Source organism: Salvelinus sp. IW2-2015, linkage group LG6.1 (assembly GCF_002910315.2).
Source record: "Salvelinus sp. IW2-2015 linkage group LG6.1, ASM291031v2, whole genome shotgun sequence".
NCBI lineage: Eukaryota > Metazoa > Chordata > Actinopteri > Salmoniformes > Salmonidae > Salvelinus > Salvelinus sp. IW2-2015.
In genome coordinates this window covers 18,299,621-18,371,709 of record NC_036845.1, presented here as the reverse complement: position 1 = coordinate 18,371,709, position 72,089 = coordinate 18,299,621, and the positions used below count along the sequence as shown (strand labels likewise).

General features: G+C 42.2%; 1 protein-coding gene across 1 annotated transcript; it reads right to left on the bottom strand.

Annotated features, from left to right (window-relative positions):
* Nucleotides 1-51,945: 51,945 nt before the first annotated feature.
* Nucleotides 51,946-61,887, bottom strand: LOC111965265 (galanin receptor type 1). Its single transcript, XM_023989345.2, has 3 exons — nt 60,857-61,887; nt 60,545-60,610; nt 51,946-54,893 (listed from the first exon to the last, which is right to left on the bottom strand). Exons 1-3 carry the CDS (start codon nt 61,589-61,591, stop codon nt 54,576-54,578), a joined length of 1,119 nt encoding a protein of 372 aa, XP_023845113.1. The 5' UTR covers nt 61,592-61,887; the 3' UTR covers nt 51,946-54,575.
* Nucleotides 61,888-72,089: the final 10,202 nt, after the last annotated feature.

Sequence of the window (72,089 nt, the reverse complement as noted above, 5' to 3'; positions counted from 1 at the left end):
GCATTGTTGGTTAAGGGCTTGTAAGTCTGTATTTCATGGTAAGGTCTACTACACCTGTTGTGTTTGGCGAATGTGACAAATACAATTTGATTTGACATCTGATATTTGCAGTGCTTTAAAAGAGCAGTGATGGACATTTGGGTGACAACTAAACCCCAAAATCTGACATTGTTTTTCCATTGGAATTTGGTTGTGCTTCAAGATGGTTGAAAGCATAATGATAAAACATTAGAAATCCAACTAACTTTTGGTAGGTGAATACAGGCTGTAGTCTCATTGTTAAACATCTCAACCACATATTACCCAATTATCCAGGTTGAAATGACATGGTGTACCCAGTGGGTGATCTCATCTCAACCTCATTAAAATGTCAGCCCACGCTTGAGTGCATTGATATAACTTCAAACATTCCAAAGATTTGAGATTATTACAGTATAAAATAGTTGAGTAAGTAACCAATGATGTCCTTTACGGACATACTATCATAGATAACACAGTATCCCTAGAGATATCACCAATAGTGATACACTACATGGCCAAAAGTATGTGGTCAAATGAGTGGATTCGGCTATTTCAGCCACACCCTTCGCTGACAGGTGTATAAAATTGAGCACACAGCCATGCAATCTCCATAGACAAACATTGGCAGTAAAATTAGCCGTACTGTAGAGCTCATTCACTTTCAATGTGGCACCGTCTAAGGATGCCACCTTTCGAACAAGTCCGTTTGTCAAATTTATGCCCTGCTAGAGCTGCCCCTGTCAACTGTAAGTGCTGTTATTGTGAAGTGGAAACATCTAGGAGCAACTATTGCTCAGCTGCGAAATGGTAGGCCACACAAGCTCACAGAATGGGGACCGTCGCGTGCCGAAGCACGTAAAAATTCTGTCCTCGGTTGCAACACTCACTACCGAGTTACAAACTGCCCCTGGAATCAACGTCAGAACAAGTAATATTTGTTTGTAGCTTCATGAAATGGGATTACATGGCCGAGCAGCCGCACACAAGCCTAAGATCACCATACGCAATGCCAAGCATTGGCTGGAGTGGTGTAAAGCTCGCCGCTATTGGACTATGGAACAGTGGAAACACGTTCTCTGGAGTGATGAATCATGCTTCACCAACTGGCAGTCCAACAGACGAATCTGGGTTTGGCGAATGCTACCTGGCCGAATGCATAGTGCCAACTGTAAAGTTTGGTGGAGAAGGAATAATGGCCTGGGGCTGTTTTTCCATGGTTTGGGGAAGGCCCTTTCCTGTTTCAGCATGACATTGCCCCTGGGCACAAAGCAAGGTCCATTCAGAAATGGTTTGTCAAGATCTGTGTGGAAGAACTTGACTGGCCTGCACAGATCCCTGACCTCAACCTCATCGAACACCTTTGGGATGAGTTGGAACACCGACTGCGAGCCAGGCCTAATCGCCCAACATCAGTGCCCGACCTCACTAATGCTCGTGGCTGAATGGAAGCAAGTCCCCTCAGCAATGTTCCAACATCAAGTGGAAAGCCTTCCGAGAAGAGTGGAGGCTGTTACAGCAGCAAAGGGGGGGGGGGGACCAACTCCATATTAATGCCCATGATTTTGGAATGAGATGTTTGACGAGCATTCGTCCACATAGTTTTGGCCATGTAGTGTACCACCAAATGCGATATTACTCATATAACTCAATAAGTGCAGTCCTTCATTCACCATACAGTTTCTCCACTAAGGCCATACAAATTTCAAATGTGTAACGGATTTCTTTTTTTAATTAAACTTCTTAGGGCTCCTTTTTCCTCAATTTCCTCCCAAAGTAAACTGCCTCTTGCTCAGGCCCTGAAGTCAGGATATGCGTATAATTGGTACCATTGGAAAGAAAGCACTTTGAAGTTTGTAGAAATTTTTAAAATAATGTAGGAGACTATAATACAATAGATATGGTGGGAGAAAATCCAAGCGGATTTTTTTGGGGAGACAGACAATGGAAAGTATAGGGGCATTCTGAATTGTAGCTCCCAGCATGCAATTCCTATGGCTTCCACAGGGTGTCAGCAGTCTATGTTCAAGGTTTCAGGCGTGTAAATTCCAAAGCGAATAAGAAATATGAGTTTAGTACAGGGACACAGTCTTGGAAATTCGTGTTTGGACGCACCTGCTAAAATCGGTTTCCAATTGAACATACTTCTTTCCGTAAGAAATATGCTTTCACTGTAAATCGGTCAGTGCAGTTAGATTAACAAGAATTTAAGCTTTCAACCGATATAAGACACTTGTATGTACCTAAATGTTTAATATCCATAAATGTTTATTATTTATTTGAATTGCGTGCCCTCCAGTTTCACCGGAAGCAGGACGCCTAGCCGAAACAGGTTTTAAAGTGAGGCAAATAAAAGTTCAAACCAAAATGTGGATCTTCTTGTTGAAATACTATAGCGATCTGTTAAAGGAATTTAATTCCTATATGTTTATCAACCAATTCAATTAAAACACTCTGCCCATACATAAGAATTTGTAAGATACTTATCAGCATTAAATGGACAGAAACCAGTCTCAAAATCAATCAATCGCGTTTATTCTCGAGAGTACTGACCATAGTACAATTTACATCAGGTTATATAATAATAATGATGTCATAGGTTTTAAAATGTCCTTCCTCCTCTCGGATACAATGGCAGTACAGTTAGCGTTCTTGTTTTGTCTGCCACCTGTTAGACAATCTGCAACCAACCCAAGGTCTCTCCCCTCCCTGGGTAGAGAGAGAATTTCCTGTAAGGAACACATCATTCCAGCCTGTCTGAAGATAACTCCATTCTTTCTAACAAAGAACACATTATATTCAACATTATGATTCATAGGTGCATTCATCCATACAGTAACATAGTAGTATTCTGTTTAGTTATAATTCTAAGTCAAATGTATACATATTTTAGTCATTATTCACAAAAATCCCGTAACAGATCTTAGTTCAGCACCTAGCAATCTAATCAGGATATTTTTGCTTCTTGGGGAGGCTAAAAGAGGCATCGTTCAGCCATAATCCGAGAGGAAGTTGTTTATCTCTTTACTGAAATCTTAAGGGCATTAGGGTTGCTATACCTTTGCTATAATCTTGAACACATTTAGCCGTTTCTATGAGCACTGTGCATTATCGACTGAGTGTTGACAATTTTAGGTCAAACACTAAAAGGCCAGCCTTTTTGACTATTGCTTTATTCATACGCCATCATTCATATGTTGAGTCCTTGAGAACAATTAGGCTACAGTAGATATAAACGTTGGAATGGTTGCACTCACAAAATCCGTTGTCCTGCATGCATCCTGACGTTATGGGCTACTATACCTAACGTCTCAAGCATTCATTTTCACAAGGATGCGGTTTTTGCACTTACACCATCAGTATTCAGGTATGGCTCCCATGGCATCACTACTAAAGTTAGTTTTACAGGAGTCTGATTGAAATACCGTGCCGATATGACTGGGACCGGCTAGGAAAGCAACTCTAAGCTGTCTGGATCTGGGAACCGTCGGTGAGACTGCCTTCCATCCATTTGCTAACACCAACAATTTAATGCAAGGGTTTATCAGTGCTTTTTCTGCATCTGGCGGGCACAAGACATCCTGAGGTTTTGGGAGAGATTCATAGGGTGGGGCTGAGGGATGGGAGCTTTAAGTGTGTGTCTCCCCCTGATAAACATGGCTGTTTAGGCCAGAAACTGAGAAGGAAAAAAAATTCTCTGTTTCTTTTTGTGTGTGCAGGTACAGAATGCCTTGGGACTCGTATTGATGTAGCGCAAGACAGATGTGTCAAGTCTAAGGTTTGTTGTTTGACGACGATGTGAACATAGCATAGCTTATTTTGGAATGCCAATCGAAATGCAGAAGTTTAGTGGAAAATATGTGTCAATTCTATCTCGTGTGTGTTCAGGCTGTGGGAAGACTACGTGTGCAGATAAACATTTTGTGGCGTGCCTGCACTGTAAAACCTTTCCCTATAAAATGACAGCATTATACTGGCAGCAGAGTTGCCAGCTAAATACTGTAATTTTGCTTTACAGCTGTGATGGCGTCATGTTATACAGTAAGACAAATTGTACAATACAGAGTTATACTGTACATGAATGAGCCTACTGGATTCATTACAGCATCACAGCTGTATTATAAAATTACAGTAATTTGCTGGCAACTCTGCTGCCAGTATAATGCTGTAAATTTACCAGGGTTTGTATTTTACAGTATTTTAATGTAATTGTATGGGATTGGTGCAAGCAGATTGGCAATGTATTTTCATATTACAGCATATCAAATATATTGTGTATATGAATATTTCCAAACTTGTTGTGATTACAGGGCAAAACAGACCAAGGTACATCACTCTCTCACGGGCGCAACAAATGTAGCCTCTTACAAGACACACCTCAAAATATGTTCATGAGACTGAAACAATACCATGCACCCACTAGTGGTCAAAAGTTTTTTGGCGCTCATAAAATATGGTAGGGGACTGTATTCTGTGGGGTGGAATTACAGTACAATTTGAAATACAGTACTTCTTTACAGTAATGTACTGTTAAATCAATGTTTCAATGTTATTTCCGGTATCATTTACCAGTTATGCCTAAAATCACCAAGAGTGCATTGCGATTTACGGCTGTATGTAACCAAAGAAGCGCAGCATTACAACAGTAATTCAAAACGTATATTGTGTGGGGTGGGTGTTGGGGAGAGAGAGAGATAAAGAGGGGGAGGTAGATGGAGATAAAATTGGGATTCTATGATCAGGAGCAAATCTATTTGGGGTAAGGGAGCTTATAGTCTGAGCTTCATGTCTCTCACCCGACAGCATGAGGATGGCGCCTGAAACGGAAAATGTATATCTAAGAAATACAGTATGTTAGAGTCATTTTTCATGAGTGTTTCAGTATTTTACCCATAATGCAGTACAATCTACAGTATTAATTCTGTAAAACACATTTAATGTATTTTACTGTGCATTCACCAACCAACACCACCCCACTACTATCTTTTTCAGACCGACCTTTTCTGACCCTCTTTACTCATGCTCTTACAACAAGATACAGTGTTCCTTTCCCTCCAGACTATCTCCATGCACACACTCACACAACAGACACACACACACACACACACACACACACACACACACACACACCACACCACACACAACACACACACACACACACACACACACACACACACACACACACACACACACACACACACACACACACACACACACACACACACACACACTTATGGATTCTGTCCCCAGCCTCCCTCCTCACATCTCCTTGGTGAGATATGAATAACCTAGGAAAGCATCTGATGATAGAGTACATTAAGTCCACGCAGTCCCACTTTAATTATCAAACACAGGGGAAAAGCAAATGCCGTCTCCCTCTCCTCAGACAATTTCCCTGGTAATCTCCCTCCCTCTGCGCTGAAAAGAGAGGCTCCTCCATCACCCCCTCTATTGACTTAGGAAAGATCCGGTGTTGATTCAGCTATGATTGAACCAAACATATTCCCTAGAGGGAACTGAGTTTTTTCTCTATTGAAGCCTGGATCATTAGTAGAATAATTATAACGGTCAGGCAGCACCAAACCCAATATAGCTGATAGAAAAACGAGTGCACAATGTAATGTACAGAATTATGCTCGTTCATAAATGAATCAGCTGGTAAACGCACAGGCTCAGTCTCTGAATCACAAATGAAAATACAAAAGCAAGTCCCTGTTCTCCAGTGAAAGTACAATTTCAATTTAGTCCCAAAATTCTGCAAAATCTAAATAATTCAGCCTGTGTCACGTCCTGACCTGTTTCTTTTGTCTTGTATTTATTTAGTTGGTCAGGGCGTGAGTTGGGTGGGTTTGTCTATGTGTGATTTTCTATGTTAGGATTTTGTGTTCGGCCTGGTATGATTCTCAATCAGAGGCAGCTGTCAATCGTTGTCCCTGATTGAGAATCATACTAAGGCAGCCGGGGTTCACGTGTGTGTTTGTGGGTGTTTGTATCTCGTGTCCGTGTTCGTGCCACACGGGACTGTTTTCGGTTTTGTCACATTTTGTTTTTTTGTATTTGTAATGTTCTTTTTCGTTTTGATTAAATCAATATGAGCACTAACAACTCTGCGTTTTGGTCCGACCCTTACTCCTTCTCCTCATCCGAGGAGGAGGAATTAGACAGCCGTTACACCTTGAGAAATTAAGTAAGATTTGATTTTACCAGTTCATTTGCTAGTCTGTGTAATCCAAAGGATAGTCCACAGAGAAACCCCCAAAATATATAAATTGGCCTTAGAAATAGCCTTATAAGCAATAGTACACACAGGAAATGTACATTGAGTGTACTAAACATTAGGACAGACTGACCAAGTGAATCCAGGTGAAAGCTATGATCCCTTATTGATGTCGCCTGTTAAATCCACTTCAATCAGAGTAGATGAAGGGGAGGAAACCATCAGGAGACAGGTTAAAGAAGGATTTTTAAGCTGTGAGACATTGAGACATATATTGTGTATGTGTGCCATTCAGAGGGTGAATGGGCACGACAAAAGATTTGTGCCTTTGAACGGGGTATAGTAGTAGGTGCCAGTGTGAGTGTGTCAAGAACTGCAACACTGCTGTGTTTTTCACTCTTAGCAGTTTCCTGTGTGTATCAAGAATGGGCCATCACCCAAACAACATCCAGCCAACAGCAGGCCAGTGGTTGAAAACAGTTAATTGATAGAAGAGGACAAAGGATGCTGACATGAATTGTCCAGAGCAACAGACAGTCTACACTTAGTCAACTGATATTGGGACTTTTCAAGTACATGTGTGCCCATTATACATCTTAGAGTAGTCAGCAGAATAAGTGTAGTCAATGTGTATGTCTAGGTCATTAGGCACCATTAGACATGCACTGTCTTGGGAGTGGCATGTCTGTTTATTTTTTATTTTTGTACCAATGCTATGGCCTAATGTTCACTCTTGCTATGGTTACGCCACCAATGGACTCTATGCCCTAATGTGAAACCAAGCTAAAATTAGTGCAAGGGAAAAAAGATAATGGTGGCTAAATGCCTCAGCAGTAGGTCACCAAGTGGGTCTCTCCAAATTTGACGAACCAAAGAAATATTGGGAGCTTTTGGTTTCAATGAAATGCATGCAAAATAATGAGGGGATAAAAAGCTTTGAGGGTTGCAACAGTGAAGATAGAGTATAGTAATTTGTGTGTGACCACTGCAGAGGGAGAGTTGTGTGCTTCATCTGTCTTGACTGGCTCAGTTGAATGGGGATATTCACCTGATTTGTTCGGGCAGTTCATCTGACCAGTTTATTCAGTCTGTTTGAGTTGTGACTGTGTTGTCTGATTCAGTTTGGCCGGATTTGTTTGTTTAGACCTGTTTGAGTTGCGCACGAACGCAACCCATTCGTTTTATTCAATCAGTCCGAGTCGGGTGGGTCATTCAATTCATCCGGCTCACTCAGTTGCTCATCTGGGGTGGGTGTGCAGTCTCCTTCATCTGTCTGCCATATTGACTGTTCTGTTCGATCCAGTTTGGAGTGACAACTGTCCATCTGCATGGTCAAATAAAATTAAATAGAAATCCTATGATACCACCTATTGTGTTGAGAAAGTGGATCAATAAGGACTGCTTGGATAGGTACAAATCCTGTATAATACTGCTTTTCTGTGTCGAAGAAGTGAATCAGAAAAAGTGCTGAATTTGCAGGTCACTTAGGAGAGTGTGAAAGTTCTCTGTGTGACCTGGTAGGGAAGACGCGCCCAGTCCCGCACTAAAGGAAGGGAGTGTGAATGGTACATGAATAACCATTGAAGTAATATGACATTTGATATCAGTAGTGTTAGAACAGAAAAGGGAGATAATAAATGAAAGATTATGTGGAAATAGGAAGATAAGTGTGAATAGTTTTTGTAATATGGGTATCAATAGTGATATTTGAGGCGCAATACTGGAATAAGACTTTAAGTCATCTGTATTCTCAAGTAATACATTTGCAGATGCTATGGTATAGATTCTAATACAAGGTATTCAGTGCCATAACCAATTCATTATTATCCGGGGAAGTGGGTAGCGCTACCTTGGAAAATAGTTAATAGAAGGTGTGTGATATAGACGAGAGTGAAGAAATCTAAAACACCCTCGACACAGTAGGGAGGTTTGGGAATAATAACTATTCATATGTCAACAAACGGCCCCATTTCTCTCTGTAATATGGCGCTAGAGGATTTTAATAAAGCCATGGAGTCGCTGAAAGAAGTTCACGAGAATTCTACCAATTCGGCTCGAATACGGGAAGAATTGAGCAAACTGGATAATATTGGGCAACATTTCCCTGCTGACGGAGAATTCAAATAAAATAAAGAATTCAGTGAGACAATTATGACTTGGCACAATCACATAAAACCAGAATCAAAAGCTCGATTTACCAACTTATTAATGTTAGCATTCTATCAGCGTAATTGCACTAACCTCACTATTTGAGTATGGATATTGTTAAATAGGGTACTTGGTAAAATCGCTCAGGCTATTTTGTGCGGATTTCAAAGCACTGGTTTGGATGTACCAGAGTGCAGAATAACTAATGAATTTACGAATGCTCAACGCCGGGTTGAATATGGCCAGTGTCAGTAAACGTCAGGGAAATAACGTAATTTGAAATATTGCCAGCAGCACAGTCACCAACATTCTTAACAAACATGTAAAGAGCCTAACCAGCTCTGCGAGGTGATTAGAATGGTGAGTGAAGATGTATTCTCTTGTTTGTGTCTGGAAGTAGCGCTAGCTAAAATAGCTAGCCAACTTTAGCCAGTTATTTTGGATGCTTGAATGCCTGGTCGCAAGAAAAGTATTATGCATTATGAATCAGAGAGCTTGGATCAACCCTGTTCCTTAGCGGATTTTGGGGTTGAATAATCATTGTGAGAATCAAGGACAGCGGATATTAGGTAACATATTAAAATTGGCAGTATATGGTCAAGAGCGCTAATTAAAAATAGTAAGTCAAACTTTGTATCACGCCACATTCAAACAATCGCTAAAGGGTGTGGATTTGGGGGTTCTGGGTTGATACAATATGTTTTGGATTTGTTATTGGCGTGAAAAGACGAAGAAACTCATATACCAAACATCGCCACATTAGTAAACTATGTGGTAGAGTAGGGTCACACGGAATTATAGCTATGGTAAAGTACAACCAGCGAAACGAGAACATATTTGGGGGGTTTCGAGAACCATTCGAATCAAGAAAACCCTAGTAGCTTTAAACTCGTATGACTTTATTTTGTTTTATTCTAAAATAGATTTATTGAATTGACAAAAGGGAAGAAGAGATACGAGTAATTAAAGTGGCCTCCCTGTGAAAAGTAGAAGTTGTTTGTTTTGACTTTAATTGAAATAAATAAATAAATCACATGGAAACTATAAACATTAGATGGAAAGACAGAGGTAGAGTACAGTAGAGATTCTAGAGGGCTTTCTGAGTTTAATGGAAGACATGTAGACTTGTGGAGGTGACAAAGGAGAGTAAGTCCATTGGAAAGTAAGAATTTGGGGTTTGAATTTTTTGGATTGATTACAAATTGGCTGATGTATTTTCTACATTTGGGCATTACAAGTTCATCTTAAAATAACAAATGTTTAATGAGTGTTAAGCAGTGGTTATTGATACAAATATAGTCATATTGATGAGGATTGATGTAAACGTAATGAGTGTTGACAGTATGTGAATGGTAATATGTTATGTTTTTTTATAGCACTCTAATAATGCGATATTTTAGTCATTTGAAAAGCTGAGGTTTCAATACAAAGTTAAATGATGAGTAGAGGGATTGAGCCTTGACAATGTAAAAAAGATTAGCTGTGGTTGAAAGTGAGCAGGCAGTGGGATTGTTTATTTTAGATGGGGTCGATTTCACTTAATGGAACACTGTATTATCTGATGTGTCTGGAGTAGGATTCTTGCTTCCAGGACTGATGAAAGTCCAGTACAGTATGTATGTTAGTAGATATCCTAACCAACTTGCCAAAACTGTAGTTCGTTAACAAGAAATTTGTGGAGTGGTTGAAAAACGAGTTTTAATGACTCCAAACTAAGTGTATGTAAACTTCCGACTTCAACTGTAGTTGACTGTATAACCAGATTACAACCAATTGTTCTCTGTTACGACCAGGTACAGTAAATTAAATGTTTTTTCATATAGAGAATGGTAAAAACTTAATATGCTGCTTGTTATCTGATCAGATAAACAGATACGATTTTCTTGTTGCTAAAAAAACAATTGCCACCATGAAAGATGTCACTGCAATCAGTTTTACTGGGATTCAACTGAAAAAAAAGTATACTTCTTCCACTAACACCACATTCTGAGGTGAGTCACGGAGTAGGTGTCTAGACAGCTGTCATTTCTAGTATTTTCTTTCATGAATATTCAGGTAAGCTTTTATAGAAAATGGTGATGCTTAATGCTGATTATTGGAGAGAAGGACACATGTCCTTTTAGTTTATTTGGTTATGTCAATAAATAAATAAACACTGGAGAGAAGAGACACTTCTGTTCTCCTAAAAAATAATAATAACTGTAATCAAAATAAAATGGTGTTTTCATTTCATTAGTGGTACACAGACCTGCATGGATGTGTATTTGCATTCATCCACACTCACTATGATAATCAGAGTGGATATGCAGCAACAGAAAAAAATTTACTTTCATTATTTGCTGTAATAGCAAATAATTATTTGGTGGGTGGGGTATAATTGGTGGAACGTTCCAACAACTTCGTAAATACCAAGGTTGCCAACAAACAACTATTCTGCCACTAAGTATAGCGGCAGAATAAGAATAAGATACTACAGTGGGCAATTTAATAACGTTTTTCACTCACCACGTTTATTCTGAGAAATATCTGTCCTCACTCTGGTAACCTATGGACAAACATTAAGAATAAGCTACTTGGTGAGTTGATGCCTACTCGGCAGCTAGTTATCTAGGTGAATTGATCATGCTACTTTGTATGCGTTGTTTGTTGGCATCCATGTACTTTACAAAGTTTTTGGAACAGATTCCTGTTGGAACATTCCACAAATTATACCCAGTCCCCCTGGTTGATGTGATGACTCAGTCTGATCTGTTCTGCAGGCTCTAGTTTTGTCTAATCGTGATTATTGTCAAGTTGTGTGGTCCAGTGCTGGAAGGGAAGACCTAGTTAAGCTGCAGCTGTCCCAGAACATAGCGGCAAGTTTTGCACTTCATTGTAATCAGAGGGCTGATATAAATACTATGCATGCCAGTCTCTCTTAGCTAAGAGTTGAGGAGAGACTGACTGCATCACTTATTTTGAAAAGAAACATGAATGTGTTGAAAATCCCAAATTGTTTGCGTAGTTAACTTACACAGAGCTCTGATACACACACTTATTCCACCAGACATGCCACCAGGGGTCATGTCACAGTCCCCAAATCCAGAACAAATTCAAGAAAGCATACAGTATTATGTAGAGCCCTTATTGCATGGAACTTCCTTCCATCTCATATTGCTCAAATAAACAGCAAACCTGGTTTCAAAAACAGATAAAGCAACACCTCGCGGCACAACGCCTCTCCCCTATTTGACCTCGATAGTTTGTGTGTATGCATTGATATGTAGGCTACATGCGCCTGTAAAAACAAAAAGTATGTAGTTCTGTCCTTGAGCTGTTCTTGTCTATTGATGTTCTGTATTATGTTTCATGTTTTGTGTGGACCCCAGGAGGAGCAGCTGCTGCTTTTGCAACAGCTAATGGGCATCCTAATAAAATACCAAATACCACAGGTGATCCCAGCAGCCATTGCAGTAGCAAGATAATGGGGTGATGGGAATATGCCAGAAATACCCACAGTACCTCCCTCCACAGAACACAATGCATTATGAATGAACAGTCTACATCAGCTCCCCCTGGGGAGATCAACACTAACACTATTTATTTTTCCTCTCCTCCTCTGGCTTCTAGTTACTGTAGATGCCTCATTTCGAAAATACAAAATAAACCAACAGCAAACAAGCACAGGCCGTGTTCCTGAGATTAAAGGGGTAAACGACAGCTGCAGAAATCTGTTTGTGTTGTGTTTTCTTCCTTCGCCATCCAATTTTAATATATTAAGGCAAACCTTTACCATAGCTCACACAAAAAAAAACGAGGCTGAAGTTGAGCACTCACTCAGTGCTGTGGTTGTCATTTAATAAGTTCCAGTGGGCATAGAAATAGATTAAATAGACATACGGTGCACGGCTTAAACACAAAGAAACGAACATCCTGTGTCTGGTAGAATCATCTTTATATGGAATTTGTTGAAAGGGAATGTTCAAACAGGTGTCAGCTGCTGACCCTATGTTCTACCTTGGTATCCCAGCAAAAATTCAATTAAATTATCCTCAACTATCAAACTGCAGTCACATATGCTGGAAGCTCTCAAGTATTCTGTCTACAATAAATGGTAAAATTATGTTTCAGGATAAATGGCTATCATGTAATTTTGGTCAAACAGCAGAAACCAGAAGGTAGTTTGCAAAGTTACACCACTAACTCTTTCTCAAGTTTTCTTTCAGCTTATTTCCTTATCATGAGATGGAATGGGTAATTTGTCCAATTTTTTTAATATTTTTTTTATTTAACCTTTATTGAACTAGGCAAGCCAGTTAAGAACAAATTCTTATTTACAATGACAGCCTACTGGGGAACAGTGGGTTAACTGCCTTGTTCAGCGGCAGAACAACAGAGTTTTTTACCTTGTCAGCTCATGGATTTGATCCAGCAACCTTTTGGTTACTGGCCCAACGCTCTAACCACTAGGCTACCTGCCGCCTCAAAGGCAATTGCAAGAGTATAAAATGTGTTAATCTCATCAAAATTCTTATTTCCAATTTCTAATACCAGGTTTTTGGATTGAAATGTCTAGCGGAAATCTCCAATATTAATCTCTGATTAAATGTAATAACTCATTAGACACCACGCAACATCGAAAGCTAGGTTTAATTATTTATTTCCAATGTCAGTAATTAATTAGTGTGTGTGTCTCAGAAATGTTTGCAACAGCTTTAAAAAAGAAAAAACATAAAAAGCTTAGTACTAAAACCTATCAAATTGTATTAGTCACATGCAACAGGTGTAGACCTTACAGTGAAATGCTTACTTACAAGCCCCTAACCAACAATGCAGTTTCCAAAAAATACAGATAAGAATAATAGATAAAAGTAACAATTAAAGAGCAGCAGTTAAACAACAATAGCGAGACAATATACAGGGGAGTACCGATACAGAATCAATGTGTGGGGGCACCGGGTAGTTGAGGTAGTATGTACAGTTGAAGTCGGAGGTTTACTTAGGTTGGAGTCATTAAAACTCGTTTTTCAACCACTCCACAAATTTCTTATTAACAAACTATAGTTTTGGCAAGTTGGTTAGGACATCTACTTTGTGCACGACACAAGTAATTTTTCCAACAATTGTTTACAGGCAGACTATTTCACTTATAATTTACTGTATCATAATTCCAGTGTGTCAGAAGTTCACATACACTAAGTTGACTGTGCCTTTTAAACAGCTTGGAAAATTCCAGAAAATTATGTCATGGCTTTAGTAGGTTCTGATAGGCTAATTGACAAAATTTGAGTCAATTGGAGGTGTATCTGTGGATGTATTTCAAGGCCGACCTTCAAACTCAGTGCCTCTTTGCTTGACAACAAGGGAAAATAAATGTAAAAATCAGCCAAGACCGCAGAAAAAAAATTGTAGACCTCCACAAGTCTGGTTCATCATTGGGAGCAATTTCCAAACGCCTGAAGGTACCACGGTCATCTGTACAAGCAATAGTACGCAAGTATAAACACCATGGGACCATGCAGCCGTCATACCGCATTCTGTCTCCTAGAGATGAACGTACTTTGGTGCAAAAAGTGCAACTCAATCCCAGAACAAGAGCAAAGGACCTTGTGAAGATGCTGGAAGAAACAGGTACAAAAGTATCTATATCCACAGTAAAACGAGTCCTATATCAACATAACCTGAAAGACCGCTCAGCAAGGAAGAAGCCACTGCTTCACATTTTTTAAATAAAGTGGTGATCCTAACTGACCTAAGACAGGGAATTTTTACTATAATTAAATGTCAGGAATTGTGAAAAACTGAGTTTAAATGTATTTGGCTAAGGTGTATGTAAACTTCCAACTTCAACTGCAAATAGGCACGTGTCATTTTGTTTTGCTTAGCATTCCAAATAAAATGAAATGTTTTTTGCTCATATGATGTGAAAACGATTCATTTGGAGTAGGCAGTGCCATTAGTAAGTAAGTAAACTGTGATAGGACCAAAGAGTTAATCAATGTGATTTTTCCATAAATGGACAACTATTCACCTCTCCATGGTGGCAGAATCGTATCTATTTTTGCTAACTTTCTATTGAAATACATTTTGGGAAGTTCATTTTATATTTTTTGAGATGTGAATACCAAGTACAGTGGCTTGCGAAAGTATTCATCCCCCTTGGCATTTTTCCTATTTTTTGCCTCACAACCTGGAATTAAAATGGATTTTTGGGGGGGTTTTATCTTTTGATGTACACAGCATGCCTACCACTTTGGAGATGTAAAGTATTTTTTCTCGTGAAACAAACAAGCAATAAGACAAAAAAAACAGATCTTGAGCGTGCATAACTATTCAACCCCCAAAAACTATTCACCCACCACCCCCAAAAAAGTCAATACTTTGTAGAGCCACCTTTTGCAGCAATTACAGCTGCAAGTCTCTTGGGGTATGTCTCTATAAGCTTGGCACATCTAGCCACTGGGATTTTTGCCCATTCTTCAAGGCAAAACTGCTCCAGCTCCTTCAAGTTGGATGGGTTCCACTGGTGTACAGCAATCTTTAAGTCATACCACAGATTCTAAGTTGGATTGAGGTCTGAGCTTTGACTAGTCCATTCCAAGGCATTTAAATGTTGAAAAAGTACCTTGCTCAAGAGCACTGTCCCCTCAGAAGTGCCTCCATCTGCCGACCCTCACGCCAGCCTCTTGTGATGGAGCAGTGAATGGCTCATCACGGCAAATGTCTATGCACCTCTGCTCTTCATTCAGCTGTTGCGTTGAGATTCAGACAATATCAGCCCCCAACATTTTTCATAGCTGGTTGTAATGCAATGAAAGTAACACCATTGTGCCGAATAGTCATGTTTTTGCAGGCATGGCTGTCAAACACTAAGCCAATCAAAAAGGTCAAATATTGCACGGTATTACAAAGAGAGGTATTATCTAGAGGTAACCCCACAACCTCACCCTCCTCAATTCTACAGCAGTTTAAAGACAGGGCAGGTGGACTTTAATAGGGTACAATAGTCTAACTATACTGAGCACTTAATGCGAGACTTGTTTTCATATATTTCACTTGGCCTACATACAGTGCCTACTGAAAGTCTACACATCCCTTTTACTGACTTAAAATTACAGCTAAAAAAGGGATTTAATTCAAATTTTCCAAATATACACAATCTACTCCACATATACAAAGTGAAAGATATTTTTATGAAGATGTCTTCATTGCATATGTCTTCACTACCCAGAGGTAATACTTGGTGGAAGCACCTTTGGCAGCCATTACATCTGTGAATCATTTAGAATAATATTCTACCAACTTCGCACAATTCTTAGAGCAACATTTATGCATTGTTTTTGCCAAAATTGCTCAAGCTCATTCAATTTGGTTGGGAATCATTGATGGACAGCACTATTCAAATATTGTCTCTTTTCAATCTAATTAAAGTCAGGACAGAGACTGGACCACTCAGGAACACTCAACACCTCTTGGAAAGCCATTCCTTCTGAAAAATTAAAGTATATCCCAGGGTTCGTTTTTTAGAATACTGAGGCGCGTTTTCCTCTACCTTTTTACCTGTGCTTTGCTCCTTTCATATTTATTTTGATTCTGACAAACTCCCCAATCCCTGCCAGTGACAAGCATACCCATAACATGATCCTGCCACCACCAGGGTTGAGGAGTAATGGATTACATGTAGGGTTGGGTAGATTACTTTCTAAATGTAATCTGTTACAGTTACTAGTTACATGTCTAACTAGTTACATGTCTACATTTTGGATTACCCAGTTTAGTCAAGTAATCTGAATTAGAGGCATTAGAAGAAGACAAAAATGGATACTATATATTGAACAACATCCATAGGATAAATCAATGTTAAAGTTTACATAGCTGGCCATAAATGGATGTTACATTTTACTTTATGGGTTGGTTAGGTAGACTTCTTCTAACCCATCGCTTTCTACTACATATAATAATATGATTAGGCTATATCTTTACATTAAAAACCAAAGTGTCAAATATCCAGTCATTCCAGTTAATTTAATATGCCTTGATCTTCAAGAATAGGACTTGGAAATATGGAAATGTAGTTTAGACATTTGTTTACCTGTGCATAACCCAAAAACTAAGGACGTACTAGCTTACTCTGTTGTTTATGATTGTCAAATCAAATTTTATTGGTCACATGCGCCGAATTAAACAGGTGTAAACTTTACAGTTAAATGCTTACTTACAAGACGATTCCCAACAGTGCAGAGGTAAACATATTTAAATAAAAAAGGAAATGGTAACACAATTAAAATAATAATGAGGCTTAATACCAGTACCGAGTTAATGTGCAGGGGAACGAGGTAGCTGAGGTAATTGAGGTAATACAGTATGTACATGTGGTTATCAGTAAAAGTGACTAGGCAATAAGAATATATTTTTAAAAAACAGAGTAGCAGCAGCGTATGTAAAATATGTCTGTGTGAGTATGTGTATGTGTGACCTTAATATGCATGTGTGTGGGTGTTTGTGTGTGTTGGAGTGGGTACATTGACTTCAATACAAAACCTAGGAGGCTCATGGTTCTCACCCCCTTCCATAGACTTTCACAGTAATTATGACAACTTCCAGAGGACATCCTCCAAACTATCAGAGCTCTTGCAGCATGAACTGACATGTTGTCCACCCAATCAAAGGATCAGAGAATGAATCTAGTACGGAAAGCACAAGCTACAGCTAGCTAGCACTGCAGTGCATAAAATGTGGTAGTTGACTCAAAGAGAGAGAAAGATAATAGATGAACAGTTTTGAACAAATACGTTTCTTCCAAAATTAAGCAAGAGAGAGAGATAGCGAGCTATATTTTGTTGTATATATTTTTTTCACTTTGTCTTAATTAGCTAGCTCAGACAGAGAGGGATGTTATGTTAACTAGCTGGCTATGGCTATCGAACACTGGAACTCTTCCAAGTCAAAGCAAGCTTTTGGTTTTATTAATTTATTCCCGCCGGTGTAACTGCTAAACTGCTTGCTGCTGACTGTACACTGTCCTGCATGATTGTAGCGGGTTTACTAAAGCGTTAGTTCTAGTAGCTATGTTGACTGTGATGTGACAACAATGTAGGCTGTGTGTAGCGGTCATGAAATGAAGGTTTGGCATGGAAGGTTTTTTTTGTTGCCTGGTCAGACAGCTGATGTGTTGTCCACAAGCGAAGGGAAAAGGTGAGAGGAGAAGAGTGCGATGTGAGAAGGAATTATATATACAGTGACCTGTTTGTATGTGGCTGCTATGAAAGTGAACTGTGTTTGTATTCATTGCGCCGATTCTGTTAAAAAAAAACTTTTTTAAACGGAAGCAATCAGAACAAAACGGGGATAAACATACCTAAATTTGTCCAATAGAAACTCTTGTTTGCAACTGTTGGACTAATGATTACACCCTAGATCAGCTAGATGTAGGCAAGAGTGGGCACTGTGTCACCTTGATTACTCAAAATTATCTCGACCTGTGCACCGACGTTGTAAACTTTCGTTCATAGGCTAGGTTTTAGCAACCTTCATGATGGGTACATGGAAAATTTAAATCAATCATCCTCCCTCATCTTAAAACGTCACCGACCGCCACTGCGGTGTCATATGTGTGAGTGCGTGGGTCGAGACTAGTGAGTGTGCACAGAGCCAGTGCAAAACCATTAACAAAAATAATAAAGGGGGTCAATGTAAATTGTCCAGGTAGCCATTTGATGAACTGTTCAGCAGTCTTATGGCTTGGGGGTAGAAGCTGTTCATGTACTGGGCCGAACACACTACCCTCTGTAGCGCCTTGAAGTCGGATGCCGAGCAGTTGCCTTATCAAGCGGTGATGCAGCCAGTCAAAATACTCTCAATGGTGCAGCTGTAAAACTGGGGAGAACTGATTGTGTTGTCATAAAGGATTGATTGGCCTCCTTGCTTGGAGGTGAAAAAGAAATGCTGCTTTCATGGAATGGCATGCTTTGAGCGCTACCTAAAGGGCTATTTGCATGTGAAAATTTCATGCCATACGCTGCATTTGCTAAAGGCCTATTGTTTACGTTTTTGTGAGGGACACTTTGATATCTCGATTTTGAAGCTGTTTTAAGTCTAACAAAAGTGTATAAATTTTAATCCGTTACTCCCCAAAACAGATTACATGTAATCCATTTTTTTTTTACTATAATCTATTACAGCACCAGCAACAATATTGTAATCAAATTACATATACTTTTGAAAAACTAGAGGATTACTTCTAGGATTACTTTTAAATTCAGAAAGGATGTTTTGCAAAACCAGCATTAAAAATAGGTGCAAGTTTTTAAGTTTGGTCCGCCTGAGCGAGTCTGACCACAACTTAGAGACCACTATGACACACCAAATGAGTTTGATGGATCACGGGCAAAGAGGGGGAATAGCCTACAGTCAAGGCTATGTCTTCCAGTTGTGTTGTGACAAGGTAGTGGTGGTATACAGAAGATGGTATTTTACCAAATAGGGCTCAGTCCATATCATGGCAAGAACAGCTCAAATAAGCAAAGAGATCATTACTTTAAGACATGAAGGTCAGTCAAACCAGAAAAAGTCAAGAATTTTTCAAGTTTCTTCAAGTGCAGTTGCAAAAACCATCAAGCGCAATGATATTTTCATTTGTTGAACACTTTTGGTTACTACTGTACATGATTCCATATGTGTTATTTTATGCTACAATGTAGAAAATAGTAAAAATAAAGAAAAACCCTTGAATGTGTAGCTGTCTCAACTTTTGACTGGTACTGTATGTGTATTTTAACCCAATAATGGTTGAATTTAAGAAGTTTAACTTCTCTGGGATATGTGGGACGGTACTTGGCCAAAAGCCAGAAAAAATGTAGCGCGCCAAATTCAAATATATTACTATAAAAATCAATCTTTCATGAAATCACACATGAAAGACACCAAATTAAAGCTACACATGTTGTGAATCCAGCCGACATGTCTGATTTCAAAAAGGATTTACGGCGAAAGCACACCAAACGATTATGTTGGCTCAGTACATAGCCACAGAAAAACACAGCCATTTTCCCAGCAAAAGATAGTAGTCACAAAAAGCAGAAATAGAGATAAAATTATTCACTAACCTTTGATGATCTTCATCAGATGACACTCATAGGACATCATGTTACACAATACATTTATGTTTTGTTCGATAATGTGCATATTTATATCCACAAATCTCGGTTTACATTGGCGCCATGTTCAGAAATGCCTCCAAAATATCCGGAGAAATTGCAGAGAGCCACGTCAAATAACAGAAATACTCATCATAACCTTTGATGAAAGATACATGTTTTACATAGAATTAAAGATACACTTGTTCTTAATGCAACCGCTGTGTCAGATTTCAAAAAAACTTTACGTAAAAAGCACACCATGCAATAATCTGAGACGGCACTCAAAAATAACCAAAAATAACAACATTTCTCCGCCATGTTGGAGTCAACAGAAATACGAAATTACATCATAAATATTCCCTTACCTTTGATCTTCATCAGAATGCACTCGCAGGAATCCTAGTTCCACAATAAATCGTTGTTTTGTTCGATAATGTCCATTACTTATGTCTAAGTACCTACTTTTGCTAGCATGTTTAGTGCACATGTCCAAACGCTCGCGTAGATGCAGGCGAACTCGGACGAAAACTTCAAAAACTTATATAACAGGTCGAATAAACTGGTCAAACTAAGTAGAGAATAAATCTTCAGGATGTTGTTATCATAACTATCCAATAACGTTCCAACCGGAGAATTCCTTTGTGTCTCTAGAAGTTATGGAAAGCAAGACGATATCGTTTGGAACGCGAGTGGCCAGGAACTGTCTCTTATACACATCTAGATGTGTATAAGAGACAAAGATAGTAGTCACAAAAAGCAGAAATAGAGATAAAATTATTCACTAACCTTTGATGATCTTCATCAGATGACACTCATAGGACATCATGTTACACAATACATTTATGTTTTGTTCGATAATGTGCATATTTATATCCACAAATCTCGGTTTACATTGGCGCCATGTTCAGAAATGCCTCCAAAATATCCGGAGAAATTGCAGAGAGCCACGTCAAATAACAGAAATACTCATCATAACCTTTGATGAAAGATACATGTTTTACATAGAATTAAAGATACACTTATGGAGCAAAAGTTTGAGGGAGTTCCTCCCTTCTAAACTCCTCTTTGTTATTGTGCTCCAAACTGTCAAAAACAAGTTTGTTTTAAGAAAACCACTGGTGGGGCTTTCATTGCTCAATGCAATTTGTGCTAGTAAAAAAAAAAAAGGCCTGACTGACAAATGCTCAAACTCGCACACTTTGATAGACTTAACCTTTTCCTGCAGCGGGCTAAATCAGGGTCACACGGTGTTTCTTGGTAGTCTTAAACAAATCTACTTTAAAACAAAAGTATACACCTCACACACACATGTTTATGGGCTTACAAAAAATAAGAAACTGGTACCATGTCAGATTTAGAGTACAAAACTATTCAATTTAGAGTTTGCATCCCAATATTACACTTTTTATACATCACAGAAAACTGGTATATAACAATGTTTGACATAGAAACACTGGATTTTTTTACCTAAAAAAAAATTATAATAATGTTTATCAATTATGAAATTATGGAAAATACGAATAACAGCTGCAAATTATCGAGATATCAAAGGGTCACCCACAAAAAAAATTAACAGTAGACCTATAGCAAATGCAGCATATGGCATACATTTTCCAAATGCAAATAACACTTTCTTTACTCGAAGCAATGAGACCAATCAGTCCTCCATGACACAAAACCATAAACAACAGAGTAGGCTAATAAGATCTTAGTTTTTGGCTTATGCTCAGGTAAAACAATTTGGTTAAATGTACATTTCCATATTTCCATGTCCTATTCTTGAAGATCAAAGGGGTATTCAATTAATTGGAATGACTGAAATCTGACAGACTTGTGTTTTTAATGTAAAGATATAGCCTAATCGTGTTATTATATATAGTAGAAAGCAATGGGTTAGTGGAAGCCTCTCCACCCACCCCCATCTTGTCATGAATGTGATGGAATTACTGCAGCCTTGTATATTGCTGTACTGATCAAGACAAACATGCACACACTTTAATTGAGGATTGAGAGCAAGTACACAGCAGTGGAGTCTTTTACTTTCCCTGTGTGTCTGTCTGTGTGAGGGGGGGGGGGGGGGGGGTGTACCTAATACCTTGTCGGGATACCTAATCAGACAGTGGAGAGGAAGACCTGGAGTGATCTCTATTGGCGTGCGCGATTACTTAAATACTGGAGTGAGAAACATTCAAAGTAACCAGAATCAATGTCTGCCTCCAGGAGAGAAATGAATCGCAAAGGCAAGGAGAGAGACAGGAGAGAGACAAATCACAAAAGCATTAATACGAGTTGAAAGTCCACAGACTGCCTTTTGTATCTTCTGCAGCCCCCAGCCCTATTAGGGATGGATCGAAATGTACAAAATGGTTACCTGGAGGAAAGTGGGGGAGGGTCATGCTTTTTAAATTTCAAGGAGGGTTTAGTGTTTTTTAAATCTAGTTCAGGGGAGGGTCATGTAATTGACATTTCTATATTTCTCAGTGTTTTAGAATTAGTTGCTTATTTGGCTATATATCGGTGTGCCCGACGTCGCCCCTTATCTCTGATTCTCCACTGGGCACACAATAGCAAGTGGGCCTATAGGTTATTTAGTGTGGACTCAAGCAAATGATCCATAGCCTATAGGCTACAGGCTATGAAGTGCATGCTCGGAGAAGCACAGAGCAAAGTTGTATTTCTAAGATAGCTGCTGGGATGGTGTAAATACAACTAGGCTGCATTACACACTGCAATGGATAATCCAACCCTGAACCCTGGCCTGCTCTGCTCTTGCTGATGGCTGGGGTGTGTAGGCCTATGTTGGCAGTTCAGGAGGAGAATCAAATGTTTTTTTATTATGCACGTAGACTAGCCTATAGCCTATGTTCTGTTCAGTCAACTTTGATAGCTTGCTACTACTATAATTCATTTTAATAAAAACAATATGTTTCTTGCAATATGTTTCTTGCAATATGTTTTTTGTATTCATCAGTTATTCGATTAACTTACATTGTGGTGCTGAAACTTGAAGCAGCAGCCACTGCACAATCAATCGGAAATGGACAGCTCATAGTACTGAAAGTAGGCAAATTCGAAAAGGCAAAATTCATTTCAACCATATTGATTTTATATTCACTTGACTAACAACAAGAGGGCTTTGTGTTGGAGCCTATTTTTTCCTATTTAAGAGGTAGGCCTAACTGTTTGACATACGAAATTAGGCTATAGGCTGCTATATCCATAGATTTGTTGGTCAATTCCTCCACACACCATGCACTCTTTATATAGCCTACCTTTGTGTCATTGAAGTGCTGTTAAGTTAAAACCAAGACTTGAATTGAGGGAGTGTGAAAGGGTATGCCATAGGCCTACCTTTTATTAAAGAAAATGGCAAAAGGCACAAGCCTACCCCTTGTAAGCTTAGGATTTTTAAGAAAATAAAACAGATCCGATTATATTTAAGCAATAAGGCACGAGGGGGTGTGGCATATGGCCGATATACCACGGCTAAGGAATGTATCCACGTTGCGTCGTGCCTAAGAACAGCCCTTAGCCGTGGTATATTGGCCACGTGCCACAAACCCCGAGGTGCTAGTTACCAACGTAATTAGAACAGTAAAATTAATATTGGAGTCATACCCTTGGCATACAGTCTGATATACCACGGATTTCAGCCAGTCAGCATTCAGGGCTCGAACCACATGGTTCATAAAAAGTGAACTATAACAGCGCTTTGGTCCACAATGCTTTATGATAGAAAAAAGCTGTAAAATACCCGGGAAAGATGTGACTCATGCATATGGGGATATCATTGTTTAGTCTCTATGACATTCAGAGGCTGAGCTACAACCTTCTATAGCCGAGGAGACAAAAAGCCTTTGCTTGGGAAGTAATCTAATTCTGTCACTATCAATTGATTAATCTATTCACTTTCTGTTTAAACCCAGACAGCTTTTGGGGAAACACTTGTGACCTTCTGCTAGGTTAAGCCACGGAATAAGAATAGCCTGCAGTTAAAGCTTACATTTTTCTGCGTCAGTAGGCCTACTCTGTCTGAGGTGGAAAGGTAGACCTAACTTTTGAAAGTATCATGCTCAGATTCTAATGACTGTCAGATTGAATTATTTGCAAACAGGGACAGTTTCATAGCAAACAAGACAAGGTGATTTGGCATTTGTACACCGTAGGTCTACACAAGATAGTTTTGGTCGGTATACACAACCAGAGGTATAGAGACCGTTACATAAACCTCAAAGTGCTGAAGAGCCATTACCAAAGCGAGTGTCTCCTTCTCGATAGTCAAGTAGTATTTTTGATATGATGCCAATTTCTTTTAAAAGTATCCCACAGGGTGCTCAACTCTTATCGTCTTTCTGTAGGAGCACAGCTCCTGCGCCTCTGTCGCTGACATTGGTGTACAGAGCAAACAGACAATGGGAATCCGATGCAGAGAGCAAAAGGGTCTTTGTTTTCTCAAAAGCCTGCTGACAGTAGGGGCTCCAACGGAAAATGACTTTCGGACTGATCAAATATGTGAGTGGTGCAACAAGTTCTTGTAAAAAGCATGGTAGTAACCAGCTATTCCCAAGAATCTCTGCAGTTCCTGGCAAGAGGCTGGTACTAGAAGGTTATTGATGGCCTCCACTTTTGCAAGGACTGGTCGTACTTTCCCTTGCCCCACCACCTTCCCGAGACATTTTACTCTTGCTCGTGCAATTTCGTTCTTTGACAGGTTAACTGTCAGGTTGGCAGCTGCGAAGACTTGCTTCCATTCAGCCACATGAGCATTAGTGAGTTTGGGCACCCAAATATGTTCAATGGAGGTGAGGTCAGAACTCCTGAAGGTCAGTCAAGTTCTTCCACTTCTGATCTCGACAAACCATTTCTGTATGGACCTCACTTTGTGCACGGGAGCATTGTCATGCTGAAACAGGAAAGAGCCTTCCCAAAACTTTGCCACAAAGTTGGAAGCACAGAATCGTCTAGAATGTCATTGTATTCTGTAGTATTAAGATTTCCCTTCACTGGAGCTAAGGGGCCTAGAGAAACAGCACAAACCATGAGAAACAGCTCCAGAACATTATTCCTCCTCCATCAAACTTCACAGTTGGCACTATGCATTCGGGTAGGTAGCGTTCTCCTGGCATCTGCCAAACCCAGATTTGTCCATCAGACTGCCAGATGGTGAAGCGTGATTCATCACTACAGAGAATGCGTTTTCACTGCTCCAAAGTCCAATGGTGGCGAGCTTAATACCACTCCAGCCGAAGCTTTGCATTGCGCATGGTGATCTTAGGCTTGTGTGCGTCTGCTCGGCCATGGAAACCCATTTCATGAAGCTCACAACGAACAGTTCTTGTGCTGACGTTGCTTCCAGAGGCAGTTTGGAACTCGGGAGTGATTATTGCAACCGAGGAAAGATCATTTTTACACGCTACTCACTTCAGCACTAAGCGGTTCCATTCTGTGAGCTTGTATGGCCTATCACTTCGTGGCTGAGCTTTTGTTGCTCCTAGACGTTTCCACTCTGATGTCTAAGAAGCAGCTGATTTTGGAACAAAGTGTCAACTGTAGGGACCTTCTCTTCCTTCAGCGGTGCTAAACTCGCTCACATTTGGAGTTTTCAAAGGAGAGGTCAACTCAGGAGGTTTACCAAAATCAGGATCACCCATAAACGTCTCAAACAGATCAACCATGGTGGGATCCCTGACATTATTCTCAAAACTAGACTTGCTCCCAGTGACTTTCTTAGACATAGCAAGTGTAATGGCAAACGTTGGGAACACTCTAGGGTACTTTCTGATAACCCATCGGGTTCCTCTACTCTGGGTTCCTTACAAACAACAGGATTTGGCACAACCTTCCCTCTAGCCAAATTGTTTCCCAAAATGAATGAGACCCCCCTTCACCGGTATAACATCAGACTCGAGTTCCACATTATACAAAGGATCTTCCATGCAACACATCAACAAGCCTTGTACTAACATACTGTAACCAGTTGCTGAAGTGTCAGACAAAGGCAAAATTAAGGACCGGTCTGCCCCAGTGTCTCGCAGTATCTTCACTGGCTGCTTAACAGCATCGCCACTCTGCAGAGACATGAACCCATCTGAAATAAAGGGTCCATACACATCTGATCCAAAATCTTGTTTAGGTGATACACCAGTCCCAACCAGAGACTTAATGGGCTGGAGTACTCCCACAAGAAGAAACTGCTTTTTCTCAAAAATGTTCTGTTTCAACTTAGGACACTGAGAGACAATGTGTCCTTTCTCACGACAGTAATGACAGCTGCCGTATATGAAAAAAACTGTTTTCTGACGATCTTTATCATTGGGCACTGTAGGAAAAGACTGAAATCTTGCAGTAGGAGGTGATTTCTCTGGATTGCTATTTGTGTAGGGATTGCTACTGGGTGCCTTTTTTGTGAAAGTAGTTTTATGTGTCAACACAAACTCAACACAAGAACTGCAGTTTTCTCGAGTGAGATCCTTGTGCTCATAAATGTACAGTTGAAGTCGGAAGTTTACATAGACTTAGGTTGGAGTCATTAAAACTCGTTTTTCAACCACTCCACAAAAATCTTGTGAACAAACTATAGTTTTGGCAAGTCGGTTAGTACATCTACTTTGTGCATGACACAAGTAATTTTTCCAACAATTGTTTAGACGGATTATTTAACATATAATTCACTGTATCACAATTCCAGTGGATCAGAAGTTTACATACACTAAGTGCCTTTAAACAGCTTGGAAAATTCCAGAAAACGATGTCATGGCTTTAGAAGCTTCTGATAGGCTAATTGACATCATTTGACATCATCTGTACTTAGTACGCAAGTATAAACACCATGGGACCACGCAGCTGTCATACCGCTCAAGAAGGAGACGTGTTCTGTCTCCTAGAGATTAACGTACTTTGGTGCGAAAAGTGAAAATCAATCCCAGAACAACATCAAAGGACCTTGTAAAGATGCTGGAGGAAGCAGGTACAAAAGTATCTGTATCCACAGTAAAACGAGTCCTATATCGACATAACCTGAAAGGCCGCTCAGCAAGGAAGAAGCCACTGCTCCAAAACCGCCATAAAAAAGCCAGACGACGGTTTGTAACTGCACATAGGGAAATGTCCTCTGGTCTGATGAAACAAAAATAGAACTGTTTGGCCATAATGACCATTGTTATGTTTGGAGGAAAAATAGGGAGGTTTGCAAGCAAAAGTGACACTTTTGAACAAAGCCACTTATGACTCCTTCTTGTCACATGTGCCACTGCAGAGACCTGCAGTATCCCTCTGCAGCTACAACCACACACCGATCTCAATCATTGGGACTGTCTCACTGCCAGTCTGTTACAACAACAAACTAGCCACCCAGTTCTACGTTGCAACAGATGGCACTAACATCCTGGGACTGGACTTATTTCATGCCCTAGGATTCAAGCTGTCAGATTCAACTGGTGCACATGTGTAGCACTTGCCTACACCAGTGCCTATGGAGTACTCACAACTGTTTGAGGGGCTAGGTCACCTCAGAGGTTTCGTCCATTGGCCTACAGTCAACAAAGCGGTCAAGCCAGTAATCCAGCCATTGCAGAGGGTTCCGCTAACCCTTCGGGAGCCCATTGACAAGGGACTTGACAACCTCCTGGAGGATATCATCATTAAGCCCATTGACTCCTCACCAGGGGTCCCAAACCTGGTCGTTGAGCCCAAGAAAAATGCCTGTCTTCGGATCTGCATGTACCTCAGGGCTGTGAACAATGCGATTATTCCTGACAAGTACCCGCTACCAAGCGCTGAGAAGCTCACAACCCATTTTTATGGGTCCACAGTATTCAGCAAACTAGACCTGAGGCAGGGATACCTCCACATTCCCCTGGCACATGAGAGTTGATCTCACTGCGTTCATAACACACAGGGAGCTGTTCACGTACAAACACATGCCATTCGGACTCAGCTCCGCGCCCAGATGTTTCCAGAAGATTTTGACTCTTCTCCTGGAAGGCATCCCTGGAGTGTCAATCTATCTGGATGACATTGTGGGGTACAGTGCACTGAAAAGTGTATGTGTTCAGGGTGTCAGACGTTAAGTTCCTTGGATACAGGCTCTCCAGCCAGGGTATCAACCCCATCCTGTCCCATGTGGATGCCATTTTCACATTGCCTGAGCCTCAGTCCGCAGCACAGCTGGTGTCATTCCTTGTCATGGCAACATACTACTCACGGTTTCTTCCAAACTACACTGAGACAACTGCGCCTCTTCGACGGCTTCTGAAAAGAGAGGCACCATGGACATGGACTCAGGACTGTTGGGATGCTGTGCAGGAGCTCAAGGTGAAGCTCACATCGACCCCAACACTGGCTCACTTGCTTGCATGTGGGGGTGCAAGTGCTGGCACTTGTACCTTTACTGCAGACCATTCAAACTCCACACAGACCATCAAGCCCTCACAGCACTGCTGGCCACACAGGGCTCCAGACACAAGCCTCTACGGCTTTTCATAAGGGCAGACCATCTGCAGCTGCTGAAAAGATGAGCTCCTACAAATATTGAAATTTAAATGTTTTTTTAGAGTAAAGTACATCGAAAAAAAATCAAAAGAAAACTGCAAACTGAATAGGAGACCAAACAAGCAGCAAACAAAGAAGAAAGGCTTTTGAAAAAGTAACAATTTTTCATAAAATTATACCGTTTTCTTAGCTAGCTAAGTTGTTTACCTGTTGCTAGGCAGTTGCTAGGGACATTCCTGAAAGAAGCTAGCTAGCTAACAAGGAGTGTCTAGTTGGCAGAAGAGAAGAAGGGACAAAGAAGGGACAAAGTGGGACAAAATAAGGACAGAAGAAAAGGAAGAAGGATTAAGGTGAAGCAGTCCCTCTAAAGACACAAAAACAATAATACAAAAACAACTATCTATTGCCTCTCCCTCTACGATACGCACTCCCTTTGGTTTGGACGAGTTAGTTGCATTCCGCTTTGCTCCACAGGAGTATTACAGGTGATATACATTTCATATTCATTACAGTACAACAGTTTGATTTGTTTGATCTTAGCTGGCCTACATTAGCCGTCTTTGTATCCAAGATAATTGTGTAGTCTAGAGTAATTGTTCGAGTTATCCTACCAGGTTAGAGGTACCTAGCCAGCTACACTTTCAAAACAAAGTCAACAACGCAGCCACTGCTAGCTAGCCATTTCACCAGCCAGCAGTACTATATCATTTTAGTCAATAAGATTTTGCAACGTAAGCTTAACTTTCTGAACATTCGAGACGTGTAGTCCACTTGTCATTCCAATCTCCTTTGCATTTAGCGTAGCCTCTTCTGTAGCCTGTCAACTATGTGTCTGTCATCTCCCTGTTCTCTCCTCTCTGCACAGACCATACAAACGCTTCACACCGCGTGGCCGCTGTTAGTCTTAACCTGTGGTGGTCCCAAGCGCGCACACGACCCACGTTGGAGTCCAGGTCTCAGGCAGCCTCTGGAACTGCCGATCTCGCGGCCAACAAGGCAGAGTTCATCTCAGCCTATGCTTCCCTCCAGTCCCTCGAGCTTCTTGGCACTGACGGAAAACATGAATTACCACTGATAACACTGCTACTCCTACTGTCCCTCCTCGTCTGCCCACGTGTTCTCGCACACGCCCAGAGAGCTTCTGGTCAGCGGGTGGTGGCACTGGATCCTCATCTCTCCCAAGTGGACATTCTCTCTTCTCCCCTGACCCATCTGTCTATCGCCTCCTTTGAATTCCATGCTGTCACATTACCAGCCCTTTCAAGCTTAACATCCTTATCATTTATCGCCTCCAGGTTCCCTTGGAGAGTTCATCAATGAGCTTGACGCCCTGATAGTTCCTTTCCTGAGGATGGCTCACCTCTCACAGTTCTGGGTGACTTTAACCTCCCACGTCTACCTTTGACTCATTCCTCTCTCTGCCTCCTTCTTTCCACTCCTCTCCTCTTTTGACCTCACCCTCTCACCTTCCCCCCCTACTCACAAGGCAGGCAATACGCTTGACTCATCTTTACTAATAGCTGTTCTTCCACTAATCTCATTGCAACTCCCCTCCAAGTCTCCGACCACTACCTTGTATCCTTTCCCTCTCGCTCTCATCCAACACTTCCCACACTGCCCCTACTCGGATGGTTATCGCGCCGTCCCAACCTTCGCTCTCTCTCCCCGCTACTCTCTCCTCTTCCATTCTATCATCTCTTCCCTCTGCTCAAACCTCTCCAACCTATCTCCTGATTCTGCCTCCTCAACCCTCCTCTCCTCCCTTTCTGCATCCTTTGACTCTCTATGTCCCCTATCCTCCAGGCCGGCTCGGTCCTCCCCTCCTGCTCCGTGGCTCGACGACTCATTGCGAGCCACAGAACAGGGCTCCGGGCAGCCGAGCGGAAATGGAGGAAAACTCGCCTCCCTGCGGACCTGGCATCCTTTCACTCCCTCCTCTCCTCTCCTCTTCTGTCTCTGCTGCTAAAGCCAATTTCTACCACTCTAAATTCCAAGCATCTGTCTAACCCTAGGAAGCTCTTTGCCACCTTTCTCCTCCCCTGAATCCTCTCCCCTCCTCCCCCCTCCTCCCTCTCTGCTGATGACTTCGTCAACCATTTTGAAAAGAAGGTCGACGACATCCGATCCTCGTTTGCTAAGTCAAACGACACCGCTGGTTCTGCTCACACTGCCCTACCCTGTGCTTGACCTCTTTCTCCCCTCTCTCTCCAGATGAAATCTCGCGTCTTTTGTACGGCCGCCGCCCAACAACCTGCCCGCTTGACCCTATCCCCTCCTCTCTTCTCCAGACCATTTCCGGAGACCTTCTCCCTTACCTCACCTCGCTCATCAACTCATCCTTGACCGCTGGCTACGTCCCTTCCGTCTTCAAGAGAGCGAGATTGACCCCTTCTGAAAAAACCTACACTCGATCCCTCGATGTCAACAACTACAGACCAGTATCCCTTCTTTCTTTTCTCTCCAAAACTCTTGAACGTGCCTCCTTTGCCAGTCTCTCCTGCTATCTCTCTCAGAATGACCTTCTTGATCCAAATCAGTCAGTTTCAAACTAGTCATTCAACTGAGACTGCTCTTCTCGTGTCACGGAGGCGCTCCGCACTGCTAAAGCAACTCTCTCTCCTCTGCTCTCATCCTTCTGAACCTATCGGCTGCCTTTGATACTGTGACCATCAGATCCTCCTCTCACCCTCTCCGAGCTGGGCATCTCCGGCGCGGCCCACGTTGGATTGCGTGTCCTACCTGACGGTCGCTCCTACCAGGTGGCGTGGCGAGAATCTGTCTCCGCACCACGTGCTCTCACCACTGGTGCTCCCCAGAGGCTCTGTTCTAGCCCTCTCCTATTCTCGCTATACACCAAGTCACTTGGCTCTGTCATATCCTCACATGGTCTCTCCTATCATTGCTATGCAGACGACACACAATATAATCTTTCTCCTTTCCCCCCTCTGATAACCAGGTGGTGAATCGCATCTCTGCATGTCTGGCAGACATATCAGTGTGGATGACGATCACCACCTCAAGCTGAACCTCGGCAAGACGGAGCTGCTCTTCCTCCCGGGGAAGGACTGCCCGTTCCATGATCTCGCCATCACGGTTGACAACTCCATTGTGTCCTCCTCCAGAGTGCTAAGAACCTTGGCGTGATCCTGGACAACACCCTGTCGTTCTCAACTAACATCAAGGCGGTGACCCGTTCCTGTAGGTTCATGCTCTACAACATCCGCAGAGTACACCCTGCCTCACGCAGGAAGCGGCGCAGTCCTAATCCAGGCACTTGTCATCTCCCGTCGATTACTGCAACTCGCTGTTGGCTGGGCTCCCTGCCTGCGCATTAAACCCTACAACTCATCCAGAACGCCGCAGCCCGTCTGGTGTCAACTTTCCCAAGTTCTCTCACGTCACCCCCTCCTCCGCTCTCTCCACTGGCTTCCAGTTGAAGCTCGCATCCGTTACAGAACCATGGTGCTTGCCTACGGAGCTGTGAGGGAACGGCACCTCCGTACCTTCAGGCTCTGATCAGCCCTACACCCAAACAAGGGCACTGCGTTCATCCACCTCTGGCCTGCTCGCCCTCCTACCTCTGAGGAAGTACAGTTCCCGCTCAGCCCAGTCAAAACTGTTCGCTGCTCTGGCCACCAATGGTGAACAAAACTCCCTCACGACGCCAGGTCAGCGGAGTCAATCACCACCTTCCGGAGACACCTGAAACCCACCTCTTTAAGGAATACCATGGATAGGATAAAGTAATCTTCTAACCCCCCCCCCCCCCTTAAAAGAGTTAGATGCACTATTGTAAAGTGGTTGTTCCACTGGATATCATAAGGTGAATGCACCAATTTGTAAGTCGCTCTGGATAAGAGCGTCTGCTAAATGACTTAAATGTAAATGTAAATCTGAACCAGTACAATTTTGATCTTGAGTTCACCCCGGTACGCCACAACATTGTGGCTGATCTGCTGTCCAGGCGGATCTCACCTGCATCAATAGTGTGCATGGCAACAGAGGGGGACAGAATGGAGAGGGACACATTACAATGAGTGGGAACATCGGGCAGACCCACAATGAGTGTGAAATTGGGCAGACCCACTCCTGCACCCCTGGGACCAGTGGAATGGCCAAAGGCTCCCTGGGACCACATGGAGGTGGATATCTGTGGCATAATTGCAGAGGCCCCAGTACACGCAAGATACCTACTGGTCATTCATGACTTACATTCGCAATGGGCAGAAGCTGTTATCCTCTACACCACACCGATGATCATCCAAACACTGGATAGGGTAGGTAACAACAGCTCCACCCCGCTGATCCTCAACACTGGGCCCCACAAGGTGTGGTTCTCAGCCCTCTCCTGTACTCCCTGTTCACCATGACTGCGTGGCCATGCACGCCTCCAACTCAATCATCAATTTTGCAGACGACACTACAGTAGGCTTGATTACCAACAACGACGAGACGCCTACAGGGAGGAGGTGAGGGCCCTCGGAGTGTGGTGTCAGGAAAATAACCTCACACTCAATGTCAACAAAACAAAGGAGATGATCGTGGACTTCAGGAAACAGCAGAGGGAGCAGCACCCTATCGACATCGACGGGACAGTAGTGGAGAAGATGGAAAGTTTTAAGTTCCTCAGCATACACATCACGGACAAACTGAAATGGTCCACCCACACAGATAGCGTGGTGAAGAAGGCGCAGCAGCGCCTCTTCAACCTCAGGAGAATGAAGAAATTTGGCTTGTCCCCAAAAACACTCACAAACTTTTACAGATGCACAATTGAGAGCATCCCGTCGGGCAGTATCACCGCCTGTTACGGCAACTGCTCCGCCCACAACTGTAAGGCTCTCCAGAGGGTAGTGAGGTCTGCACAAAGCATCACCGGGGGCAAACTACCTTCCCTCCAGGACACCTACACCACCCGATGTTACAGGAAGGCCAAAAAGATCATCAAGGACTTGGTCTTTTACCAAATAGGGCTATCTTCTGTATACGACCCCTACCTTGTCACAACACAACTGATTGGCTCAAACGCATTAAGAAGGAAAGAAATTCCGCAAATTAACTTTTAACAAGGCACACCTGTTAATTAAAATGCATTCTACCTCCATGAAGCAGGTTGAGAGAATGCCAAGAGTGTGCAAAGCTGTCATCAAGGCAAAGGGTGGCTATTTTAAAGAATCTCAAATATATTTTGATTTTTGATTTCAAATATATTTTGATTTGTTTAACACTTCTTTGGTTACTATATGATTCCATATGTGTTATTTCATAGTTTTGATGTCTTCACTATTATTCTACAATTTAGAACATTTTAAAAAATAAAGAAAAACCTTTGAGTAGGTGTGTCCAAACTTTTGACTGGTACTGTATATGTACACAATAACCAAGTAGGAGACCTGAAAGGCAGGACAAATCAACATGACATATTCTTGTAAGGAATGGTCTGATATCAAACTCTTGGTTCAAACCTTTAGGAGTCATGATACACAAACGATAAATCTAATACAATTCCCTTCTCAATAATCAATTATCAGTATCCCCCCTCCTAGAATTCTTAACATGTTCGATGCCAATGTATGTCAGAGAGCTGTTGTGACGAGTTTCCAAGCTAGCACTCGCAGTGAAATTGACTAGTATGGCGAATTCTAAAATGTTGAAATGTTCTGAGACTGAAGCAAAGGTTTACACTGCAAAGGTATAACAGTTGTAATAACTATGCATTAATGTGAACCTACACTATGTAACTTCCAAGTACTGTAAATACTACCCAAAACAGTGGGACTTGACTCAACCCTGTCAAGTTCATAATAAACAGAGTATTTCAAGTGAGTATTCAGTTCAAGAATGAGATCTCTTCCATATGTCATGTTACAGAGTTATATGTGACTCACCACCTGGATTCAGTCTTATGTAGGAAAATGTGTAATTCTGTTTTTTTACATTGGATAAAAGTACAGATGTTTTGGTATCTAGTGAAGAGCTCTTCTTTGTCTACACACATTCACATCGTTCACACCCTCCTAAACTTTAGTCCCACCCATCTCGGAGCGCTCTCGGGGGGGGGAAAACTTGATGCTCTGACCGATGATTTATTTACCTCTTGATAACATGAAAACAGCCTAACCAGCTCTGCTGGCAACAATTTCATTACGCTTTTTTTGCCGACATTTACTGACATTTACTGACCCTGAGCCTGCCTGACGTCTTGTACCATTGCCCCACTACTCTGGATTACCGACCTCTGCCCGCCCTGACCCTGAGCCTGCCTGACGTCCTGTACCATTGCCCCACTACTCTGGATTACCGACCTCTGCCCGCCCTGACCCTGAGCCTGCCTGCCGTCCTATACCTTTGCACCACTACTCTGGATTATCTACCCCTGCCTGCCTTGATCTGTCGTTTGCCTGCCCCTGTTGCTGTAATAAACATTGTTATTTCAACACGGTCTGATTTTCGTCTTACCTGAAACGTGATAGCACGAACTGTCCCTGTCTGACCCAACAGACTTGGACCAGATCCCCAACGCTATCTCCTCCCAAAGAGCCCTCATTGGTAGACACAAGGAGTTGCTTCGTGGTCTGATGGAAGGGTTCCAGGACATGGCCGAACGTCACGACCTAGCATTGGACGCTTTGCGGGAGAAATTCCATGGGTTGCCTACTAGGCAGCCTACCACGACGGTAACCTCCCAGTCCCTCAGTAACCTGGCTGGTAGCAGCGCCGTCACCCCGGTTTCCCGGAGCGCTACGATGGAGATTCCAGAACCTGCCGGGCCTTTCTCTCACAGTGCTCCATCATTTTCGAGCTGCAGCCTTCTTCGTTCCCCTCGCACCACTCGAATATAGCATACATTATTACGCTGATATCCGGGAGGGCACTCGCCTGGGCCACGGCGGTGTGGGAGAAACAATCCGCCGTCTGCCTCAGTCTGGAGGTATTCGTGGCGGAGGTGAGAAAAGTTTGAGGCTCCGGTGTCCGGGAGAGAGGCTGCCCAGAAGTTACTCAAGCTTCGGCAGAACTCCCTCAGTGTGGCAGACTATGTGGTGGATTTCTGCACACTAGCAGCAGAGGGTACCTGGAACCTGGAAGCGCTGTTCGACACTTTCCTGCACGGATTATCAGAGGAAGTAAAGGACGAGCTTGCAGTCCGGGAACTATCGACAGATCACTTTAACCATCTGGATTGATGGTCGGCTACGGGAACGTAAGGGACAAGAGGTCTGATTGCGGTCCCAATCACTCACTCAAGGAACCCACCTTGCATCTGATGAACTCCGGAAGTCCCTGGCGTCTTCGTCCCTGACAGGATCCGAGCTTACCGGAGTTCCTCCAAGACCCTCCGAAGACTGCCAATTTTCCCCTTCCAAAGCCGATGCAGGGCTAGGCTGTCTCCAGCCGAACACGTATGCAGACTTAACACCCAGAGCTGTCTGTATTGTGGTGATGCCGGTCATTATGTGTCTACCTGTCCCATCGAGACCTAGCTCATTGGTAGGAATGAGTACTCTGGTGGGTCTTAAGGATAATGTTGCTTCTCCCTCTACTCACCCCCTTCTCCATGCCACCCTGCTGCGGGGTGACCAGTCCAAGTCTCTCCAGATACTCATCGACTTGGGGGCCGATATGAGTCTTATGGACGTTACCCTGGTGTCTGAGCTGGGCATCCCCACTCAACCCCTCTCCAGTCGCATGGATGTTAGAGCGCTGGACGGGTGCTCTGTAGGCCGTCACATCCTGATCTGTTTCACCTGTGCTTGTGCTTGTCTCCACTCCCCTCCAGGTTTCACCCATTTTCCCCATTATCCCCTGGGTACTTATACTGTACGTGTGTTCTCTGTTTGTCTGTTGCCAGTTCATTTTGTTTCGTCAGGCCTATCAGCATTTTTCCTCTGTTCCAGTCTAATGATTCTTCCTGTTTTGACCTTTTCTGCCAGCCCAGACCCTGAGCCTGCCAGACGTCCTGTACCTTTGCCCCACTACTTTGGATTGGCAACCCCTGCCTGCCTTGATCTGTCATTTGCCTGCCCCTGTTGCTGTAATAAACATTGTTACTTCAACACAGTCTGCATTTGGGTCTTACCTGAAATGTGATAATAACGTCCGCTAGGGAGCCAGCCAGCTAACATTAGCTAGCTAGGTAACAGTACACTTTAGCTTAAGACATATAGCTAGATAAACAATGAACTTAGCAACGTAAACAACGTTTAAGATAACACACGTAACGTTAGCTAATGAGCCAGCCAACTAACATTAGATAGTTAAACAACAATTAACAAAGTGCCAACAATAACATGGTGCTGGGAGCTAACCAACCAAGTCCAATGTTAGCTAGCTAACATTAGGCTCTAACTAGAAAAGCAAACATCTCTGGGAAACAAATAATAATGTCAGCTAGGGAGCCAGCCAGTTAACGTTAGCTAGCTAGATAACAGTACACTTTAACTTGAAATGAAATCATTTTCTGTCAAAGTTAGAAACGTGTAATATCTGAAAATGTAGCTAGCTAACGCTAGACTGTTACCTGTATACATCATTATGCATGATGGACGTGTCTCCCTGTCTGGAATGCCATACCACGGTTGCCCTTAGTTTGAATATGTAATCCGGAGACAGAGAAAACACCTATCTCTTTAGCTATCATATTATAATTCCACTGATTTCAAAACTTGATCCTCCAGAAAGTGGAGAGTAACACTTATGCAGCTTCAAAACACAATACATTTTTTTTTAAAGCCACGTTCGACAGGATTATCAACATAGACTGACGAGCTCAAATAGACGGCAGACTTCAATATGGCAGACCAATCCGAACTCCTCTCTCGGCATTTCCAGCCCACTCATTATCTCAGCCAATCATGGCTAGTGGGAAGGTTGCTAACTTTTTCTGTGGAACTTTTTCTGTAGAAAGAGGAGTGGGAGGCCCCGGTGCACAACTGAGCAAGAGTAACAAGTACATAAGAGTGTCTAGTTTGAGAAACAGACGCCTCAAAAGTCCTCAACTGGCAGCTTCATTAAAAAGTACCCGTAAAACACCAGTCTCAACGTCAACAGTGAAGAGGCGACTCCGGGATGCTGGCCTTCTATGCGGAGTTCCTCTGTCCAATGTCTGTGTTTTTTTGCCCCTCTTAATCTTTTCTTCTTATTGGCCAGTCTGAGATATGGCTTTTTCTTTGCATCTCTGCCTAGAAGGCCAGCATCCCGGAGTCGCCTCTTCACTGTTGATGTTGAGACTGGTGTTTTGCAGGTACTATTTAATGAAGCTGCCAGTTGAGGACTTGTGAGGCGTCTGTTTCTCAAACTAGACACTCTAATGTAGTTGTCCTCTTGTGCACCGGGGCCTCCCACTCCTCTTTCTATTCTGGTTAGGGCCAGTTTGCGCTGTTCTGTGAAGGGTTCTGTGAAGCGCTGTTCTTGGCAATTTATTGCATGGAATAGCCTTCATTTCTCAGAACAAGAATAGACTGACGAGTTTCAGAAGAAAGTCTTTCTTTCTGGCCATTTGGAGCCTGTAATCAAACCCATAAATGCTGATGCTCCAGATACTCAACTAGTCTAAAGAAGGCCAGTTTTATTGCTGCTTTAATCAGAACAACAGTTTTCAGTTCTGCTAACATAATTGCAAAGGGGTTTTCTAATGATCAATTAGCCTTTTAAAATTATAAACTTGGATTGGCTAACACAGCGTGCCATTAGAACAAAGGAGTGATGGTTGCTGATAATGGACCTCTGTACGTCTATGTAGATATTCCATAAAAAAATCTGCCGTTTCCAGCTACAATAGTCATATACAACATTAACCATGTATACACTGTATTTCTGATCAATATGATGTTATTTTAATGGACAATTTTTTTTGCTTTTCTTTCAAAACAAGGAAATTTCTAAGTGATCCAAAACTTTTGAACGTTAGTGTATATTACTCTTACAGAATTTCCACGTGGGCGAGGATATTGAAAATGTAACCAAAGCGTACTGGATTTTTAACTAGGACAGAATCATTTATAACTGACTTTAGGTACAGCAGATCCCCTTATTGTATGGGACACTTTTAAATGAGCCTTTAGAGGCCATGCAATTCAGTACTCCTCTATAAAACAAAAGCAATTTAGGTCAAATGAGTCCATATTAACAAAGGAAATAGAAAGACCTACAGTACAGATAGATAGCAATAAAAACTGTACCACAGAGGCTCAGAATAAGTCAGAGGAAAAACAAAAAGAAATTGAGGAACTTATTCAAGAAAGATCCAGTGTAATATATTATAAAATAAAGCGAACTGGATGGAATATGGGGGAAAATGCAACAAATTATTTTTCAATCTTCAACATAGAAATGCTAACAAACATTGTTTTACTGAAACTTGTTACAAATGACGGAGTCAATCATGATTCACCGAATTATATTTTGAAAGAGGAAAGCATATGTTTTTGTTTCCGTCTCCTCCATCTCCACTAACCGAAGCGAATTGTTTTCCTATTAATAAAGTAAAATTAACATCTGTACAAAAAGACTCATGTGAAGTCCAAATTACAGAAGAGGAACTTCTTGCAATTAAATTAAAGCCTTTAAGTCTGGGAAAACGCTGGACGGTATACCAGTGGAAGTATTCCAAACTTTTTGTTATGCTGGTGAATGAGGACCCAAAAGCGACGTAATAGAAACAGAGTCTTTATTCCAGTATCAAACAAACAATGATTCTCCTGGTTATATCAAAGGTAAATCCAAAACAGGAAACTGAAATCCTCTCGTCAGTAGAGAGGAACGACTGGAGACGCGACCACAGACTGCAGGTCGCTTCAGGAGGGCACAGGCCGTAGCTGACATAGACACCTGCTCACACGCAGCATCTGAAGAAGGCAAAAACACGACAGGGCGAAACAAGGACCCAGGACAGCAAACATCAACCAAGAATCCGACAAGGACAGAAGCGGAAAACAGAGGGAGAAATAGGGACTCTAATCAGAGGGCAAAATAGGGGACAGGTGTGAAAGAGTAAATGAGGTCGTTAGGAGAATGAGAAACAGCTGGGAGCAGGAACGGAACGATAGAGAGAGAGAGCGGGAGAGGGAGAGAGGGAGGAGGAGAGAGAGGGATAGAAAGAGGGAAAGAACCTAATAAGACCAGCAGAGGGAAGCACAGGGACAAGACATGATGATCAAAGACAAAACATGACACTTTTTTTGATATACTCAGAGGACCATTATTAGCAAGTTTGAACCACTCCTATATAAATGGTAGATTATCGGACACTCAAGGTCTGATTTCATTATTACTGAAACAGGATCCAAGTGGTATATATAAAAACAATTGGAGGCCTCTTACACTTCAGTGTTGTGATGCAAAAATTATAGCTAAATGCTTAGCGCATAGAATTAAAAAGGTTTTGTCAGATATTATTCATCCTAATTAGACAGGTTTTTTACATGGACGATACATTGGAGATAAATAACTATAATAATAATAAATAATAAAAAATTGTAGATAATACAAGACAAGTACTGGAAACACAAGAACGCTATGAAATATCAGGGAAACCAGGCTTGGTTTCCATAGCTGACTTTGAAAAGGCTTTTGTTAAAGTACGACTGGAGTTTATATATAAATGCCTGGAATCCTTCAATTTTGGAGAATCTCTTTATGAAATGGGTTAAAGTTATGTATAGTAACCCTAGGTGTAAAATAGTACATCATGGCTACATCTCAGGTGTAGGCAGAACATTTTGCGTTCACAGGCTGTTTGTGAGAGATGAAAGCGCCTTGGGACACAAGTCATTTTTTATATCTCTCTCATGATTAGAAGGAGAGAGAATCAGAGCAGTAATCAGTACATACTCCTGCCTGGCAGCAGGTGGCTAATGGGGGGCCTTAGGCACCCACATCCTGCCTGCATATAGAACATCTGATTTGCTCCAGTGCATCTGATTGTAATGCATGCTAAATGAAAAACCCTGAGGACTGGGATGTTCTGAGAGGACCAGAGATACTGTACTTGCTACCTGGAAGGAACAAACCCAACGTACTCAGGATGCAGAGTATGAAACCTGTGGTGTTAATTAAAAACCGAATGCATGTAGATCAATTGAACCACACAATATGCACAACACATCTATGCAATGTTATGCCTTGATTTAATTTAATTTCTGTTTTAGGTCTCTGGAAGGGGAAAAGGAAAGTCTGAAAAAGCTAAATGTTATGAGCAAAGGGTAGGTTCGACTGAGTGCACCTTCAGGTTGGGGACACACGTTGTTTCCCAAATGTCTTTCTGGGAAATGTGGCATTGTTGGAGTAATTGTTTTTTTGCCCAGGGGTGTTTTGGCAGAGCAAATATCTTGTACGATCACTGTGACCTCAGACATCAGACTTGAGGCCTGAAACTCGACGGTCTTATCTATTTGAAAGAATATACATTTATCTGTTGTTTTTATATCTGTGCACATACAACTGTGTACATGTACTTTTCTTCACTGAAGGAGAGGGACAACCATTTTCCTGTGTCCTCTGGGCAGCCCAAGGGGCTCAGCATGTGATCTCAAAATCCACCTGCAGAATCCTTCCTGGATCACAAATTTCAGATTCCAAAGTTCTGTTCCATGTTTTGCGATAGACAAGTTCCAAAGACATAGACAGGTTTCTGTCCAGTGTTATACAACGGGTGGGTCTAATCTTGAATGCTGATTGGTTAAAATCGCTTTCCAGCTGGTGTCTGTTCCACAAATTGCCACCGGCTAAATCTATGACGTCATACTATTTACTCTGTTCCATCTGGCTGCGCAATCCACTGTCTTATCGGCCCAGACAGGCACTTTATAAACTTGATCTCCACTATAAAAAGCATCTATACATTATCTCACGTTTTTTTTAGAATAACATTTCATTTTCAACAGCAGAGATTTGTGTTGACGTTGATGTCTGTCTGTCCGACATTTGCAACATTGTTTCAATATTTAAATTCGATCTCCTGCTGTCCCATAGTAATGAACGAGTCGAGACATACAGGCAGGCAAAGTTTCTCAGCCAGTCGAAATCATGAATCAGCTGGCATAATTTTTATGTATATATATATATATATATACAAAAAAATCTATTGAGAAAAGGTCAAACGAAACACAGCTTATTTGCAGTCTTTCCAGCTTCAGTTTGAAGTGATCGTGTTAGCTGTGTTGTTGGCTAGCTCCTCTGAACAGTGTCCTGACGAGGAAGCACATTTTCAATGCCAGGCGAAATCGCGCCTCATTGTCTCATGGATGTATCAAAATAAATGTCAATAGAAAACCGATTAAACAAATGCAAATTCTACTACTTTGATGTTATTCTCGCTGCACTTTTTGACGTGACTGTAAATTAGCCGTAGTTGGCTAGCAAGCAAGGGATAAGAACGTTGCCAGCCAGTACGGCAATAGAACATTTAGAACGAACGACTGGGTCGCATCCATAGACAGAACAAAAACACTGAACGACTGGGTCGCGTCTCTAGCAACCCTAGATTTGTGTCGGGACTATATCTTGTAGAAGGATGAAATAGTATGAATAAATTAATCAAAATAATTTTTAAATGAATATGTCAATCATTATTTGAATATGTTTGTAAAAGTTATAATGCCCTCGAAGCCGGTATTTGGAGGATATATGCCAACCCTCGGCATTATCTCGGGCCTAACAACACCTGTGCCAATATATCATCCAAACACCGGCTTCTCGAGCATTATCATTTAATAATTCACCAGAGTGAACAAACTGCAGCACATTGTGTGTGTAACGGATGTGAAATGGCTAGCTAGTTAGCGGGTACGCGCTACTAGCGTTTCAATCAGTTACGTCACTTGCTCTGAGACTTAAGTAGGGTTTCCCCTTGCTCTGCAAGGGCCGCGGCTTTTGTGGAGCGATGGGTAACGACGCTTCGAGGGTGACTGTTGTTGATGTGTGCAGAAGGTCCCTGGTTCGCGCCCGTGTCGGGGCGAGGGGACGGTTTAAAGTTATACTGTTACATTGGTGCCGGGGCCTTTGTGGAGCGATGGGTAACGATGCTTCGTGGGCGACCGTTGTTGATGTGTGCAGAGGGTCCCTGGTTCGCGCCCGTGTCAGGGCGAGGGGACGGTTTAAAGTTATACTGTTACATGTGTTCAATTAAAAGTTTAAATTTTTTTGCAAGAACAACAATTTTTACTAATAATGCTGTTTACATGGACATCTGATAATCAAATACACAGCAGGAACTTGAATATACAATACCAGTCAAAAGTTTGGACACACCTACTCATTCAAGGGTTTTTCTTTATTTTAATATGTTCTACATTGTAGAACAATAGTGAAGACAACAGAATTATGAAATAACAGATATGGAATCATGTAGTAACTTCAAAGTAGCCACCCTTTGCCTTGATGACAGCTTTGCACATTATTGGCATTCTCTCAACCAGCTTTATGAGGAATGTTTTTCCAATAGTCTTGAAGGAGTTCCCACATATGCTGAGCACTTGTTGGCTGCTTTTCCTTCACTCTGCAGTCCAACTCATCCCAAACCATCTCAATTGGGTTGAGGTCACGTGATTGTGGAGGCCAGGTCATCTGATGCAGCACTCCATCACTCTCCTTGTTGGTCAAATAGCCCTTAGACAGCCTGGAGGTGTGTTTTTGGTCATTGTCCTGTTGAAAAACAAGTGATAGTCCCACTAAGCGCAAACCAGATGTGATGGTGTATCGCTGCAGAATGCTGTGGTAGCCATGCTGGTTAAGGAGACTGCGTGAATCAGGCCTTCATGGTCAAATTGCTGCAAAGAAACCACTACTAAAGGACACCAATAATAAGAAGAGACTTGCTTGGGCCAAGAAACACACACAATGGACAACAAACAGGTGGAGATCTGTCCTTTGGTCTGAAAAATCCAAATTTGAGATTTTTGGTTCCAACCACCGAGATGCAGAGTTGGTGAACAGATGATCTCTGCATGTGTGGTTCCCACCGTGAAGCATGGAGGAGGATGTGTGGGGGTGTTTTGCTGGTGACACTGTCAGTGAATTATTTAGAATTCAAGGCACACTTAACACACACACGTACACACACACACACGTACACACATATATATATATATATATATATATATATATATATATATATATATATATACACAGTATATACAGTGCCTTTGGAAAGTATGCAGACCACCTGGCTTTTTCCATATTTCGTGACGTTACAGCTTTATTCTCAAATGTATTGTTTTTTTTCTCATCAATCTATACACAATACCCCATGATGCCAAAGCATCAGTATTCAGACCCTTTACTCAGTACTTGTTGAAGCACCTATGGTAGCGATTATAGTATCGAGTTTTCTTGAGTATGACGCTACAAGCTTGGCAGACCTGTATTTGGGGAGTTTCTGCCATTTTTCTCTGCAGATCCTCTCAAGCTCTGTCAGGTTGGATGGGGAGCATTGCTGCACAGCTATTTTCAGGTCTCTCCAGAGATGTTCGATCCGGTTCAAGTCTGGGCTCTGGCTGGGCCACCCAAGGACATTCAGAGACTTGTCCCGAAGCCACTCTGTGTTGTCTTGGCTGTGTGCTTAAAGTCGTTTGTTCAGTTCATCTTTCCCTCGGTCCTGACTAATCTCCCAGTCCCTGCCGCTGAAAAACATTGTCATAGCATGATGCTGCCACCACCATGCTTCACCGTAGGGACGGTGCCAGGTTTCCTCCAGACGTGACGTTTGGCATTCAGGCCAAAGAGTTCAATGTTGGTTTCATCAGACCTGAGAATCTTGTTTCTCATGATTTGAGAGTCTTTAGGTGCCTTTTGGCAAACTCCAAGCGGGCTGTCATATGCCTTTTACTGAGGAGTGGCTTCCGTTTTTCCACTCTACCATAAAGGCCTGACTGGTGGAGGGCTGCAGAGATGGTTGTCCTTCTGCAATGTTCTCCCATCTCCACAGAGGAAGTCTGGAACTGTCAGAGTGACAATCGGGTTCTTGGTCACCTCCCTGACCAAGGCCTTTCTCACCAGCTTGCTAAGTTTGACTGGGCGGCCATCTCAGTCAGAAACTTCTTCACTCAGGAACCACCAAAAACAGAAATACCTTACTTACATAAGTATTCTTGACCCTTTGGTATGAGACTCGGAAACTTCTTCTAGACTTGGAAACTTCTTCCATTTAAGAATGATGGAGGCCACTGTGTTCTTGGGAACCTTCAATACTGCAGACATGTTTTGGTACCCTTCCCCACAATCCTGTCTCGGAGCTCTATGTACAAGTCCTTTGACCTCATGTCTTGGTTTTTGCTCTGACATGCACTGTCAACTGTGGGACCTTATACAGGTGTGTGCCTTTCCAAATCATGTCCAATCAATTGAATTGACCACATGCGGCCAATGAAGTTGTAGAAACATCTCAAGGATGTTCAATGGAAACAGGATTCACCTGAGCTCAATTCCGAGTCTCATACCAATGGGTCTGAATACTTATGTAAGTAAGGTATTTCTGTTTTTTGCAAAAAAAAATCTTAAAACCTGTTTTCGCTTTGTCATTATGGGGTGTTAGGTGTAGATTGATGAGGGGAAAAATTACTTTCATCAATTTTAGAATACGACTGTAACATAACAAAACGTGGAAAAAGTCAAGTCGTCTGAATACTTGCTGAATGCAGTGTGTATATATATTTATGGTGTTATGTGACATGTTTTTCGAAAGACATGCAAGACAGATTTTAGTCCATTTTACTAATTACCATTGCCCACAACCTGATCTAAACTAAGTTTGTACAAATGTTGCATAATGAATATAATGACTGAAACAAATGATTAAAGTGACTGAAATGTAAAAATATATATTCTTACATGGATATCCAAATTCAACTCCATATCACCGAACATACCACAGTCCTCAACGTCATAGTTCCTGGGTTCATTTTTCATTCAATATGTAGTTGTAGCTGATGTGCCATCAACCCACTCCCAGTCTCCCTCTATTTTGATGTAATGCAGGCCAATCCAGACTTTCAGAAATGCTTTGAATCCATATATAAATTCCTGCTCCGCTTCGCTGTTATGATCACCAGGTCTAACCCTCTCTTCTGACAGTCCTGTCTTCTCTCTTGCCAGGATTTCTTCTCAGTGGAGAGGTAGTAGATGGATTCTCCAAACGTCCTCTTTCCATTGAGCTCCATGTCCAGTTTGTTCACCTTTTCCTGTAACTGGTCTCTCTCTTTCGTGAGGGTGTTGAATCTGGCCTGTTGGTGTTTCCATGCATGATAGTACTGACCAAGGAGTCCATTTTATTGAACAGTCAGTCCTATGATCCCAACCATTAGGAGAACACGCAGCAGCCCCAGACACATAGCTCTGGAGGGCCTCTTCCACCTCTGAAGATGTAGAGAGAGTTGAGCACCAACACCACCTCCAATATTCATAGTCTTCATTGTGCTGGATTCCTCGTTTTCAAATCCATCTTCCTTTGCAACAAGGTCCTCTGACATCATTACACATTTGTATGATAAAATACAGTAACTGGTGCTGTTATCTCAGCTCTAATGTGGGGCTTGTACCTATGTCTCTGCCAATTATAATGCTCTGATTTGTGTGTCGCTTACTGCAATTCACTGTTTTTTTTGTAACAAAACACAAAACAAAACAGCCCTGTCCTCGTTTGACTCCAAATATTCTTAGTTGGAATGCAATGTCTGATAATACTTCCACCCTACTACGCATTACTTTTTATACACCAAAAACATACACTTTTATTCATTACTATTGCCCAAACCTCGTCTAAACTGAGTTTGTACAAAAATACACCCTGCAGCTTACCCTTTTTTGCCAGTATTGTAAATATTGACCAAACATATTTCAGACTTTCCAGAGATAATCCTTATTATCCATTATCCTTAGGAGAAAGCTGTCATCGGTAAGTATATTGCCTGTTCAGAGTATCCCTTAGCTAATATATTTTATTCCACAGGAGACAGATGCATGATTAATGATCTTATTCATATTAATTAGCTTTGGAGGGCAGCTTCTCTAAAATGTTTACAGTCTCATAGCATGGTGTGTACAACCCCTCCCCCACCCGGTGTATAGTCAAATATGAGTCATAATTGTGCTGGCGAAACAGTGGCAGCAGTCTTTAACCAAACAGTGCCGTGTTCAAATCAAATCAAATTGTATTGGTCACATACACATGGTTAGCAGATGTTAATGCGAGGCTAGCGAAATGCTTGTGCTTCTAGCTAAGACTGTAACAGCGTTCCTCCTCCTCTTCATCCGAAGAGGAGGAGCAGGGATTAAACCAAGGCGCAGCGTAGTGAAATGACATGATTTATTAAACAAACAAAACAGACGAAAACGAACTATACTTGATAACTAATAAAACAACAAACGATGTAGACAGACCTGAAACGACGAACTTACATATAACGTGAAGAACGCAAATAACAGGAACAGACTACATGAAACGAACAAACCGCAAACAGTCCCGTATGGTGTAACATCGACACAGACACAGGAGACAACCACCCACAACGAACACTGTGAAACAACCTACCTAAATATGACTCTCAATTAGAGGACGCACACCTGCTCTAATTGAGAGCCATACCAGGCAACCTTAAACCAACATAGAAACAGACAACATAGAATGCCCCCAAACTCACGTCCTGACCAACTAACACATACAACAAACTAACAGAAATAGGTCAGGAACGTGACATAACCCCCCCTTAAGGTGAGAACCCGGGCGCACCAGCAGAAAGTCTAGGGGAGGGTCCGGGTGGCATCTGACCACGGTGGTGGCTCAGGCTCTGGACGAGGTCCCCACCCACCATAGTCAATCCCAGCTTACGTTTACCCTTATCATGACCACCCTCTTATTTCCCACTAATTTAAGGGGAACACCACGATAAAGGACAGCTCCGGAATAAGGTAGCTCAGGACAGAGAAATAGCTCAGGATAAAGAGGTAGCTTAGGATAGAGGGAACTCGGACTGAAGGGCAGCTCCGGACAGAGAGACAGCTCTGGACTGAGGGGCAGTTCTGGATTACTAGCCGCTTCTGGCTGAGGGCAGCTCATGGCTGCTGACGGCTCTGGACGCTCATGGCAGGCTGAGCGGTCTGACGCTCATGGCAGGCTGACGGCTCTGACGCTCATGGCTCGCTGACGGCTCTGGACGCTCATGGTCGCTGACTGGCTCTGGACGCTCATGGCTGGCTGACGGCTCTGGACGCTCATGGCAGGCTGACGGCTCTAGACGCTCATGGCTCGCTGAACGGCTCTAGACGCTCATGGCGCTGACGGCTCTGGACCGTCATGGCTCGCTGACGGCTCTGGCCGTCATGGCTCGCTGACGGCTCTGGCTGCTCAGGCTCGCTGACGGCTCTGGACGCTCATGGCTCGCTGACGGCTCTGACGCTCATGGCTCGCTGGCGGCTCTGGACGCTATGGCAGGCTGGCGGCTCTGGCAGATCCTGTCTGGTTGGGCGGTCTGGCAGATCCTGTCGGTTGGGCTTGGCAGATCCTGTCTGGTTGGCGGTCTGGCAGATCCTGTCTGGTTGCGGCTCTGGCAGATCCTGTTGGTTGGCGGCTCTGGCAGATCCTGTCTGGTTGGCGGCTCTGGCAGATCCTGTCTGGTTGGCGGCTTGGAGATCTGTCTGGTTGGCGGTCTGGAGATCCTGTCTGGTTGGCGTCTGGCAGATCCTGTTGGTTGGCGGCTCTGGCAGATCCTGTCTGGTTGGCGGCTCTGGCAGATCCTGTCTGGTTGGGGCTCTGGCAGATCCTGTCTGGTTGGCGGCTCTGGCAGATCCTGTCTGGTTGGCGGCTCTGGCAGATCCTGACTGGAATGGCTCTAGCGGCTCCTGACTGACTAACGGCTCTGACGGCTCGGACAGACGGGCGCTAATGGCTGGGACAGACGATGACTCAGACGGCGCTGGGGAGACGGATGGCTAGACGGTGCGGGGAGACGGACTGGCTCAGACGGCGTGGGGAGACGGATGGCTCAGACGGCGCTGGGGAGAGGATGGCTCAGACGGGCTGGGGAGACGGTGGCTCAGACGGCGCTGGGGAGACGGATGGCTCAGATGGCGCTGCGGAGCGGATGGCTCAGATGGCGCTGCGGAGACGGATGGCTCAGACTGATCCTGTCTAGCGGAAGGCTTTGGCTGCTCCTGTCTGGGGGGCTCTAGCGGCTCCTGTCTGGCGAAGGCTCTAGCGGCTCATGGAAGACGGGCGGCTTTGCAGGCTCATGGCAGACGGCGGCTTTGAAGGCTCAATACAGACGGGCAGTTCATGCGGCGCTTGAGACGGACAGTTCAGGCGCCGTTGGGAGACGGCAGACTCTGGCGGCTGAGACGCACTGTAGGCCTGGTACGTGGTGCCGGAACTGGAGGCACCGGACTGGAGACACGCACTTCAAGCCTAGTGCGGGGAGCAGGGACAGGGCACACTGACCTCTCAAAGCGCACTATAGGCCTGGTGCGTGGTACCGGCACTGGTGGCACCGGGCTGAGTGCAGGCACTCCAGGATGAGTACGGGAGAGGAACAGTGCGTACAGGGCTCTGGAGACGTACAGGAGGCTTAGTGCGTGTTGTCGGAACTGGAGGCCCCGAACTGGATACACGCCACATAGGAAGAGTGCGTGGAGGGGACAGGGCTCTGGAACGCGCACTGGAAGCCTGGTGCGTGGTGTAGGCACGGTGGTACTGGCTAGGGCGGGGAGGTAGCGCGAAATACCGGACCGTGCAGGCGTACTGGCTCTCTTGAGCATTGAGCCTGCCCAACCTTACCTGGTTGAATGCTCCGGTCGCCGACCATGCTGGGAGGTGGAATAACCGCACCGGGCTATGTAGGCGAACCGGGGAAACCATGCGTAAGGCAGGTGCCATGTATGCCGGCCGAGGAGACGCACTGGAGACCAGACGCGTTGAGCGGCCTCATGACACCTGGCTCAATGCCCAATCTAGCCCTACCAGTGCGGGGAGGTGGAAAAACCCGCACCGGGCTATGCACACATACAGGAGACACCCTGCGCTCTACTGCGTAACACGGTGTCTGCCCGTACTCCCGCTCTCCACGGTTAGCCTGAGAAGTGGCGCAGGTCTCCTACCTGCCCTTGGCCCACTACCTCTTAGCCCCCCCCAAGACATTTTTGGGTGTTACTCACGGCTTTTCGGGCTTCCGTGCAAGCGCGTCCCCTCATAACGCAGTTCCTCTCTCTCTTTTCCTCCGCTCTCCGAACTGCCTCCAGCTGTTCCATGGACGTGATTCACTTTAGCCCATGGTCCTTCTCCGTTAATACTTGCTCCCAATCCACAAGTCCTGTATACTTTCCCGTTGCTCGCTTACGCTGTGGTTCTGGATTGGTGGGTGGTTCTGTAACAGCGTTCCTCCTCTCTTTTCATCCGAAGAGGAGGAGCAGGGATTAAACCAAGGCGCAGCGTAGTGAAATGACATGATTTATTAAACAAACAAAACAGACGAAAACGAACTATACTTGATAACTAATAAAACAACAAACGATGTAGACAGACCTGAAACGACGAACTTACATATAACGTGAAGAACGCAAATAACAGGAACAGACTACATGAAACGAACAAACCGCAAACAGTCCCGTATGGTGTAACATCGACACAGACACAGGAGACAACCACCCACAACGAACACTGTGAAACAACCTACCTAAATATGACTCTCAATTAGAGGAACGCCAAACACCTGCCTCTAATTGAGAGCCATACCAGGCAACCCTTAAACCAACATAGAAACAGACAACATAGAATGCCCACCCAAACTCACGTCCTGACCAACTAACACATACAACAAACTAACAGAAATAGGTCAGGAACGTGACAAAGACAGTGTAGTAATATCTAACAAGTAATCTAAGAAATTCACAACGACTACCTTATACACAGAAGTGTAAAGGAATGAATAAGAATATGTACATATAAATATATGGATGAGCGATGGCCGTGTAGCATAGGCAAGATGCAGTAGATGGTATAAAATACAGTATATACATATGAGATGAGTAATGTAGGATATGTAGACATTATTAAAGTGGCATTATTTAAAGTGACTAGTGATACCTTTATTAAATAAATGTATTACATTTCTTAAAGTGGCCAGAGATTTGAGTCTGTGTGTTGGCAGCAGCCACTCTATGTTTGAGATAGACGCTGTTTTTCAGTCTCTGGGTCCCAGCTTTGATGCACCTGTACTGACCTCGCCTTCTGGATGATAGAGGAGTGAACAGGCAGTGGCTCGGGTGGTTGTTGTCCTTGATTATCTTTTTGGCCTTCCTGTGACATCGGGTGCTGTAGGTGTCCTGGAGGGCAGGTAGTTTGCCCCCCCAGGACAGTACAGATGCTGTTTAATCATAAGTAAATAGTCAAAGCTGTGTGGAAACATAAGTGGGTGGGTGAGATAAAAACCCTCACATACAGCTAGCATATGTTACATGCAAGGGAGGGAGCAGATAGCTTGTTTAGTCCGCTGTTATCTACCTGCTGGGTCGATAAACTAGAATTCAAAGAGCAGATATCTTATCAACTCACAAAATTCCAGCCCATCCACGAAAGCACAAAATGTGCAAAATATACTTTAACTACACATGAATATTTGTACCTCAAAGTGGGTAGAAAGAACATGACCTTGTACCAAAAAACGTATCCCAAAAGCATACCCAGGATGGAACCAGGTTTGATTGGTACAGCCCTCAACAATAGTCAATAATAGCCCTTACTTTCATCCTCTTCAGATTGAAATAAATATATCTCAATCCTCCAAAATCAACTGTACAAGATGTGGTTGGAGTGTGTTTGTGCTTTTGAGAAAAAGAGTGACCTTGATACAGTACTGTACGCTAGAACCATGGATGTTCTCTGCATGATTAAAGAGTTTCATTTATTGCCTAATAACTTTGGTACAGATGTAGGATCTTAATTTGTGGCTGAGAATTTTCCTGAGCCGCAGGAAATGCAGATGAGTTTCGTGATTTGCATAAATTCTCTGAAAACCTGCACTAGCACACGGTTATTTTAACAGTATTGCACTTTTCATGTAGCCTCATTTTGGCTGGCTAATAGCCTAACCACTATTCAAGCAACATTATGGACTAAAAGTTCAAATCCATTTGCTGCAGGATTATGCTGCGACAATACTGGTCAAATTAAGATCCTACATCTGTAGTGGACAGCATTATTTATTATTCTTATTGCTGAGCATGGTGACCCATGCATGATGACCCATGGTGACCCTTAAAAGTAAGAGGTAGTAAAATAGCTAGCCAAGAAGATTATGAGTAAGGATAAAGTGTATATTTGGATGTGAGCTAGTGGTGTTTATTGTCCTGAAGGGAGCATGCTACCAACAAAATAATTCACAAAAAGTTCACAAGAAAGATTGGTTCTGGAATCAACTTCATCTCCACATTCTTGGAGGGCTATGCTTCCGGGGTGAGATCGTTTTCATGTTTTATGTTTTATGTATGTTTTGTGCTCCAAGTGTGTTTACTAAGACTACTAAGTACTAGAGATGGCATTTTTCACGCTTTCTGATGTGAGACATTTATTCCTGCAGAACTGGGTGGCGCTGGATGATGTGGCTGATGATTGGCTGCTTTCTAGTGCAAAAAGATAAGCACATTCTGTATTCATGCCTTGCAAACCAATCTATTATGAGCGATGCCAGTGGTCCATTGCCTGGGCTAAACAGTCCAATTCAGCACATTAGCCAAATGCCACATTCAGGAAATTAATTCTTCTCTCATGGGCCAGCTGGTTGTTACCTATTACCTCAATGGAAATCAAGACTTGATTGAGGGAATAAAAGTGAACTACAGATGGTCAAATTCCAAAACATCTACCTTCATCACAATAGTGTATATTGTATGTTCACAGTAGACAATAGAGTAGAGTCTTTTCATGAGGAAACATATTGCTTGTCACAACATGATCAACAGTTTAATGTGATATGAACATGTATAAGCACTGCATTGGCAAATTATAAAAGTGTCGATTTTTTCCAGGATAATATGGCACAAAAAAAAGCATTTTACATTTTAGAAATTCAAATACGGATAGGTATTTTACAGAGTGACACGTGTCGAAAGTTTCTTCCATTCCAGGAAGTAAATATTTGATTCATTGTGTTCTGGAGCAGAAACTAATTGTGGGCGACTGAAAGAATCCTCAGGAGTCTTAATTCATCAAGAGAGTCTTCATTAATATTAAACACACTGATAATGAGTAATGAGGGATTAAAAGGAATAATTTAACATGATTATCACTTGGTAGTCTCTGGGTTGCATTAATCCGTAAATACAAAATGAAATAATTAGTAGTTCCAAATAATTAGCAGTTCCAATGATTCTATGGGCAGCTGAGTTTGAGTGTGATTGTAAATTTGCTGATGCTCTTATGTGGTGGTGAGTGAAAACGTGACAAGAGTCACGTTGCTTTGCAAGGTGGTTGGTTGGTTGGTTGGTTGTGGGGAATGTAAATTGCAGGATTTGCAATCTGTGAGTATCAGAAGTTTCCACTCCATGGATGTTCTTGTTTTCTTACCCTAACCCGAACACTTACCTTAACCACTTGCTACAGTAGCATACCTAACCTTACCCTGCCTACCACTTACCCTAACCACTTAATAGCATGCCTAAACCTAACCCATTCTAGATGTTCATTACTGATATTTGTTTTTGCTAAGTAAGAGTGTGCAACAGCGCCTCGCTATAGAGAAAGCCACACACCGTACAATGAACACAAAGTGAGTTTCCCATGGCAGTACTCAAATATATACAAATCCGTATGAGATAGTTTTGTCCTGTACCATGGATAGAAATAACCAAAGTGCTGTCTCTTCCATGTTTTTTACTGTATTCATTCTTGTTCTCTATCTACAACCACTGTGATTATTATTATTTGACCCTGCTGGTCATCTATGAACGTTTGAACATCTTGGCCATGTATTGTTATAACCTCCACCTGGCACAGCCAGAAGAGGACTGGCCAACCCTCAGAGCTTGCTTCCTCTCTAGGTTTCTTCCTAGGTTCCTGCCTTTCTAGGGAGTAGTTCCTAGCCACCGTGCTTCTACATCTGCATTGCTTGCTGTTTGGGGTTTTAGGCTGGGTTTCTGTATAGTACTTTGTGACATCGGCTGATGTAAAAAGGGCTTTATAAATACATTTGATTGATTGATTGATTGATAGAGTGGACAATCCCTGATTGGATTATGTTAACCATACAAAATATTTAAATATTTAAAGAGTATTAGCTAGCTTTCGACACATAAAATGAGAAGAAGTGACTTTTTCAAATCTCTCTCACATATACTAAACTATCAAACATGGATGTGGTATTAGCTGTGAAAAGGGGCAGGATATACTTTTGTGAGAATAATTGTGTTTTTTCTGTTTACTTCTGATTGTAAGTGGTTACCACAGACAAACAAAATCTTGGCAGCCTCTGATCTTTGAAGATTTTCCTTTAGTTTACTCTGTAATGATGAGGGGAAATGGAAGTCAAAGGGTAACGAGATCCCACACAATGCCTTTGAAGCAAGGTTGCTCAGTGATCCAGCACTAAGATAAAACCACATACTGTACCTGTACAAGTTCTAATGTACAAGCCAAAGTCATCACAAAACAATACGCCAGAAAACATGGACTTAAGCTTTCCATATCATACACCAATTCAATAAATAAGATAAAGTAGGCTTATATTGAGTACACATTATAGTTTTTAAATAGTTTATACAATAACGTTATTAAAAATCCCAACATGTGTTTATTTCCATTGAAAACTCTATTACAGATGGCAAGACAGGTTTAAATTATACGGACAACATTTCCCTTGTATACACATTGGCAACTCGCAACAAGAGAATTGGCCATTACATTCAAACAACAAAATGCTTTCTCTACAAAAAAATATTCAACTTTAAAGAGAAAATTACACTGTGTGCATTTTTTATATTCTGGGCAATATCTAATAGAGCAATAGCTAATATTTTTTAACAATTCAAAACTACTCCATGATAGGATACCATGTACAATATACAGCAGTAACCTCAGGCTTTAATGTGTAGAGTGAAGCTATATTATAGACGCTCATTTCAATAGCTACTTAAGACAGCAGAAATACAGCATCACAAAGGACCAACAATATGCACATAATAAGAAGGCAAATGACCAAACATTCACAGTTTTGATGTATGATAAGATGGTCAGTGAGATATCAAAGTCCACATTCTTTCCATTCCTGAGAGTCAGACTCAGCAATCTTCCTGTGATCACGGCAGAGAGAACGAGAGAGAAAGCAAGATAGAGGAGGAGAGGGAGAGAGAGGGAGCAAGAGAGAAAGAGAGCTGCTCACGTGATCGTATGTCCAGTATGGCACATCGTCTGGCGTGGCGTTATTCTGATGATGGAACAGCACTGATGTGGAACTATGTAGCTTGAGTGCATATCCAGTTTCCTTCATATTGTCTTCATGCAATCTCTGAATTAAAACATGGAATCTCATAGCATTCTATGTCTCAGAAGGCCCCCTTGAAAACAACCAATCAGCATGGCCGTAGTTGAGCTGGCACTCGGTGACCTCCAATCAGACGTTGGTGCAGTTGGTGGAGGGTGGTGTGTTGTCCACCTTGCTGCGGAACTCCTTGAGTTCGTTGAGAGGGGAGTTGGTAATCTGACACCTGAACACCTGCTTGTAGGCCTTTCTGAAGTTCTCCGAGAGGAAGGCATAGATGACAGGGTTGACGGAGGAGTTGCTATAGGCCAGGCAGTGGGCCGCCACCCGGAACAAGAAGGACCACTGGGTCAAGGGGAAGTTGCCGAACTCCACCCACAGGTGGACCACATGGTGGGGGAGCCATGACAGGCAGAACACCACCACCACTACAAGAACCGTCTGGGCAGTCTAGTGGGGAGAGAGAGGGGAGAGGGGGGGCACAGGGTAAGAGGTCTCCAAGTATGAAGGGTGGCATTTGTCCACTACAGTTTTATCTTTCATAAAAAGAAAAAAAATTCTGAATGCATCTTTTAATGTCAATACATTGTCTATTTGTTATAGCGGTGTGCGTCCACTAAGCATGTGACGTGTATAACCTTGTCTCTTTATGAATCTGGGATGTTCTCATGTCTTTTGCCAAAACTAGCATAGTTAAAGGTGGCACCTGTCAGCTTAAATGCCAATTTCATGCTTGCTGGCCTGCTCTGCCTTTCCCCTGCATTCCTGGCTTGCAGATTGATTTACCGTTGTGTTAAATAATTAGCACACAACATGGGAGATATATTAAAGAGCGGGAACATACTAAAAAGGCATTGGGGCTGGGCTGGAGATGTTTAAAAATGTGTCTGCTTGCTTTCCACTGCTATTTGGGTAAAAGGGAGGCTCGAGTGTCTGCCTGCCACAGCAGTCCCCAAGCCCCACTAACAGGGTAGCCCATGGAGCTTTTACAGGAAACTGGGAAATGATGCTGAGAAAAAAGGAGGGAGGGATGGCAGAGAGAAAGATATATGGTCAAAGACCGATAGGAACGCAGACAATAAAAAAACAGACCTGTAGTGTAAAGACAGACAGAACGACAGAAAGATCAGACATACAGACACAGAGGGGTAGATGTAACTAAGTAATGAATTGATGAACTGAGGTTTTCAGTAAGCTTGGTGGCATCATGAAAATGTACATAAGTCCAGCTCAAACACCTACCATTCAGCACTACAACCAGCCCAAAATCAACATCGACCACATTGTTTCAAAAGGCACAGCCACAGAAAAAAAATCTCCCTTTCACCTGTTCCCAAGATCTCCTTTGAAGACCAGCAGAACTGACTGTACACTGAACTCCCAATCATTCACAGCTGTCAAATTGGTATGTGTAGCGTTCAATTACTCATTCAACAGTCAAATCCCAAATTTTAAACGGAAATAACCTTGCACTGTTATTTATTTTTTATCATCATTAGTTAAGTCTAGGTGTTTGAGTCTATGTGGTGTTTCTCTTGAAGACCGAGCACAGCTAATTTGACGGTGACAACTTGTGAATCTGTAAATAGTTCTTGGGCCCATATATGGAAATATAAATATATAAATCACTCTCTTAAGCTGCTGTATATGGTATAGAAGAGGAATCTGAATCGGTATGTATAGTACAGCACACACACATGCCCACACACATACACACACAAACACACACACACACACACAGTCAGAGGGGCTAAAAATCCCCCCAAAAGATAAAATCAATGAAGTGAAACAGTGGAGGTAGAATATTGTGACTTCCCCTCTGCCATCCTCACATTGAAGGGCTTTAGCTCCTCATTTAGAGGTTTTTGGAAGAGCCAGTCCAGTATTGGCATCCATAACAATTCCTGTGTGCTGTTTAGATGCCTAAATGAATGAAATAACTGAGAGTAAAACTGTTAAATCTGCTAATTAACTGTGCCCTACGCAGGGAATTCATTAAAACATAGCGGCATGCCAATCCAAAACAAACCCATTACCTACTCCAGGGAACACATTTCTTTTTCTCAGAACAGCCTAAATATGTTTTTTTAAGACTGCAATCGCTAACAACCGTCTGTTGACATTTCATTTATTTGAGTATGTTTATTATGAAGTGTCAGAAAGTACTGGAATTCATATGACACGTCACATTTATAACCAAGTGCATGATACAAAAAAATCCAGGTTGATCTGGCCTCGTGTCACGATTCCCTTTATAATAATCCAAACACGTTGTCAAGATTATTTTTCAGGAGTGGATTGAAAGTACAACATTTACTCAATATGCTTGTCACAGGGGATTACAGGAGCTTTAGAGAGATCCCTATGAGCACAAGATGTTGAAAATACGTATTTATTTTGGCGTGCTCACTTGGATGCCACACGCGGCAGTCTAAAAACACCCTGTCCTCCTTCTGTGTGTACCTAGGGCTGATAAGTGGAGACGTTTTATAACAGTGGCTATAGTAGCATTGTTTTCCCAGCTGCTCCTCCCAGCTGCGCCGTTTCACAGCATTGGAGGAGTTACTGAACTGATGGCTGGAGTTCGAGGCCAGTGTACAAAGCATTATGAACACCTGCTCTTTCCATGACATAGACTGACCAGGTGAATCCAGTTGAAAGCTATGATCCCTTGTTAAATCCACATCAATCAGTGTAGATGAAGGGGAGGAGACAGGTTGAAGAAGGATGTTTAAGCCTTGAGACAATTGAGACGTGGATTGCGTACGTGTGCCATTCAGACCGTGAATAGGCAAGACAAATGATTTAAGTGCCTTTGAACAGGGTATGGTAGTAGGTGCCTAGCGCACCGGTTTGTGTCAAGAACTGCATCGCTGCTGGGTTTTTCACACTCAACAGTTACCAGTGTGTATCAAGAATGGTCCACCACCCAAAGGACATCCAGCCAACTTGACACAACTGTGGGAAGCATTGGAGTCTACATGGGCCAGCATCCCTGTGGAACGCTTTTGACACCTTGTAGAGTTCATGCCCCGACAAAATTGAGGCTGTTCTGAGGCCAAAGTGGGAGGTGGAACTCAATATTAGGAAGGTGTTCTTAATGTTTTGTACACACAGACACACAGACACACAAACACACAATTGATTATACCTTTAATTGAATACCTTGTCTCTTGATCTGCCTATGGACACAGCCTCAGTTTACTTTACTCATTTGACGCATTTAATTGTATCCACAGTGAAAGCTTTAACTGTAAATAAATTAGGCTGGTTGGGTGAGATGATTGACGACTCAAACATGCGCATCGATTTGAACCAGGCAGCAGTATCTCATCAGTTAGGTTTCCATCCAATTGGCGACATATTTTCATGAGTATATTCTAAAATCTGCATAAAAACAATATGTGCGTTTTCCCACCAGAGATGTATTTCCATTAAATTGGCTTCTTGCGGCTGTGCGTGATGACGTGGTGCACATAAAAATCACTTTTGTGATTTATGTATCAGATGTATCATGTATCAGATAAAAAAAAGAAAAAGATATAAGTTAAATGGGTTTCCATCACATTTTCAACTCTACTGATGGTTTTGTCACAAAATAAATTACGTTATTTGGCGAATGTGCCCCCTCTGGTATTGGCACGTGCGCCTTAGCCAACAGCTCGCAGATACAATGCGGGTATAGCCTACATGATGAGATTATTATGGACAAAATAGCGAGATTGTTTTTATTTGTCAAATAGCAGCCAAGCATCGATCATCATGTCACCAGAATAAGACCCTCGATATTTATTGGAAAGGAGCATCAAGTTCATCATAATTTATTTCATTTGTAGCCTAATAAAATGAATTATTTCCTGAGTCGTAGTGGGAGGACCACACAACATGTAATGGAGTCACGCGATTACGTGATATGATGGTTATTATTAAAAGCGTATCTCGCATAATTAATGTTACTGACACAAAAAGATCCCACCTTGTCTGAAGTATTTAGTTGTGTTGACATTTGGAAAGTTTACCGACAAATTAGCTGTTTCCATCAGGCCTGTTGTGTCATTTATCCGACATGTGCTTTACTCGCATGAAAAGGTTGGATGGAAACCTGATTATAGTGAAGCTATTCCTATAGACAAATATTTCAGTAATCAGAGTTTATACTTATTGAATGACATTGAAACTGTGTAAATGTGACAAAACGAGAATACATTTTTGTAAACACTTAGTTCAGACCATCATTAATATTTGATTGTTTAGTTATGTGTACGCCATATGGACCAGTATCTGGGCATATTGTAATGGCCAACACTAATGAGCCAATGTATTTAAAAAAATCTGAGGACACTACTGAACCGTTTATTTGGAGTATATTGGCTAGAACAAATATAGATCTCTGAGGCCCATATTTTGGTGTGTGATACAGGTCTGACAGACGGTCAGCGCCAGGCGAGCAGCAGCAGCGGGTTGGCTTAGACAGGCAAATGGCCATTAAGAAGAGTAATGGCTTTAAGTCCAGTTTGATTGCACTTTCCCACCCTGCTGCTTCACTCAAGTGTGGTAATTGACAGGCGCTTCAGGGACATTGTAGATGGAATGTACTGCCGATACCAAGTGCCTTATATTCAACTTACAATACTGACTAAGTTTATCGGTTATTTTTCTTCACTCGACTATTATGTTTGCCTAGAAAACTGGCAATGGAATGTTGGTTCTTCCATGGTATACGTTGCAGGTCTATGAAGGTGCATAATGCACCCCCAAAAAATCTGAGCTGGTACAAAGTATGTGAGGATGGCTGGGGGGGTGGTCCGGAGGGGAGCGGAGGTTGGAGATATTTGCCTTGTTCAAACACCTGAAACAGCTTTTTCCTACAATCTAGAGCCATAATCATTATGATTGATTCTATGTCAATAATATGTATATTTGGCTGCATATCTAAGCATACCTCTTGAGCTGTCTGGGGTTCTCCTTTTAAAGAAACTAAATATGCTTCTCTGCATCTCTGCTAAGATCTGGGTAAAAGATTGAAAGGTGTGAGTTTTGTTCAGTACATGTAGTTATTGCTTGCTTTTCTAAAGTCGACCGATCTTGCCAGAAAACATGTCAGCTAAGATAGACAAGATAGCTACTCTAACTTGATTGATAGCATGAAATGGCTTCTTGGTAGCTAGTTATGAGTTTGGGAGATAGGGAACTTATCTGTGCCCGCTAAAGCCAACTTCATAACATTTCTAGGTGGCTAGTGGTATTACAGAGAAACAACAACCAAAAATATATTATTCATTTATATATTTTTTTTTTAAACAGAACAAATCGGATATTGGGCATGACACCTCTGGCTCTATGCTTTTATACACAATGTCTCTGAAAATGGCACATTACTAAACATGGGCTTTCTCAAATTACATTGAGTTTGTGTAACGACTTGAACCAAATTGATCATCAACATCATTATAAACATCATCATAAAGTGCATTGAAAAGTAAGAGGGATTGGACATTGAACATTGCATGATATGTTTGCTATGATTATATCTTTGAAAACATCTTATCCAAACAGTGTTTTTAGACTCCTAGATCTCTAGACAAGATGTCTAGAAAAAGTATTAAAGTAAAAATGTTAAACAACAAAACAGGGTCACCGTCACTTGTTTGCCACATAGCTGAGCTGTGACGAGGCATAAGTCCTCTCAAAATCATAGAACACTCTTTAAATGCAAGGACTGACAGGCTAAGATGGTTCAACTCCTAGATATAGTTTAAACCATATTTTGAAGCTATACAATGTTTCTTTACATTCTTTGTGTTTGTAAACAAGTAATAAAACCTATTTTGGGTTATGATAAAAACCACAGTGGGTCATAGTGCTAAGCTCGTGAGACATGTATAAGTTATATTCTTCAAGAATCATTAAGTAAATATGAAGAATTGAAAAGACCAATGCACAGCTTCCTAAATCCCAGACTGCAGCTTTAAATCCTAGACTGCTGCTGGACAACTGGTGTGGGAGACTGCAACATACTACATTTGTGGGGCTGTCCGCCATACAACTAATGATCACCATCAACAGTCAATATGTAAAATGTGATGAATGGTTTTACATACCTTCTTTTTCGACGCCTCTGACTTTTTGGACATGTTTCTGAGTTTTTTGTGCAGGTGATTTAAAACCTGAAAATGCATAAAGAATTGTGTGATGACATACCAAACGATCCATTTAAGCCTATGCTATAACAAATATACAATAACATTATATTGACATAATTTATTTTCAAAGGCTATCTAATTGATGTCTTAGTTGTCCCCATTTTAGATTGCCCAAACTCATAAATTGACATATGTAAAGGCATTCATAACTCATTGCGAATACAATTCTCTATCAATACAATAATAAATCAATCAGGATTGCTTGCTTACCTTTGCGTAACAGAACGAAATCAGCAACAGGGGCAATACATAACCAAAAACAAACGTGCAAACAACATAGACTTTCTTTTGGTTTTGATCCGGCCACACTTCCCAGCAATAGGTGTGATTCTCGTCTCTCTGGTATATGTTGTGTATAACCGCGACTGGCGCTGCCATGGCCAAAGAGAGTATCCAAATGACCACCACTCCGATCAAAGCGTGCTTTGACACGCGGATGGAGGACGATTTTCTGGAGTGAACAATGGCAATGTAGCGGTCCACCGACATTGCGGACAAGGTGAAAATACTGACCAGCATAGAAACGGTGAAGAAATAATGAATGAACTTGCAGATGAAGGCACCCAGAACCCATGTCGGCATCATGTAAATAGTTGACTGAAAAGGGATGCAGAAAAGCAGGTAGGACAGGTCGGCGATGCTAAGGTTGAGGATGAATATGTTGGTGGTGCTCCGTGGTTTTCCGGGTTTACTATGGGCCAGCACCGTGATAACCATGGAGTTCCCCAACACTCCAAGCGTAAAGATGAGTCCGAAAACCAAAAGCGTAATGAAGTTGTCCATGCCAATCCCGAACAAAAGTTTCTGGTTTTCCTCCTCGACATCCGTTCTGTTGACATACCATGGTGCAAATTCGGTTAGGTTGTCCAAACCAGACGAGTTCATCACTTTTACTAGCTCTGAACTATTTTCAAATGTAAGTGAAGGGGGCACAAATGCCTTCATATGTCTTCCTGGGTCGTTTGACAGTAGCTGGCAGGCGTTTTTGCCAATTCAGATAATTAAAGCATAATTTGTTTCAAAGTCTCTTGAGTCTCTTGAATGCAGCCATCACACAATATTGTATCTCAATTCGTTGCAATGTTCCTCATTGTTTTTCGATACAATGTAAGTGAAGATACTTTTTATGAGACATTTTGTCAATATGTCTGAAGTTAGCGGTCCAGAGGGTACTGTTCTATATTTGATTGGTGCGTAATGCAGTTTCTCTCTCCACCTGATGCGTCCTCAGTCGCTGGATGGCTTCGCTCAAATCCCTCCTCGCCCTATTTCCCCCTACATATTATAGAAGGGGCTGGGCAGCGCGTCTCACGTCAGCTTTCAGTACCACGCCCAAGATGTACTAAAAAGCACTCCAAATTTTAATTTGGCCTGTCCACGTTCTCATGGCCATAATTATGCACAATGCGATGTATAAGACATCGAATGACATCATTCTCTTGTAGGCTAACATGTGGGGTGATTGCATTGTTAACAGCAGTCTAATATACACTGAGTGTACAAAATATTCGGAACACCGTCCTAATATTGAGTTGCACCCCCTTTTGAACATCCTACATTTGTCGGGGCATGGACTCTTCAAGGTGTCGAATGCATTTCACAGGGATGCTGGCCGATGTTGACTCCAAAGATTCCCACAGTTGGCTGCATGTCCCTTGGGTGGTGGACCATACTTGATACACACGGGAAAAATTTGAGCGTGAAAAACCCAGCAACGTTGCAGTTCTTGACACACTTAAACCGATGCGCCTGGCACCTACTACTATACCCCGTTCAAAGGCACTTAAATATTTTGTCTTGCCCATTCACCCTCTGAATAGCACACATACACAATCCATGTCTCAATCCATGGTTCAATGCAAATAGTCCCAGTGGCCATTTGATTAATTGTTCAGCATTAATTGTTCTCTTGATAATGTTGTGTACACTCAGTGTAGTTGGCATTCATAATTCCTGTGAAATGGGCTGTTGGCTTATGAAACAAGGTGCTGGATTTGTGGTTAGCCAATGAAGGATAGTGGGCCAGGCTTGACAAACCTTATCTCATCCCAAAGTATTATTTTTGAAAAACAACAAGCATTAGCTCCTCTCTGATAATGGTAAATGATTGTGCCTGGCTCTTGTTCTTGCAGTAGGCCTAGAGCTTGTATTTAGGGAGAGGCTACTTTATGAGATGGAGGCATTTACAGTAAAGGATGCACAATAGCCCATTAGTATATCCCCCAATGTTCTCCCCACTGGATGGCCAAATGTTGGTGCCATTCCTCCTCTGCTGAACAACATCAGGACAAAGAAGTGTGCTCTCAAGAACAAATCATTTCAGTTATCTCTGATATCCTTCAATATGCTTCCATTCGCCCATATCATTTACTAATTGATGTTACAGCCCTCTGGTTAATGTAATTTTTCAGTTGGGCACTTCCTTCATTCTCACATATGTGCAGGACTAAACAGCACAGATGAGATTTATGACTGGTGGATCATGCTTAAAACACACACACACACACACACACACACACACACATACATGCATGGACACATGCACGCACACACAAACACACACATGCAAACAAACACACTATATGAGGGACTTGTACAGTTCCTTGATAGCGTATGGGACTCTATAGTACACTGTGAGTTATGACCTATTGTCCAAGATTGTGGCTGTTAATTAAGATTAGACAGTGTGACACATAAATCCTGCTGTAGCCTATTGTTGGGGTGTCATATAGCTCTGGGGTATGATTTACCAGTATACCTGTAGATATCAAAGAACAACAATAGCCATGCTATAACTGGAATTGAGATGGAACTGACCGCCATCTCTTCTCAGGACATCCAGAAGGTTCCTTTTTCTATACCGGTGTTAATGCTACGGCGCTGGCCTAAGCTGGGCGATGAAGTAGAATGGACCCAGAAGTTCAGCGAGCGTTGCCCTAGAAGCTATGGCAACAGAGCCACGATGCAAGGTAGAGTGTATTTCCCTCATTGTCCTGGGTCAGGGTCGAGTGGCTTTTCTCAGTCCAGCTAGCGCCGAGCGATCAGTGCATACCCAAACACACATTCCCACACAGCACCCATATCATCCCAATCATGGCAGCTGTGTTTACCCACATCAGCAAAGAGTCATCAACAACAAAGGCAGAAAAGAAGTAAACCTGCCATTTGAGTCAGAACCACTCCATTGGCTTCAAGACCTTTTGCTTCACAGACAACAAAGGCATTGTGTCCGACATGGTTACACAAATAAAGGCACCTAGGCCACTTTATTGCTTTGTCCGATACTTCTGGACAAGGGAGAGTAGATTTATAAACTATAGCTTATTCTTCATTTAGCTGAATGTCATTGTTTACTGCACTCTTTCGTTCAATGGAGACAAGGAAAATGTACTTTAGACAGCCCTAGTATTTTCATAAGAAATGATCAATAACATGCAGGTTTTATTCACAGGGCTTAATGTGATTGAGATTCAAATGGAATGATGTAAACAGATTGACACCAAACAAATGACAGCAATCATAAAGATTATTTGCCAAGTAAATATATTATTTCTAAATGAGAGTAAACAGTGAGGTTTATATGGTTATTGGATTTTAGATCTGGTTTATGTGAGCCTTATGACTCCGGCTGATGATCATGGTTCAGAAAGAAACAGCGACATTGAGACAGGATGATGTACAGCATCAATAACACACGCACCAAAATGCCTATAAACACAATACATGTCAGAATATTCTTCAAAATACTTAAAACAGATTGATGAATAGAGCAACATCCATTTACAGTATCAACTTATCGGCATCAACCATTTCAGAATTGTTCATATTGCCAAACAAATAACTGAGATTATAGGCTGTAGAAAAATAGACTACGTGGTTAATATGGATTTTTACTTCCACTAGATGGGGTTATTCTATATTGAAGAGAAAGGGTTGTCTAAAGCAGCTGTGACTGTAATTTATTAGCTGATTAACTGAACTACTTAATTGAACGCTTAATACAGGCCACCTAAATAGGTGTGAAATAAAGGACGTGTTTTCATCAAGGCTAGTGCACCAAAATGTCAAATTCGTGCTGTCAGTTTAAGATGTGAGCTTTCTCTGTACTTACAGGAGCAAACATGCAATGAGAATAAAAGCAAACATTTACAATCAAATAAGTACGTAGAATGTATATGCAAATATTTGGTTTGGACAACCAACAGATACTGTTTCCTAGACTGTGAGCACTAAAAGCTGTATTGTGAACACCCCATGTTGCTGCAACGCAATACAAATAAGACTGTTCCCTTTGTGATTGGTCCGTCATTTTGTCAGATATCAGAGCTTTGTGTTGTGCCTCTATTTTATGCTATTTCATCCTTGGCTCACCTAGCTACAGATAGAATGCCCATTACAGGCTTTCTGAGCACTAGGTGGAAAACCCCCAGAATGGCCTGTCAATTTTCTTTCGGTGTTGTTGCAGTGGACATTGCCTGAGTGTTCTGAGGGAGACTCACTATCCAGAGCACCTTAATCACTGCTTCTGATGTGAAGGTGCCTCCGACTCCAATGATATGGCAATTACTTGCTTGTTGTTGTCCAGGAAAGGAAGCTAGCCGGCTAGCAGCATGCAGGAAACGTTTTGGGCATTATAGGCTACCAGTATACAGTGCTGGTATCAGCACATACTCCTAAGTGGCAGACATAGAGGAAACAGAGCAGCAGCTCACTTGTAAAGCTAAAATATTGAGGCTTTAGCCATATGCAAATGTGCAATAGTGAGAACAATGACAATAGCCAACTGAAGACATATCCATCTCAATCAGATTGTAGCATCGATAACACAATGACAATTAACAAATCAACGTGAAGCCCTAAAATGGACATTTCACTGTCTTAATGGTGGTGTCAGCCCCCCCAAACACACACACACTCTAGATGATTGCCTCCCAAAGGAGAAGCCAGGCCTTCTTGATAATGATCAGAGTTTTACGAGGACGCCATTTACTGATTTTCAACGTAGAGACATTTCATGTGGAAAGGGTGGAAAACAACAATAAAACTGAGTAACATGAGATGGAAAATCTCTATTTGCAATCTCTATATTTCCTGCTCCTAGGTTATCTGAATGGAAAACACATCATCTGTGTCCAAAAGTCTCCAATCAGCATAATTGCGTTGGTCATTATTGATGAGAGACAAACACGGATTCCTGTAATAACCATAAAGAGGTTGTTCAGGGTCGTATTCACTGGGCACCAAACGAAAGAAAACAGACTGACATCCGTTTCAAATTGTTCAATTTGAATCGCTCGTTTGTTTTGCAATGTTGTGCACTAATGAATACGACCCAAGATTATATTGATTGCTGTATTTGAATTTTATTTATTTATTATTTTACTAGGCAAGTCAGTTAAGAACAAATTCTTATTTTCAATGATGGCCTAGGAACAGTGGGTTAACTGCCTTGTTCAGGGGTAGAACGACTGATTTGTACCTTGTCAGCTCGGGGATTCGATCGTGCAACCTTTTGGTTACTAGTCCAATGCTCTAACCACTAGGCTACCACTAGTGGGTTAACTGCCTTGTTCAGGGGTAGAACGACAGATTTGTACCTTGTCAGCTCAGGGATTCGATCTTGCAACCTTTCAGTTACTAGTTCAATGCTCTAACCATTAGGCTATGCTGCCGCCCCGTATGGTCTATGGTCTATTGCAAATTAATCCTACAGTATGTGACATTTCCATACAATAGTTGGTCATTTCTTACATACAAAATAAAACCAGAGATCTGTGGACTGAGCCCTGGACCTGGAACGCAGAAAGAATATGAGTTATTACAACCCATTTCTACCATACCTTGCTTTTTTTTACCTAATATTTACTGTGTAATTTGATTCTATCTGACAATTATAGCTGGGCAGAAAAGCACAAACTTTCAAGGAAATTGAAAGTGAATGGCGAAATTGTTTTGTATTTGTCTCTGAACACCTGATCCTGTGGGTCTACTGCGTTATATGCTTTGATGCAGCCCCCAAACAGATATAAAATGGGGCAGAGTGGGAAAAGCAATTTGATCAAATATTTGCATGAGCAATTTCAATTCTGGGTTTGATTAGAATTCAAGTATAGTCTTTTGAGAAATTGGAAAAATAAAGTATTGTGAATTTGTTGTATAAGACCTTGATGTGACTTGATCATTTTACAATAAGGGTGCCTGGGTTGTCACAGGACGACATAACTTACAAATAATCAAAATGCACAGTGCAATATTCATTTGCGATCTTTCCCGCCAAAATATATATTTTTAAATATAGCAACAATTATTGTTAAAAGTCAAAGTGATATTTTCTAGTTGTCTTGTCGATTTAGCCCTCTATAGTTCAAGAGCTCTCCATAGCTGACAATGTTATTGGCCTTACTTTGTGCCCCCTCATTTTAAACAATGTAGAACATAAAACAGGTGTGTGCACTTATTGCCAACACCTACCTAATATGGCGTGGCTTTCTTGCTCTTTTTGTTTGTATGAAGTTGAGCAAGTTGTGGAAGTTTGACCATGGATACTACTAGTGACTGTGTCAAAACAGACAAAAAGGGCATGATTGCTTACCCTGGGATCCAATGATACAGCTTACCCTGGGATCCAATGATACTGCTTACCCTGGGATCCAATGATACTGCTTACCCTGGGATCCATGATACTGCTTACCCCCTGGGATCCAATGATACTGCTTACCCTGGGATCCAATGATACTGCTTACCTGGGATCCAATGATACTGCTTACCGTGGGATCCAATTGATACTGCTTACCCGTGGGATTCCAATGAATACTGCTTACCCTGGGATCCAATGATACTGCTTACCCTGGGATCCAATGATACTGCTTACCCTGGGATCCAATGATACTGCTTACCCTAGGATTGAATGATATTGCTTACCTTGGGATCCAATGATACTGTTGTTTTACAAGTGAAACAATGAGCACAGCGTTCAGTCTGGTTTAATAAGGTTGATGTCTGCGCCCGCGCAGAAATTCAATTAGCACAATGAAAATCCACATAAAAATCTGTAATTTTAAACTAGAGATATCTGTTCACACAATACCACATAACGACAAAGCAAAAACAGGTTTTTAGAAATTTTTGCAAATTTATTAAAAATAAAAAACTGAAATATCACATTTACATAAGTATTCAGACCCTTTACTCAGTACTTTGTTGAAGCACCTTTGGCAGCGATTACAGCCTCAAGTCTTCTTGAGTATGACACTACAAGCTTGGCACACCTGTATTTAGGGAGTTTCTCCCATTCTTTTCTGCAGATCCTCTCAAGCTCTGTCAGGTTGGATGTGCAGTGTTGCTGCACAGCTATTTTCAGGTCTCTCCAGAGATGTTTGATCGGGTTCAAGTCCAGGCTCTGGCTGGGCCACTCAAGGACATTCAGAGACTTGTCCCAAAGCCACTCCTGCATTGTCTTGGCTGTGTGCTTAAGGTCGTTGTCCTGTTGGAAGGTGAACCTCCGCCCCAGTCTGTTCCTGAGCGCTCTAGAGCAGGTTTTCATCAAGGATCTCTCTGTGCTTTGCTCCATTCATCTTTGCCTCGATCCTGACTAGTCTCCCAGTCCCTGCCGCTGAAAAACATCCCTACAGCATGATGTTGCCACCCATGCTTCACCGTAGGGATGGTGCCAAGTTTCCTCCAGACGTGACGCTTGGCATTCAAGCCAAAGAGTTCAATCTTGGTTTCATCAGACAGGAGAACCTTGTTTCTCATAGTCTGAGAGTCTTTAGGTGCCTTTTGGCAAACTCCAAGCGGCCTGTCATGTGCCTTTTACTGAGAAGTGGCTTCCGTCTGGCCACTACCATAAAGGCCTGATTGGTGGAGTGCTGCAGAGATGGTTGTCCTTCTGGAATGTTCTCTCATCTCCACAGAGGAACTCTAGAGCTCTGTCAGATGGACCATTGGTTTGTTGGTCACCTCCCTGACCAATGTCTCCCCTGATTGCTCAGATTGGTCGGGGAGCAGCTCTAGGAAGAGTCTTGGTGGTTCCAAATTTCTTCCATTTAAAAATGTTGGAGGCCACTGTGTTCTTGGGAACCTTTAATGCTGCAGACATGTTTTGGTACCCTTCCCCAGATCTGTGCCTCGACACATTTCTGTCTCGGAGCTCGGACAATTCCTTCGGCCTCATGGCTTGGTTTTTGCCCTGACATGCACTGTCAACTGTGGGACCTTATATAGACAAGTGTTTGCCTTTCCAAATCATGTCCAATCAATTGAATTTAACACAGGTGGACTCCAATCAAGTTGTAGAAACATCTCAAGGAAAATCAATGGAAACAGGATGCACCTGAGCTCAATTTCGAGTCTCATAGCAAACGGTCTGAATACTTCTGTAAATAAGGTATTTCTGTTTTTTATATGTAATACATTTGCAAAAAAATTATCTTTGTCATTATAGGGTATTGTATGTATATTGCTGAGGATTTTTTAAATGTAATACATTTTAGAATAAGGCTGTAACGTAACAAAATGTGGAAAAAGTTAAGGGGTCTGAATACTTTCCGAAGGCACTGTATATATCGGTTGTTTTGCTCTATGACGCCCACAGGCCTCACAAGACTCCTGGTAACAGTCTAAAAAAATGAATGGAAGTCTACAGTATGTATGTAATGCCCAAAGTGTGTGGTTAAATACATGTAAAAAAACAAATACGAACAAATGTATCCTGATCTTTCTTATATCTCTCAGATATAGGAGAGACACTTCAGAACAAACTTCCTTTTGATATGTTTTTGGGACTATCTATTGTTTTGTTGTTTACCTTTATTTAACTAGGCAAGTCAGTTAATAACAAATTCTTATTTACAATGACAGCCTACCCCAGCAAAACACTAACAAAGCTGGGCCGGCCAATTGTGCGCCGCCCTATGGGACTCCCAATCACGGCCGGTTGTGATACAGCCTGGAATCGAACCAGGGTCTGTAGTGACGCCTCTAGCACTGAGATGCAATGCCTTAGCCGGCTGTGCCACTCGGGAGCCACTCGTTGTTCCATGTAGTGAATCTGTTATTCAACGCGTTTGTATGGGCAGTGAGACCAAAAATAATTTTATCAAATTGTTTTATATATATTTTTTATACTGCAAGGGGTCATACAATTCTAAATCCAATAGCTAAATGATCCTTGGTATGACCTTCTTAAAACAATTCCATATAGCTTAGTAGAAACACCCACCCCACTTTTTAAACGTCATGGAACAATGGCTACTATTTTTCAGCCTGCGGTATGGTGTTTTGTAACATTGCCATTAGGGTAACAAAGTTACCGGTAATTTACCAACGTTACCAGAATCTTCAGTAACTTTCTTATTTAACAGAAAATCTATGGCAATCTATTGTAACTGTTAATTTATACTTGAATAACAAAACAAAAAAATATATTCAAATATAGTATTAATTTATTCTGTGTCCATATTGTCCATGGGTTTCTAGTAGATAGGCCATATGGTTAAAGAGAAAATAGCCTAATTAATGAAGAAAGACTCATTTTCAATCAACTCTTACAACTCTCTACTGCCACCAGTTTGACGCCAAGACATTGACAACAAATACATATTGTTGACATAGGCAATTTCCATGTAAAAGGACCCATGAGCACCAACATGTGAAGTTCATAGGAGCATGTGAAATTGGGTGTCAAATGAAAGTGAAGAGTCTATATTATTGAGAAATTAAGTCATGTAAAGTACCAATCAAAAGTTTGGACACGCCTACTCATTCAAGAGTTTTTCTTTATTTTACTATTTTTTACATTGTAGAATAGTAGTGAAGACATCAAACCTATGAAATAACACATATGGAATTATGTAGTAACCAAAAAAGTGTAAAACAAATCAAAATATAATTTATATTTGAGATTATTCAAAGTAGCCACCCTTTGCCTTGATGACAGTTTTGCACACTTTTGGCATTCTCTCAACCAGCTTCACCTGGAATGCTTTTCCAACAGTCTTGAAGGAGTTCCCACAAATGCTGAGCAAATGTTAGCTGCTTTTCCTTCACTCTGCGGTCCAACTCATCCCAAACCATTTCAATTTGGTTGAGATCGGGTGATTGTGGAGGCCAGGTCATCTGATGCAGCACTCCATCACTCTCCTTCTTAAATAGCCCTTACACAGCCTAAAGGTGTCATTGTCCTGTTGAAAAACAAATGATAGTCCCGCTAAGCGCACACCAGATGGGATGGCGTATCGCTGCAGTATGCTGTGGTAGCCATGCTGGTTAAGTGTGCCTTAAATTCTAAATAAATCACCAACAGTGTCACCAGCAAAGCACCACCACACCTCCATGCTTCACGGTAGGAACTACACATGCAGAGATCATCCGTTCCCCTACTCTGCGTCTCACAAAGACACGGCGGTTGGAACCCAAAATATCACATTTGGACTCATCAGATCAAAGGACAGATTCCCACTGGTCTAATGTCAATTGCTCGTGTTTCTTGGCCCAATCAAGTCTCTTCTTATTATTGGTGTCCTTTAGTAGTGGTTTATTTGCAGCAATTTGACCATGAAGGCCTGATTCACAGTCTCCTCTGAAAAGTTAATGTTGAGATGTGTCTGTTAGTTGATCTCTGTGAAGCATTTACTTGGGCTGCAATTTCTGAGGCTGATAACTCTAAAGAACTTATCTTCTGCAGCACAGGTAACTCCCGGTCTTCCTTTCCTGTGGCGGTCCTCATGAGAGCCAGTTTCATCATAGTGCTTGATGATTTTTGCCCATGCACTTGAAGAAACTTTCAAAGTTCTTGACATTTTCCGGATTGACTGACCTTCACATCTTAAAGTAATGATGGACTGTCAGTTCTCTTTACTTATTTGAAGCTGTTCTTGTCATAATATGGACTTGGTATTTTTCCAAATAGGGCTATATTTGGTATACCACCCCTACCTTGTCACAACACAACTGATTGGCTCAAACGCAATAAGAAGGAAAGAAGTTCAAGTGTGTTGGTTGTCTGTAGTTTATGCCTGCCCATACCATAACCCCACTGCCACCATGGGAAAGTCAGTTCACAACGTGGACATCAGCAAACCGCTCGCCCACACAACGTCATACACGTGGTCTGTGGTTGTGAGGCAGGTTGAACGTACTGCCAAATTCTCTAAAACGACGTTGGAGGTGGCTTATGGCAGAGAAATGTACATCCAATTCTCTGGCAACAGCTCTGGCGGACATTCCTGCACTCAGCATGCCAATTGCATGCCCTCCTCAGAACTTGAGACATCTGTGGCATTGTGTTGTGTGATAAAACTGCACATTTTAGAGTGGTCTTTTACTGTCCCCATCACAAGGTGCACCTGTGTAAGGATCATGCTGTTTAATCAGCTTCTTGATATGCCACACCTGTCAGGTGGAATATCTTGGCAAAGGAAACATTTTCACTAACATGGATGTA

What these genes read in the sequence shown, in the direction of transcription:
- LOC111965265 (XM_023989345.2), bottom strand. Translation starts at nt 61,591, where the DNA reads ATGAAGGCATTTGTGCCCCCTTCACTTACATTTGAAAATAGTTCAGAG. An exon ending in TTTCGTTCTGTTACGCAAAG is followed by an intron (nt 60,611 to 60,856) that starts GTAAGCAAGCAA and finishes ATGCATTTTCAG; the next exon opens with GTTTTAAATCACCTGCACAA. An exon ending in CAGAGGCGTCGAAAAAGAAG is followed by an intron (nt 54,894 to 60,544) that starts GTATGTAAAACC and finishes TCTCCCCACTAG; the next exon opens with ACTGCCCAGACGGTTCTTGT.